This window comes from Colossoma macropomum, unplaced genomic scaffold, assembly GCF_904425465.1.
Source record: "Colossoma macropomum unplaced genomic scaffold, Colossoma_macropomum, whole genome shotgun sequence".
In the NCBI taxonomy this organism is placed as follows: domain Eukaryota; kingdom Metazoa; phylum Chordata; class Actinopteri; order Characiformes; family Serrasalmidae; genus Colossoma; species Colossoma macropomum.
The window spans coordinates 6,612,898-6,684,986 of record NW_023494799.1 but is presented as its reverse complement, the minus strand read 5'-3'; the positions used below and the strand labels follow the sequence as shown (position 1 = coordinate 6,684,986).

The 72,089-nt window shown below is 39.6% G+C and overlaps 3 protein-coding genes across 4 annotated transcripts; 2 read left to right on the top strand and 1 right to left on the bottom strand.

Annotated features, from left to right (window-relative positions):
- The first annotated feature begins 29,325 nt into the window (after window positions 1–29,325).
- On the top strand, window positions 29,326–32,140 carry s1pr1 (sphingosine-1-phosphate receptor 1). Its single transcript, XM_036587124.1, has 2 exons — window positions 29,326–29,431; window positions 30,111–32,140. The coding sequence occupies exon 2, from the start codon at window positions 30,304–30,306 to the stop codon at window positions 31,408–31,410; it is 1,107 nt and encodes a 368-aa protein (XP_036443017.1). The 5' UTR covers window positions 29,326–29,431; window positions 30,111–30,303; the 3' UTR covers window positions 31,411–32,140.
- Window positions 32,141–36,740: 4,600 nt separating this feature from the next.
- On the top strand, window positions 36,741–46,923 carry zbtb37 (zinc finger and BTB domain containing 37). Its single transcript, XM_036586562.1, has 4 exons — window positions 36,741–37,257; window positions 37,977–38,973; window positions 41,323–41,422; window positions 46,396–46,923. The coding sequence occupies exons 2-4, from the start codon at window positions 38,006–38,008 to the stop codon at window positions 46,921–46,923; spliced, it is 1,596 nt and encodes a 531-aa protein (XP_036442455.1). The 5' UTR covers window positions 36,741–37,257; window positions 37,977–38,005.
- Window positions 46,924–54,336: 7,413 nt separating this feature from the next.
- On the bottom strand, window positions 54,337–66,821 carry serpinc1 (serpin peptidase inhibitor, clade C (antithrombin), member 1). Of its 2 annotated transcripts, XM_036586563.1 has the most exons (8): window positions 66,664–66,821; window positions 62,593–62,970; window positions 60,976–61,191; window positions 60,755–60,892; window positions 57,400–57,618; window positions 56,262–56,436; window positions 56,102–56,166; window positions 54,484–54,663 (listed from the first exon to the last, which is right to left on the bottom strand). In XM_036586563.1, exons 2-8 carry the CDS (start codon window positions 62,962–62,964, stop codon window positions 54,484–54,486), a joined length of 1,365 nt encoding a protein of 454 aa, XP_036442456.1. In that variant the 5' UTR covers window positions 62,965–62,970; window positions 66,664–66,821. The 2 variants fall into 2 exon arrangements, with proteins under 2 accessions (XP_036442457.1, XP_036442456.1); XM_036586564.1 differs by lacking the exon at window positions 66,664–66,821 and having other exon boundaries at window positions 54,337–54,663; window positions 62,593–62,964.
- Between the last annotated feature and the right edge of the window lie 5,268 nt (window positions 66,822–72,089).

Genomic DNA, 72,089 nt, shown 5'->3' with positions numbered 1-72,089 from the left:
ATATGCTAATGAACGCTTTTCTGCCTATCTGAGTAAATTAGCAGTTGTATTTGCCTCTAGGCAGAAAATGACATCAACATAGTGAATACCTATATAAATAAAACGCTACTGAAAATATTGAAAGTTAAAGTATTGAACTAATTACCATGTTGTATATATTAAAAAGTATTAAACTTTCAATCCATGGTGCAGCTCTGGTCCATTCAACGCTCATCTTTATCAGAACAGCTCACTAGAGGAATGTCCAGCACAGGAAGCAGATGCACGGCAAATCTTGACCTCTTGACCTTTGTTATCTGATCCACAGTGAGTTGCTCTGATCTGTAAGCACCCATGTGACCGCAGGCGTTTCTCAGGACCCTTGATCTGTCACAACAAACACTGTGGTGGACCACCTTCAACTAAGCAGAAACACTGGGGTAAAAACAGTTCACTACCTAAATAATATCTGGTCAACAGCAGTGCTGTGGTCAGAAACTGAGTAATGATGAATGAGGTAGAGGGGTGGCTGACAAACGGATAGGCTGCAGTTTGTAACTGCACATCTACAGCGCTGTACAAAAGTCAGAGACCACCCTTCATTTACTTAAATTCCAGTTAAAAAAGAAAATAAGTACATTTTCAACAATAATTCATTTTCAACAATTATTCTTTGGACATCATTGAATATCACCCTAGGGTCCAGACCTCAACATGACTGAATGTGTTTCTAAGACTGAACTTTGAAGGTGTGGCTTCAGATTTCTTTGAAAAATAGACAGCAAGTCTCCTGAAAACAAATGGATCTCTAACAAAGGTAACGACTGGATACATTAAACACGGAAAAAATGATATTATATTTATTTGCGATTGAGATTTCTTAGTAATGGTCTCTTAATTATATGTTCACTGTTTTTTTCCTGTCACTGGAAAATAAACAATTTGTACTGTAATTGTAAATAATTTGTCTGTTTTAAGTAAGTAAGTAAAGTTTATTTATATAGCACTTTTTACAACAGGTGTTGTCACAAAGCAGCTTTACAAGGAAATCAGCATTACAGAAAGAAATCCGGGTCCAAGCCCCCATGAGCGTCACCAGTGGCGACAGTGGCAAGGAAAAACTCCCTAAGAGAAACAGGAAGAAACCTTGAGAGGAATCAAGACTCAGAAGGGGAACCCATCCTCCTCTGGTCGACACTGGATAGTAAACATTGTTAGTACAAAAACAGGGAAAACAGGTGGAGCAAATGATTAATTTGATTAGTTTAGTTCATTCAGCAGCAGCGGCATCAGTGGGGTCAGGTTGTGAGGGTGAGGTTTGCACGGCATAGTACAGCATGGAGCTTGATGGTGGTCAAGCCGGTCCAGAAGGCTGGCGAGCAGTGGCACCCAATCAAGGCAGAAGAGGCAGCAACATCAGACGCACATGATGGGCAGCTGTTCAACTCGGCAAAGAAAATTTTTAAGTGAAAATTTCATACATGATGGGTGTACAGCATTGTACATAGTGGACAAAGTGAAGGACTGTTTTGTTGTTAAAAGCATGATAAATAAACATGTTTACTTATTATTCTGCTATCCATCAATATATTTTTCTGGTAACACTTTATTTGGAGTAATCCTTTATAGACGATTAATAAACTCTTAAAAGATTATCAGTAACCCGTCAACAACATATCAGTGAAGTAGCAGTAGTAGAATTCATTGAAGTAAATATCTTGTAGATGTTCTGCTGATACATTACTTACATTAAATAGATGTATTGTTAATATTTTACTTCCATTACGCAAAACCTAACATTACCAACTTTAGCCAAAACCTAACCCTCACCCTGACCCTAATCCTAACCTTCACCTCAACCCAAAACCTAATCCTAACACTCATGTTTTTGAAATGTTACTGAGAGTCCGTTGAGTGTTTGTTTCATCTAAAAAGTACCACCCAAAATAAAGTGTCACCACTTTTCTCCATCAGTATGTTTGTTTATCTTCACTCTTTGAAATGGAATGGAGTTTGAAAGCTTTAAACCATTAAGACCGTTTCAAATGATCAGGCTCATCCTGTATAGATGTAGAAGTAAGTGCTCAGTAATGTATCCTCATCAGTGAATGTCTATACTCTGCAAAAGTATATCAATAACTCAGTGTTAGCATCTACACCAGTGATTTGCAAGTACAGGCACACATACATTATATTGCACATTATATAGTACAGGATTGAAAAAATAAACCAAGAATCATGGAACTCAAATTTCTGTGTAAATAAATGGTTAAGATGTTAATAAAGTCCTTTGGAGTGGTTTGATATCATATGCTCTGTTCTAAGAAATGCACAGAGTCAGAATTGTTCACAGTGGTGGTGATAGGAACCCGTCTGAAGGGTTTAAAAATTATTAAAATTGGTTTCTAATGCCCTGCCTGATGCCTGAGACATTGTTTTACAGTAGATCTGAGATGTTTTTGCCTGAAGCACATATTTCAAAAACCAATTCATGGCGGAGGAATACATGCAGGGCCTTTAATGGTATCCAAAGAAAACTTTAACATCATCAGCATTACATATATGAACTCAGAAGACACGTGTAGGTTCTGCTAGTTCTGAATAGTAGATAAAATGGCTATATTTGTGTTGTAGCCTTGGTGACCCCTGGTTCCTATCATCACCACTGTAAAGAAATCAGAGTCTGTACGTTTCTCTACAGTGAACCATTTCACACCCATCAAAATACAACTCATTCATTTTCAGGGTCATAAAAAAAGCAGAAAATATAAATTTCACAGAAAGTCACACAGAAACATCAACAACTAAATATAATGTCAAATGTTTTGGTATTTATTGTATTCATTCTTTGCCTTTATTACAGCGTCCACTCTTTTCAGGAGACTCGCTTTCAGTTTCTCAAAGAAATCTGCAGACACACCTCCAAAGTTCAGTCTTAGAAGCTGGTTGTACTTTATGCTTCTCACGATCCAAGTAATCCAAACACATTCAGTGATGCTGAGGTCTGGACTCTGGGGTGGTCAGTCCATTGTTCAGCTTCTTTGTTTGATGTGTCCGTCTCCTTTTCTCAGTAAGATCTTCTTGACAGCTACACATCCTTTCAGACCCATAGCGCTGAGTTGTCTTCTCACAGTGGAAGGATGGACAGAAACACCTGTGGATGTTTTCAGATCTGAAGCAGCTTGATTTTCTCCTCTCTCTGTTTATCCGATTTTTTCCTCTCTGCTGTTTATCTGATTTGGCCAGTTTCCTACTTTCACTGTATTATTTAATCATTTCCAGTATTGGAAACTAGTTTTTTTCACTTATTTTCCTTTGGCTTTCCCCTTCCTTAAGTGGACTATGTTCTATCTAACCTTCTCAGAAATTTCTCCTTGACAATAAATAACTCGTGTTTAATGGCTGTTTGACTGGAAGTAAACAAATGAAGGGTGGTTTCTGATTTTAGCTCTGTATATGTGACAGTGAGAATGCTTTATCTGGGTATGAATGCACACACAGCTACACACACACACGTCACTCTCTCCGTATTCAAGCTGGCTTGCGACCCTAAGGGTCATTAGCACATTCTTTTTACTGGGGATTTCACACAGCTTGAGGTTTTTCCTTCCTTTTTCATTCTTTCACAGGCTCTCTTTCCCAGCAGCAGCCTGGCAGCGTCTGGATGGGGATACCATGCTGGCCGAGAGCTCTGGAGCAGTTCTGTTCCAGGGTTTCCCCTCCTAGTTTCTCTCTCTCTCTCTGTCTCTCTCTCTCTCGCTCTCTCTCACTCTCTCTCACTTTCTCTCTCTCTCTCTCCCTCACCCTTCACATCTCTACCTCGCTCTCTCATCCTTCCTTATCACCAACAATGCACTGCACCATCTTCGCTTTCATTTCTCCCCGCTGCTTCACCTCTTCTTGGAAATTGATTAAATATTTGGACCCCTAAAGTTTTGAATATTCAAAACATCTTGATTTTGAGCATTTTTTCACCCTAATAAAGAATATTTCTTCCAGTACATTCACACAGTACTTATTACACCAACACCGGCTACAGCGCTCTCTGACACTATATATAGTGGCATTAGTGCAGATGAGCAAAAGCAAGAGATTTATTTTCAGTCAAAATGGCCAACAAGTACAAATTATTGATAGATATTGATTAATCCTCTTCCATAAAGAAAGGAAAAGCATTATCTTTATTTGTAGGGTACGTCACCAGCAGGGCTTCATAGGAATTTGCAAAATTGGGTCTTTGAGAGAGAGGAGAAAATCAAACTGCTTCAGATCTGAAAACATCCACAGGTGTTTCTGTCCATCCTTCCACTGTGAGAAGACGACTCAGCGCTATGGGTCTGAAAGGATGTGTAGCTGTCAAGAAGAACCTCACTGAGAAAAGGAGACGGACACATCAAACAAAGAAGCTGAACAATGAACTGACCACCCCAGAGTCCAGACCTCAACACCACTGCAAGTGTTTGATTACTTGGATCGTGAGAAGCAGAAAATCCAACCAACTTCTAAGACTGAACTTTGTGGAAAAATATCCCTGCAGATTTGAACAGAAGCTGTAATAAAGGCCAAAGAATAGACAAAATAAATACTGAAAATGAGAGATTATATTTAGTTGCTTCTGTTTAATTTTCTATTAAATATACATTTTCAGCTTCTTTCCTGACACTGAAAAACATTATTATACTTAATGCCCATTTTGACTACAAGTTAAATTAATAATGGGTGGTCTTTTTTATTATCTTTATAAGAACAAAAGGCACAAATAATATATGATAAGATCTCTTCCGCAGGGCCAAATGACTAGACTCACATCCTCTAATTGTTTCCCCTTTCACCGTTCAGCCCCTGCGACTCCTTGTTTGGTTACATGTAAGTTCCAGCAGGGCCTGGGCTTTTGTTTTTATTATTAGATAGGTGAAGGCCAAGGATAGGTGTAGGACAGAATTCCACACTATTCTTTTTAGGATTCATTCGCACGTAGCAGCGCAGACTGTGAGTGTAAATAAATAGCCTGCATGCTTCAGTGCAACTATTGTTCTTAGGTTTCTTTCATGCTTCCGAAAGAAGTGTCGCCCATTCGTACTTGCCTGTGGACACAATAGAAACTGTGAGTCATCATCCCTAAATGACATAATGCCTTTCTGAAGTGGCGTTTTTGGCTTCTTGATTGGTCAAAATGACATCATCAGAGAAGCATTGAGATGAGATTGGAAAAGGCATCATTCATTCCTTCCAGCAAAGAGCGACACGATATCTGCCATAACAACATACTGCTCTCTCTATCTATCTCTCTATCTCTCTTTTCCATTTAGCCACTGCTGTTCCAGATCTCACGCCCTCACCCCGCTCATGAGGCCTCCAGGAAATGGTCATTTGCAGACGTAATTACACCCGGAACGCTCTTCCTCTCCAAGATCCATGCATCCGAGGCCACTGAGACCAGTCTTACTCAGCCACAACACATCACTTCTGTTTTGAATGTTAATGTTGGATCGTCTGAAATGCACGTACCATCTATTTCTCACAGAGGAAATGAGGCAGCTATCATTTCTGAAATACTCCAACCATGGCTCAAACATGCTATAGAACTCTAGAACTGTGCTGGGATATACCATAGCCTTATCCCCTTAAGGTTTCCCAGACCCAGATTAAGCCTAAGCTTAGACTGAATGGGGGTTCTGATAGTAAAACACAATGTCCATGAAGCCCTAGGACTTGAGATCCACTTACCCCAGATGTAGTCAATCATCCAAGACATTTTTTTGGTGTCCAAATGTTTCTTTTATAGTTTAGCACTGGCGCTACAAGGCTAAAGCTGCTAAAAACACTAGAAATCAGTAGTCACCCAAATCTTTTCTGTAAACACATCCCCCAAACTTTGCACAAACCTAACCCTGGTCTTCATTAAAGTCGCACAGCCTTGTTGATGTGGTTTAGCACACAGTAGGACCTAGATGTGGTTTGAGAGGGTTAACATAAGGTTTGGGATGTATTTACAGAAGATTTGGGTGACTATTAACTTCTACTTTTGTTAGCAATGTTAGCCGCATAGCTCCAGCGCTAAACTAAAGAAGCAAAATTCGGACTGATGGTCCAATATGGTCTGATGATGACTGACTACATCTAGAGAAGGTGAAAATGTGTCTAAATTCGATTTTTCGCCAAATCGTAACTTTAAAGCTTACTTATTTGGCAATTACCATGAATTGACCTAGCAATGCTCTACCCACAAATACATTCCTTCATAGTAACTGTTGCTAGGTTGGACAGGCTTTCAAGAATGTTAGCTAATGAGGAATTGTAGTGCTCTAACTATGAATTTAGAGCGTTTTATAATTTTTCAATGATATTATTTTGCATGCATGTGGATGGTAACACTATTAGGATCAGTCAGATGTAGAGTTTTTTGTAGAGTCTTTTAATTAAGTTGCTGTTTCTGCTAGCTTTGATTAGCCACAGTAACATAGTCCAGTTCATAACATTTCAAACTGGAAACTCAAAGTTATAAACTCTTAATAAAATGTGCTACAATTTCTTATTAGGTTTAATGTGATTTTCACAAGCATTCTATAAGGCTTGTCCAGCTTCACAACAGTTGCTACAAAAGACTACATATTTCTGGGTTGAGCCTGGTCAGGTCAGTTATTCCACAACTCCTACGCATTATTCAGTGACTAGTATGAATCTAATGTGTAATGTATGTAGTCTTGGCAGTGAAGAACCGAAGTCTGAACTCGTTGACAGATCTTTAGCATTTAAGGGGTTAAAGAACGGCCCGTGAAGGTCCCCAGCTCTCCTGTGGGTTCCTGCTCATATACCCTGTGGACAGCTCATTAGCAAACGGCCCAGCGTGGTTCAGAGGGAGCAGGGAGGCTCCTCTTGTTGGGTGCGCTCTGTCTGCTCCATTGGCCCGCTGCACTTCACTGAAGTTCCCATTTACATTCCCTTAGCATGCTTGACTGGCTCCTTTAATATGCCGCCCGGGTCCAGGCCGCTCTTACCCCTTCGGCCCCCCCCTCCACGAGCCCCTTCTCCAGCACTATCATCGCTAACAGCCCGTCATCAACCACCCACACCCTCAAAGCCTCAGAACATCTCAGAACACACACACACACACACAGGCTGACACACTGGAGGGTCCTGAACTCCATTCTTCGTCTGTCTACTTCCCACATTTCCCTCTTTCTCATCTTTTTCCTCATCCTTGTTCCTCCTCCCTGGAGAGCATGTATTAATAGACTCAGTGGCATTTGGGTCCAACATCTGCTAGAATAATCAATCAGATTGCAAATGCTATAATACAAATGTTTCACCAAAGCAAAAATGAATCAAAGATTTAAAATTTTAATCAAAGATTTTTTGAACTACTCATTTGTATACAGGTGTAAAAACACATTGATGGTGGCCATTCATCTGCATGTTAGAATACAATATTATTATTAGTAGTAGTAGTAGTAGTAAAGGTAGTAGTAGTAGTAGTAGTAGTAAAAGTAGTAGTAGTAGTAGTAGAAGTAGTAGTAATAGTAGTAGTAGCAGTGGTAGTAGCATTTAGTGAGGAACACTTAAGGCCTAATGGAATTGTTTTTAACTCATTCTTATTTAATAGAATCATCATGCTCATTGTTGTGTATACATCTACAAGTATTATAATAAAACCCTTATTTTATTGCAAATTTTTTAAAACAAAAATGAAACAAAAACTGTCCAATCAGAATGTTTTATTATTATTATCTTGGTAGATACAGCGAAGTGAGCTCTCCCATTGGTCTCCCCAAAAATTGCATGATCAATGGACCAATAGAAAAGGTCTAAAAGGACTTAAGTCTGGTTACGTTCATTACATTGGAAGTTAAGGACATTACTTTTTGGAGATACAAGGTTTTGTTCAGAATCCGATGATACATTAATATTTCTGGTACAAGCTTCAAATGAATGCCTCTTGCAAGCTTCAGATGTCTGTGTTTAATCTAGAACAGCCAAAACATGTGCACCAGCATTAGCTTAGCACTACCACTGTATTAGGAATCCCATTAGGGCTCTAGCAGATATTTTTTGTCAAGGTGAGTTTTTTCTCATTTTTGTCATTTATGTCTAAAAAAGAAGGCCTAGTTCTGAAGGTTATGGTTCAGCACTATTATTATTATTATTATTATTATTATTATTATTATTATTATTGGTTACAAAACCAAAATATTGGGTGTATTGTTTTTATTGTCTGTATAGCACTACAATACACACTTATTCATATGTATTCAGCGTGTTTTAAAAAGTGGTTGTTTTGTAAAGAATAATGATTGAATTCAATGGCTGTGAGGTCAGAGTACACATCTATTGTTTACTATCACCAGCAAGTGTACTATTCTCATTTTAACAGATCCAATAACATTAATGAAAGCAGTTTCACTTCAAGGTCATTTGTGATAATCATACTGACCTTTTGTCTCGTGTGAGGAGTTAATGTGGACAGCGGAGGGCACCTTGCATCCAACCCTCGGCCTCCTCCCTGCTAAAGTCTGGCTGATTTAATTTGCCTATTGTTGATTATTCTGTGATTTTTCATTTAAATGCATAATGAATCCAAATGCTGCTGCAAGGAGCTGCCTGCTGGAGATAAAGGACTAATTACACAGCCGAGACCAGGAGAATTCAGCATTCTCAGGCACTGAAATCAAGGGTTTTACTTGAACGATGCTGTCACAGCATTGTAATTTTTCAAATATGTCACTGACTTACAGAAGCCACAAGCAGAAAAAAGGGAAGAATTAGTGGCCAAACTGAGGTTTACAGTGGAACAGGCCCGAATCCTTTATATCACAAGGTCATTGAGTTTGTTGGCAGACAGTTAGCCGGCGATAGATTCCCCCATACTCTCCCCACAGAGGCGACCTCGAGTGCCTTTCAGTAAACAATTTGAGCTCTCTGCATGTTAGACCCCCTAGCACTGGACTGGAGTGAGACATTGATGCTTGCATGATGATTTATGCCTATTCGCTCACAGCATATGTGGTTCTTTGGGGTTTGCTGACATTTTTAGCTCATAGCGACGATCAAGATGATTGGAAACACAGCCTGTGTTGTGTTTGGCCTTTCATATTTTAATAAGGCCCTTTTAATAAGGCCCCCTTCAAAACAAATGTCAGAAATATGCAAATCACTGCATTCATGCATAAGCATGATTGGGTTTAGGAAGTGCTGTCCTCTGCCCGTTGGCATCTAATTAATTAACCAGACATTTATCAAAACATATCTCGCTTGTTATTAATGACCTTGAGGTTGTGTTTCTGTAAGTTTGCTTAGCTTTTGTTTTATTGACTTACTGTTTCTACTATTTCTTCTTATTGAACATGCATTATGTATTACTGGTCTCAGTCAGTATGCCATTAATATTGAAGTCAGTGACGTGTTGGGAAGGACAGACGCCAATAGGGGTTTTATATCCCAGCTGGGACGAAATGCCGGACTGGTATTTCCACACACTCCCATTGTCTTGGGCCTGACATCAGCTGCCAGTCGGTCCTTCGTAAAATTGAGGTTCTTTCCTGCGCTGGAACATCTGCACCCGCCGCCCACTCTCCAGGAGTGGGCGTCTACCCTGGGACACTATTCAATTTGGAACAGCAGGCCTCGTCATGTCCAACACCTGAGCCAATGCTAAAATTGTGCAATATTTTTATCATTTTATATTCATTAATTTTGTCAGATTTACCACGAAATCATGGTTGAGTTGACTTTTTTCGGGAAGCATCTCAAGAGACCGGTCACCACATCCTCAGCTTAGTTTCCAACCCTTCCTATGATGTGTCAGTTCAGGGATGTGTCTGGCATGTGAACCCCCTTCCTCCAGAGGGGATGCCATGGGACAGGAGGGTTTCAGCACAAATCAGTTCATGGGCACAAGCCAGACTATTGTGGCACTGTCTGTCTGGATGGCGGGTACCAAGAGACCAACCATAAGGATCTGGGCTGGAAAATAAGACACAAGCCTTCCGCAAGATAGTCATCCCTTCCATGAGTAATAAGAGTTCATGGACAATCACTTGTTTATGTCGTCCAGTCATAGGAGGCATTTAATTAGTAGAGCTCAAGCTTTCACTCAGCATTATGAGCAAAAATGTTTTGGTTTTACACGGTGAGTAAGGCAGCGGCTGTGGTTTGCGAAACTGCAACTGATTGTAAACTCTTGGTTCCCTGACATAGAACTCTTACATGGTGAGGGGCGGCAGTTCTAAAACTGGGGGCTGTGGCCCCCCCGGGCAGCTGCAGATGGGCACTGAAAAACTTTATAACTTCTATCTCTACTTAATAATTTTCAGTTTTGTCAGTTTATTAAATCTTCTTTGGCCGTATCTAAAAAGAGGTACTTGTTTAAAATGGGAGATATTATTAAACTTTATTAAAATTTAAAATTATGAGTCAGCTGTAATGTTATAGAGCAGTTCCATGCCAGGTCAGCTGCAGAGAACATTAACAAAATAGACAAGATTATGGTGAGATATGGTCCTCGTTTCTTAAGCGAACTTATTGACCGGGGGACAGGGGACCAGATGTGGGGGCACTTACTATCCACAAAGGGGGCCTTAGACTAAAAAAGTTTGAGAACTGCTGACGAGGAGATTCTTAAACTTTAAAAAGGTTCTTCACACTCACACAATTCATTTAAATCTCACTTATATCCGTGTTTCCAGCAAACCAAAAGTGGTTCTTCTATTGCTTCACTCCAAAGACCTAATTTTAGATACATTTGGTGCCTTTATGTGCTCTTTTCTTGGAAGTCCTTCTAGACTTTGACAAGTTGAGCTGTATACTAGTACAAATAAAGGTGCCTAAAAAAGGCTTTTTAGTGATGCCCTAGAAAGCCCGATTTATTTTCCTAAAGAACGTTTCAGTGGATGATTCTTTAAAGAAGAGTTTTCAAAAATGTGATGTGTAAGTCTGAAGAGCATTTTAAAAGTTTAGAAACCATCACATTTTACACCAAATGTAGATTCCCTAAAACAGGAGTCTGCAACCCAAATGTTAAGAAGAACCGTTTTTTTCTTTCAGCAAAAATCAAACCACCTTGGGAGCCACAACATTTTACATCTGTTTTACCATCTTGGCTGTAAATATGTCTCAGTGTGTGCTAATGTGTTAGTATAGGCTGAAAAATGTAATTTAAATGAAAATGCAAACTTACTTTGCTCTGCTTTAAGCTTTAGCTCAGTTATAGCCGCTTTTCTCGCATCTCCAGCAGGAGACTTTTCCAAAAATGTAATAGTTTCTTGCAAAATGTCTCACAATGTTCAACCTTTTGCGAGGCTGACTTCAGCTTTGCGACTTTTTAGTGTTTGACAGTTTCTGCAGATTTAATGTATCAGTAAACCAGCTGAGTGCTCATAAATGCAAAGTCCATTAATCTCCAAATTATCAATGTTAATTATGATCATCTTAAATCTTTTTTCTTTGCTGCTTTGTTAGCTACTAGCTAGACAAGGTTGAGTGTGACCAGCAGTCTGCATGCCAACCTTTAGGGTTAAAGGGTAAATTAGCAGTTATACATTAACTCCTGCGTTTAAGGAGTTAATGTATATGGCTTATTGTTAAAACTGTGTTAAAACGACCAGCAGAGCTTTTCTTTACTGCAAAGGAGGATTATTTTATTTTTACCTACAAATCTAATTCTGCTATGGAGCCGCAACAGGGCAGTAAAAGAGCTGCATGCAGCTCTGGAGCCACATGTTGCTGACCCCTGTCCTAGAACCACACATTAAGCCAAGAACTATCTGAGAACCTCTGTTGTTAAGAGTGGTAATGTAGGTCCACAAGAACAAGCTTGGGCCCCTGCCTTACAGTTTTCATTAAATCTGACACGAAACAGGGTGACTTTGGGGTACCGGAGGTGAGACAGGAGAGAAGGTGGCTCTCGGATATGTGGGAAACTTTGAGAAAATGTAGCCTTGATGCAGAGACTGGGCGATTATCAAGGCGATAAATCTGCAAGAGGAAATCAGACAATTGGTGGAGCACAGCATGTTCAAGGTTCTCTTAAAAAAACATGCTTGGTTTTGGGTCCGACTGTGAGGGTCTTTTAGTTTCTATATGGTTCTTGGCTTTTGAAGTTTTGATGTTGAATTTGGAGGTTCTTTAAAAATCTAAAAGGTTCCCATTTGTGAAATAAGTTCTTTAAAGAACCATTGAAAAATTCTTTAAGACTGCGTTATGGAGGAAATGAGGGGGAAAGCAACGCCCTTAGTGAGCTGGACTCTTACCAGTTTCCAAGTTGTTCCTTTCTGTGCTGTTTTTCATCCTGACAAAATGTTGTACAGTATAAAAGTATGTAGTTAGACCGGAGAAGATGAAACAGGCTAAAGATAACTGACAATGTGATTTTAAATCTAAGAAAGTGATGCGATTGGTTTCTGTGAATATGTAATGGTTCCACTTGGGTTTAACCGTTCTCATGTTACATGATTCATATGCAATTTCTGGATGGCAGCTTTGGATACCACATCATCATGAGTGTTTATGTTGATGGATGCTGCATTAGAAACTCATGCTTACACACTGTTAGAAATAAAGGTTCTGTTCTGGTACATTTTTCGTTCATCAAGGTACAAACAATGTAAATGTTCCCTCAAAGGTACAACAGTGGTTTTAAGGTCTGATTGTGAACCTTAAATAAGTTTTTCCAGGTGAAAAGTTCATATTTGTATCTTTTCATAACCGAATGTTTTAAAACAGAACAGTAAAATAAAAGCCTGGAGACGAGACGGGGTGTGGAGTCAGTGCAGCTTAGAGAATATAAATTCAGTGGATTATGGTTCAGTTATGTTCCCTGACTAAAGATATGAGATGGACCCTTGAGAGAACCACCCCAGTGACAAGAGAGGTACTGCCCCAGTGACACTTTACTCTCTTCATTTCTGAGAGTGCAGATGTGTGTACAAGAGGGCACTGTATGGACTGGGAGGACCCAGGAATGCATGTTCAGGTGCCCTGTGTGAGTGCATGTGTTTATATGTCTATGTCTATATGCATTTGGCATGGTACACCATGTATGTTATTCCATTTCTAAGGACACTCATACATTCAAAATAAGTCATTCATTTTACTTTGAGGGTCTTAATGCTGTGTGTGTAGACAGTGCACCTACAGAAAGGTGTTAAAGAAACACTAAAGTGGAGCCCTTCGTATTCACCCACAACCCAAGCCACAGCATTAAATCATTGGCCAGAGCAACTGGGAGAGATTTAAAATGGGAGGAATGGGGGAGAAGGAAAAAGAGGGAGAAGAGTGTAAAGAGGGGGGTTGTTTCCTCCAACAAAAGCCTCGTTCCTCTCAGCGCTGCTCCGTCTTTTCACAACTCTACATAGCTCACCTCGCTCCATGGAGACCGGCCTTTGGATGGATTCTTTGAGAATGGCTAGCCCCTGCCTGTGCTTCAGGAGCTCTGGAAAAGGTACCCGGTATGATGTGTACGTCTCTGATTCAGTTAAATGAGGAATCTTTAGGAAATGGTTCAATTAAATTTACCATAATTTGCTTTCTTTTTGATTATTGTGATGCGATTCAGCTTATTTTTGATTTTTCAGAAATAAGGGGGCACTACAAATGTAAGCATAATATGGAAATTAGTGCTACTAAATTATTAACAGCTCAGTGAGTACAGTTACATTTACTTAATGCACTTAATAATCTGATAACTACAGAAAATCAGATGTTGTCAGTAATCTGATCAACGCATTTACATGCACATGAGTAATCAAATAATGGGGAAACTCCAGGTCTACATGAGTCGGAGAGTAATTGCATTTACACTTTGCAACCAGCCAATAAACTCACAGAAGAAGACGTGACATAAACGTAATGTAAACCTCAGATTTTATGCCGCGGCTTTTCAAAAAAACATCACGGGACTTTACCCGAAAATATGAACATACATCATTTAGAAGATGAAGAATATTTAAATCCTTCATTTCGTCAAGCTTGTATTTGGTTTCAGCGTCGCTCTAAAAGTGTTTTGCTGTCATCCTGCAGCAGCGTTGCTTGCTTATTTCTGGTACTGCGTCTGTCTCGCACATGCGCAGACTGAGAAATCTGAAAGAAATCAGAGTAAGAGTTCACATGCACTGAGAAATCAGATTACTGAGCTAAAATCCAGCTCTCTTTATCAGATTTCTAGACCTTACTCCAATCTAAGATTCGGAGTATGCTGTTTACATGACCATTTGAATAACCAGATAGCTGCAGAAATCCGATCGATTATGATTGATTATGATCGGATTACTGAGTGCATCTAAACGCACTCACAGTTAGAACATATTACTAGTCTGATCCTTTAAAACATCCACAGCAGTGCAGGCTGAAGCCCAGCTGCAACACATTGTATGCTGCTATGATAGGATCCGCAGCTGTAGCCCTCTCATTTAAACTTTTAAATGCCTTCTAAAGCAACACCATCAACAGACTATGCTGGACAGTGCTTGCTGGATACCTTTGATAAATTAACAAGCAACAAACAAACAAAAGCAACAGCAACGTGGAAAACTCCAGTTTGCCTTGAGATCCTGCACTGCAACAAGAATCCATGAGCTGTATGAATGAGAATGAGAGCCGAGAAGTGGGTGGAGAAGTTGGAACCATTAACTGTATACATGATTCTGTTTACACTTGACATTAACATACGTCTTGGGTGATCCAATTATAAGTGGACAGGACTAAGTACAGGTGTGAATGGAAGTCAATGCATCTCAGAGGCTTATTATGATCAGATCACATAGACCATCTTTGGAGAAGGTCAGGGATGCCCACATTTTGTACAGTCTTAAAAGTGATGGTTCTTCAAGGGTTCTTTAGTAAAGAAAATGATTCTATATAGAACCATGAACGCTTTGCGTGATTAAAGCGTTCTTTGTTTCTTTAAAGGGTTCTTCATATTGATGGAGAATGTGCTGTAGATGGTTCTTAATGGAACCTTTTTGAAAAGCGTCCTATATAACGCCAAAAAGGGTTCTTTTACTGTTACAATGTCAAACCTGTAACAAAAGAATAACCCTTTTCAAAAAGGTTCAATCTGAAGAAACTTTTAATGATGCAAAAACCCTTTAATTACGCAAAGGGTTTTTTGAGTGTTCATGGTTGTACATTGTGCCATTTTCTTTACTAAAGAACCCTTGAAGAACCATATTTTATAAGTGTGTAGAGTAAACAGTAAAGCACCCCAAAGAACTGTCATCACAGCAGAGATGAAAGCAGCTTCTTTCTTTCCAGTCCATGCAATCTAAACGTTTCTAACAGCCCGTCCATTTACAGGAACAAGGACTTGTGGCACATTTCGTCAGACAACTAACGTAGTGAGATTAACATAGTAAATGCAGTCCACAAACTACGGTCATAAGTGGTCACCTTAGACACATTTGAGATACATGATGCAAGTGGCTATATGTTTCACTGTCCACATATAATCAGATCACTCGAGACAGAGGTTACTGAATGTGAAGAGGGCCTATGATATTGTGTTTACAGGCAAATGCTCTTTTATTGAACAGGCAGCCCAGCGCTACTACACACAGCCAGGACAGCAGGCAGGTCACTTCTATCCATACAGTTTCTCTTTATGGAAAACATGCAGACCCCCACAGCCCAACACAGAATAACACAAACAACACATAAACATGTCCTGACTAGAACAACAACATTAACAATAAATATTGTCCTTTTCTTGCCAGGACCCGGGCACCTCCCGAGAGCCACTTTGTATGGCCACACCTCTCTGGTCCTTAGGGCAGCATGGCCTGTGGCAGACATCACAATGTATACGATATATACATGTGGCATGTGCCCATTCCCTGGCCCCCAATGACGGCCATGCGAGCTGGCAGGAAGGCGGAGCCCGAACTCTGAGCCCAAACGAAACCCAGCGAAGACAGCGGGGATAGGATGAGATCTGTGAGGGATTGGGTCCCCCTCGCGGCCCCCCTCGCGATGTCCTTGCTTGGGGTTCGGCCCACGGCTTCCTGCTGACTCTCGTGGTTGTCATCAGGACCTGGGGGATGGGTGCATGCCACAATACACTCACTGGTTGGAACATGCAGCCACTGTTGCTCTCACTGGATGTCGATGATGAATGCTGGAAACTGTATTCACTCTGTGGTAATCATTTTCATGTTTAAGTTCATGTGAACGTCACCATTACATGATGGAAAAAAAGTTATTAAATTGATGAAAGTAATTTGAAGATTATTATACCCACTTATATAGGTATTACAAAGTGCACTGCTGTTTAATTGGAAAAAATCTTCCTCTAGGGTCAAATTTGAGCAAATAAGACAAATGCAATTAATTTCAGCGCTCCGTATACCAGTGAGATAGATGTTACACCTGGTCAGCAAGAGTAGAGCTGTACTGTTTAGTGATTAGCAGGGGGAACATTGTATAAAACAATATATATAGTTATGCATCATGAATGCATCAATGCATTCTTACACCACCAGTACCGAGGACTGAAGCTTTGTATTTTACCCCTGGTCGAGAGGCCTTTATCCAAATCCTGATCCAAACCATTTCCAGAAAAGCTCTAAATCCTTGTCTCACAACTTTCTAAGTAAACAATTTTGGCCAGACCCCAACATTTCCTCCTGGTGAAGGTTCTTTCCCAAACTGACTGACTCACACAAATATGAACCGTCACTTGGGCCGCGACATGCCCTTTTAGTCCTCTCCATTCACGACCCATTAGCACACTCTGTTTGCTCTCCATTATTGTCAAGCATTAGCAGCTGACACAATGAATTAAATGAGTCAGCTGTTTCAACATCCATTGTGGGATTCATTTACAGAGCTTCCCATTTGATAACTATCAAACAGCTCTGTCAATTTTAATATTAGCTCTCTGTCCTGCCAACAGCATGGGCCACCCTTGATAAACAGGCAGTATTTGTATATTAGTCCTCAGGATTCATCTGTATGTAGAAAATCTCTCCATCCTGGTTGCACATATAGATTAGTCTGGCTGGTCTATTAATGTTTTTTTTTTCATATTTTGTAATGAAAAGAGCATTTTGGTATCCATAGGCTACAAAAATGAATGGTGGATCTTTCAATATCATTTATATATATAATTAGTCTGAAAAAAACATTGCTATTTTTATGTATGTAAATGCATTTGTTTACCCTTTCCTAACTTCCTTTTGTGACAGCCCACTATTATTCGTAATCATCATTCAACACCTGATTTGGCTAATCAGTACTTCTTCCAGCTAAATCAAGAGAGCCAGTGATGGATTTAGGAAAGCTATGTGATGGATGGCCATGTCACATAGAAATCTGGAACCAAACTTTGGTCTTCAAACTGGCTTATAAAACATCCACCACTTTTTAACTTTTTGTTACCTTTTATTGTATTTGTTTATTCATATTAATTTATTATAATCATATGGTGTTTTTACAAGAAAAGCTACACTCTAAGCCTTCTAGAAGTTCTAGATAGGTCACTGACTGTGAGTATGAGTGGTAAGCTGAGCAATATGTTTCAGTCAGTTGTTAGAAATGGAAAACAGCAGCAGTAGCTTTATACCAGGATTCTTGTAAAACTCTGTAAAACTAATTCAAGGTCAAATAAATGTTAATGTTTTAAATAAAACATGGAACGACTTTCACAAGCTTCTAATGTGCACATTTAATCTAGAAGGACCAAAAATGTGTGTTGCCAATTGCTTAGTGCTAACATACTGCTAGAATTGCATAAGGGTGCTGGCAGAAGTTAGTGTTATTGTAGAGGTGTTTTCTTCTTGTTTTTTGACAGAATTTTGACCTTTGTGGGCTGAACTGAAGGACTAGTTCTACAAATATGCATGCAACCGCCCAGTTTCCATTTTCTAAATAGAAAAAATCTGTTTATTTGAGTAATAATTACAGCTTCATGTCAAATTTTTAACCTTTATTGCTGAACTTTTGTAGATTCCCTTATTATCGTTTAAGATGAGCTTTTAGATTTGAGGTGCAACCATCCAGTGCTCATTCTCCAGCTCCACAAATTCTTCTTTCTCTCTTTCTTTCGAAAGATTGGGGCCCAACTTTTCCTCACATAATGCTCGAGTCTGACTTTTTGTGTGTATGTGGTGAGTTTTGTCTGTGTTTAAAACACAATGTCCACTATTGTTCAGAAATCTGCAAAGCCTCTTTAACAAATGGTCAGTGCGAAGCTTACACAGAGCCGAATCACGTCTCGCTGGGATTTAGGCGGGACTACAAAGGGCAGGGGGCGACCTGCCGGGCCGAAGTCTTCTCCACTCTGACTGTGAATCATTCACTTACATTTGTCACCATGTTAATAACCACAGTGACACATAGCTGAGTAATGTGCTCTACAATACCATCCGCAGAGCTGAATCAGAAACTGTGTCATGGTATAAATGAAGCTTTTACATCCCACATCATCCTGAATATGCATTCAATTTCAAATTAATAAAGAGTTTGGTCTGGAATGAATGACCAAAAAGAATCTGAAGGGTTCTTTAACTCCTTAAACTGAGGGTTTATTATCGGTTATTAATCTTAAGACTTACTATATAGCAGCTACAATAAAACTGATTGTTTGTTACGTAGCTGAGAGTAAGGAATTGAAGAGTGAGAGTGACCCACATTAGGGGCAGATTAACCAACATTTTGCACCTTCCCATTTCCTAATTTGGAAAGTGGCCGTTGCTATTTACCAAGTAGGCTCGCTGGCTCTTTAGCGCTGATGACAACATTAAAGGGCCAGATGCTGCGTTTTTTGCAGTTTTTGGGTTATGGCATTTGCATTTGCAGGAGTTTTATTCATTTTATTGTTTTAGAAAAACAATGTTTTATGCTACTATTTCCTAATAGTTTGGGTATATTTGTTGAAAATAAATATTGAAACTCCCTGCAATCTGCAAGTGAGTCTGTAATCCCTGCACTACTAAAGCTACAACTTACTTAGTTATCCATGTACACTGTGGCTGTTGTGCATGTTCATCTGAAATGTCGTAGCCATTCTTTGTTGTACTGCATTTAGCTGAGAGGTTAACCTCAAAACCAACCAGCTCAAACAACCTGACTGCGCTCCCTGAAATAAAACAGTAATTTTACAAAATCACATGGTTTCCAAATGCACTCGCACAGATGTCCAGGTCATCCCACCAAGGGAGGATGAATCTGTATCAATTTTATTGTTTTTTTCAAATTATTTATCATTTTGGAATAATCATACATATTTTCTTGATGAGGAATACATATTTTTTTATCGTTGTCATTACTTTGACAGAAGCTCACCAGACAAAAATTTAGTGACCTGTAACTGAAACGTACCTATTAGCATGTGATACCTCCACAAGCACGAATAACAGCTGTGATTCGATTTGGCATGGACTGGACAAGTTTCTGGATGTAGGTAACATTAATGTTCAGCCACTTTTGCATCAAGGAATTGCGCAGTTCAGACAAATTTCATGGCGTCTTAATCACTGTTCAGGTAGTCCCACAGATTTCAAAGGGATTTTGCAGGTCAGTCCAGGTGTGCGAATGATCCTGAATATTCATCAGGCCAATCAGTCACATTTGTGAGGATGTGAGAATTGTGGGACCCATTTCTGCATAAGTAAAACACCCCCAGAACATCACAGAGCTCTTCCAGCTTGAACCGCACCTGCACACAGTCCTCATTGCAGGCTTCCTGAGGTCTACAATGAACACGACACATCTGACCAGAAGCGATTTATATTCACAAGTCGTGTAACACGCCGGCAGTCCCTGTCCGTCAGTTTCATCTTTCTGCCACAATTCTGATGAGAATTTCTTGTAGACTGGGATTTTTGCCGCTGCTGGTCGACCCGTATGATCGTACGCTTCAATACACCTGCAAATTCAGCTGCTTCCTTCACACTGCACAAATACAATCACTCCTTTCTGCAAATCATTAACATCTGCTTTGTGACCCATTTTCCACACATCAAACAAGACATTTACTGCACTGTACCATCTTTTCTCAATCTATGAATCCTGTCGCACACCCCGCAGGTATTTATAGCCCAATCGTCCTCCTGCAGGAGCTCGAAGTTACTACCACTTTAAACACGGAAGGTGACTAATTGTTTGTCTGGAGCGCTTAATAAGTCAGAAGTAAGTAATTATTTTAACCTAATGAGTCACAGTTTTAACCTGAAACAGATAAAAAGTATTTTTTTTGGCAGAAATGGGCTTTCTACAATAAGCGTGTAAGCCAAACATGTGGTTATATTACATTGGCCATATGTTAATTAAGAAGTCTCATTTGCATGGAAGTTCTTTGCAGATTACCTGCCAAATTGGCTGCCCCTACTAGTCCAAAGTGTCCGTAGACCGTAGGTAATTAGCACCTGTTTTAGAAAATCTGCCCCTTAGAGTTTTTCTAAGGACCTCCAAAATGGTAACTTTTATGAATAGGAAAAACGGTTTTGGGTTTAATGTACGTTAATGAAACTAAAGTTGGACTATTTTTATCTATGAAATATTCCCACAATGTAAAGAGCAGCTGATGTCATCAATGGACATAAATACAAGCTGTAGTTACAAGGTTCTGATATGACAGTAGCATCAGTGGGGAGCATCATTTCACAGACAACAGGTTTTACTCAAGCTTGTGGCCTTCGGTTTATACTGAAATGGAAATGTTTAGGTCATACTGCATGGAAATTGCCTCACAGTAATTAGGCCTAAGTGAGCGATTTGGAATTTGCTCTCATAAGGCTGGCTTGGGAACCTTGTCAAAAGTTTTCGGAAAACAATTCCTTCTGGCAGGGGGAGAGTGGGATTCCTGGGCGTCCAACAGCTGGCCATGTGCTGCTGATTAGTGCACAGGAATTTAACACAGCAAGTGAAACAAAGAGCATGTGGTAGCCTCAGCATGTGAGATGGCATGTAAAGTCCAAGCTTACATGGTCACTGGCGAATTTCTGTTGTGAGCTGTAATGGATAAAATGGTCTGTTTGAAGCAGCTCGAACTTCTGTCCAGAAAGCTAAAGCGTGCTTTATTGATTATTGATGTGGACAGTTTAAATATCTAAATGCCTGAAATGTATCGGTAGCACTGCAGTACACTATTAGACTGTATTTCAATATGTTATTAGACTGAATGACTACAGTATTACAGTACACTATTAGATAGTATGTACAGTATTATAGTGCACTTTTAGACTGTAGGTTCCGTATTACAGTATGAACCGTACAGTATTACAGTACAGTATATTAGGCAGCGTTTGCTTGGTTGGATGGGTGGGAGTGGTTTTTGTTGATGGGAACTATATCCAGGCTGTGAGAAAGGAGAAGAGGAAGGAGGGAGTGGGCTTCAGGGGAGGAGGTGAGCACAGTTGGGATGATTCTTATCTGCTATCAGAAGTTTCCTTCTCCTTGGTCGACCTACTGGTGACCTAATGCCTGCAGAGCTCCAGAGGGCTGTTTATTTGTTCTAATCGAAATATCAAACAAATACGGCTTGCTTAATTCATGGTGTGCTCGCAGGATCAGATGTGTTCAGTTATCGAATACATCTGGGGGAGTCAGTGCCTCTCTCTTTTAAACATACCTCACTTTCTCACTCACTTGTAGTCAGTTAAAGTCCACCTTTACGATGCAGCCTAGCATTAAAGCCCCATGTGGCCTCGTTAAGACGGCAGTGCATGAATGCTGTTTGAGTTTCGGCTCTGACTTGTCCATTCATTTGTCGTAGCTTTCCTGAGATCATATTCCTCAGGAATGTTTTATGAGGCCCAGCCAGCGTTGTGAGTAAATGTTCGGGGCATTTTTACAGCCGGCGTCTGCATCCGAGGAGGTGCTAGATCTCTGTACCTCTCTCTCTTCCTCTGCGTCTAGTAAGTAAGCTGCACCTGAACTTAGCAGACATGCAGTTGCCTTTGCCAGACATGCAGGTTTCACTTCAATGGGACATTAAGTGCAAACTTTCCACCAGGGTAGTAATCTAAGGGACGGCGGGGGGCAGGCATCCCAACGATTTAAAGGGCCCATATCTTACATTTACCCCTAGAGGCCCACTCATAACGTTTGTGTGGTTTTATGTACCAAAAGCAGTGATAAATCATTTACACGACCATTTTCCACCCTCTTTTTATCCCTTAGAGTGGAATAGGCTGTTTATGTTACTGTGTCTTTAAGACTGAGATATGATAAATGAGTCCTGATCAGCTGCCCAGTATTTTGCATCATTCTGAAAGCTCTAGAGCTTCAATATGACTGGGTGGAGCTAATCTGCTGTAGGCTGAATATCTATTTTTTTTCCAGCTTTTCTGTATCAGTTTGAGTGCACCAGCTGCCCTTTCTTTTGTGTGAAAATATCATGATGAATGGACCAGTAGAAATTGCTTGGAATAAAATTTTGTTACATTAACTTACATGAAAAGTTAAGAACATTGTTGCCTCCTCCTGTAAAGCTGCCATTTTAGACATAGTTGTTTTTTTTTTTTTTCTGGACAGCAATGATGTTTTTGTGAATTGGTTGATTCTTGCGACATCACTGATACAATGCATTGGAAACAGGCTGTTTTTGCAGCTTAGTTTCCGTATCTGGACTGTATGGACTGAGTAGTGAATGGTATGTTTTGAAAATTTGACAATGTTTATATATGACTTTAAAATATAAATAATGAAAGAAAGCAGAAAAATGCATTTTGCAGTGAGTGATTCTGCTATTTTTCTCATACCAAGTAAGAAGGCTACACTAATATTAATACTAATATCAATACTTTTTTCAATTATTTATTTATTCATTTTCATCTTTCAACAATAAAAGTCATCCTCTTCTTTCCAGAGTAGTAATTAGGTGATGAATTTGAAGGTAAAATCTTTTGGAATTTCAAACTCTAATCTTAAATATGAAAAAGATTTAAAAGAACCTAATATCAGTCCTTTTTTACACATAAAAATGGTAACTTTGTGAAATCTATTATCATTATTATTATTATTATTAAGTGCTGTCAGAGTCTTGTTTGGGTTATTAGGCCACTTAATGGTTGTTTATGATTCTTCTGCATCTGTCCATCTTGTTGCTGGTCTTCTTCCTCTTTTACCTTTAACTGTTCCATTTTGTCAATTACATTTATTTATTGTTCCATTATATGGAAATATATATTGGCAGAAAAATATTTCCGGAAGATAACGTTGACGACTGTGTTTCCAAAAAATTCATTTTAAAGTTTAATTTAAATCATTTTAGAAATTATCCATTTAAATAAATAAATATATTTAAATTTTGCATTTTTGTATCCATTTCACAGCATTTATTTTGGTATAAATTCATTTTTAAGCATGATAATCAATCAATTTCAATGATCAATTTTACCACCTAGAAATATATAAATATTTTATATTTCATTGTATTTTATTTTAATTCGAAATACAACTAAAATACAACAACAAAATACAAAGATGTTTGTAAATTAGTCTTTCTTTGTCATTTTTTTACTCAAAATTTGACTTTTTTCCTCAAATAAATAAACATTATTAGAATAGTAACATTTTTTGATGGAGTCACACTGCCTGACTTGATGAACTGAACCAGCTTAACCTTGACTCAGAAATTTCCTCAATATCCTCAATATGAAGAGTTACTGATGTTGGTATCAGGGTCTTTATGATGCAGCACCCTGCCCACTTCTCTTCCTTACAAGAATGCCAGAATAAAAGCTTTGCAGTAAGATAAAGTCTTTTAAAGCTGCCCTATTCTGTAACATGTTGTGATTTTAAAGGTTTCAGACAAAAAATCATGATAAATTACTTTATTAAGAACTTTATATAACCAAATTACCTTTTAATAGTTAATTAATCTGCATATATGACCTGACAGTCGCACCACGTGACATTTTTAGAATTTGAGAGGCGTAAATATCTTAAGAACTGAAAATGTATTCACATAAAGGAGATATTGTAGAATAATTTAAAATGTTTCATATATTTATTATATATTTTTATAGGAAAATAATGGACTTGGGCACAAAAAATGCATGTTGTGTCACTGATCCACTAAAAAATGTTTTTCTTATGTATTGTTAATCATTGTTTCTTTATAATTCCTTCAACATTTTTTAAAGTTACTCTATGTAAGGTTTTTTTGTTGTTAAAGAAATTCACTAATCAGGGAAAAAAAAAAGGCAAAAGTATGGAGTCCGTGCTGCTACCAGTCACCATGTAAAGCATGAAATAATGATTTAAAACTCAGAAGCATTGGGTCAGAGTTTTTCAGACCACCTCATATGTCTTTACATATTCATATAACACTTATATGAATATGTAAAGACATAAAAAGAAGGTCCAGCTTGATGTTTAGATCTCAAATGCGAAAACAACATTAAAACAACAGAAAAACAACAGAAAGATATGATGACAGTAGTAGCTAATTCACTCATATCTTCAGAACAGTTCTCTTTAATTTCAATCATCAGATTCATTCGCTCAGGGAAGGGGTCCTAAGCACAATCCACGCTACAAATGTGCTTAGCACAAACGAGAGAAGCCCCAGATCTTACATACACTGTTAGAAATAAAGGTTCTGTGCAGGTACATTTTTCATTCATCAAGGTACAAACAATGTAAATGTTCCCTCAAAGGTACAACAGTGGTTTAAGGTCTGATTGTGAACCTTAAATAAGTTTTTCCAGGTGAAAAGTTCATATTTGTACCTTTTCATAACCGAATGTTTTAAAACAGAACAGTAAAATAAAAGCCTGGAGACGAGACGGGGTGTGTGGAGTCAGTACAGCTTAGAGAATATCATTTAAATGGATTATGGTACAGTTATGTTCCCTGACTAAAGATACTGAGATGGACCCTTGAGGGGACCACCCCAGTGACAAGAGAGTGACAGTTTCGTATCTTTTGATCTGAGAGTGTAGTGTAGCTTTAAACTTAAACATTCATTCATTTTCATTCTTACATAAACAAAATATTATGATTGTGCAGAGCAGTAGCCCCAAAACAAGATTTCACTTGGGACCCCCAAAACGGCCCTGTTCCAGGTGAATGCTATTAGCACTGTATGTGCCAGAACTGTATGTGCTGTCACATTTTTCCACTTTGAACTCCAGGACAGGACAGTGCTGTGATTTTAGCATTGACTGATTTACACAGGGGTCTCATGCAACACCCCCCGGCTCCCAAACTCCGCATGTTTCTGTAATAGTCCCCTTTAATAGATACAGATCGTGCGAGTGCTGGTCAGGGACGCAGCGCTGACAGGAAACACATGGCATGCAGAGGGAAGAGGAAAGCATGTTCAGAGAGAGAGAATGTGGGATGGAAGCTGTGATGAGAAGAAATCTCTCTGACCACCACATACATCACACGCGTTTTGTTTAGTGTCTGTACTTTCCAGGGACGTGAACGAGCACACGTGTGGACGCTCTGAGTACATGCAGAAGGCAGCCGCCCCCTCGTCTCTAGACAGGCCTACCGCCCGCCCCCCTCTCAGACATGCGAACCAGCCATGTAAGTAAAAGCAGGGGGTCTTTATAAAAAACCCACATCTCAGTTTACACTCTCACTCTTTCCTGCTCTCCCCATTTTCAGCCTGTGTGCTTTCGCCTCCTCAAACTCCTCCGTCAGCAGGGGGTTATGCCCCCCAGTCTTCAAAAAAATTGCTCAGCTGCTTGGGGTCTCACACGGGAGTCCAGAGCAGTGACCCATGACCTCGCTGACCTTGACCTCTAAATGTGACTTTAGGCCTGAATGATCCTGAAATGTGCTGCTTCCAGAAGAAACCATTTTCAGAGTCGGGTTGGTTTTGTTTTCAGGTTTATCTGCCGTGGTTGTGACTCTTTAAAGAGCCCATATGCTACTATTTCGTATTTTATTTTTTCCCTTATTAGATGCAGTCATATGCAAAAGTTTGGGCGACCCTGTTTATTTGTCGAATTTAATATGTTTGAGGGCAAAAGTTATGACACCTTTTATAATTTATGTTTTTTTTCCAATATATCCAACTCCACAAACAAACAGAAAATGGTGTGCAACAAAATTAGCAGAAAATGGTACATTTCACTTTCTTCTCTGCAGAGCAGGTGAGTCACACTCAACCGCTAAAAGGGCCATATCAAAAAATCTTAACAAATCTGTGGGTCAGCTGTGTTTTCATTTAATTTTTACTTAACGTTTTGACCATGACCCCAACTGGCCATTGTTTGTTCAAAATATGCCAAAACTATAATGATCAAAAATAAGCACTGAATACTTGAACGATTCAAAAACGATTTTGAATAAAGACAAATTGCTTTATATAAAACAATAGACTACATTATCTGCAGATCACTGTTAAACCCCTTTAAATGTCCTTAATGTACAGCAGGTTTTTAGTTACTGCCCGTTTACCTGGCATCTTTTTTTTTGTTTTGCTTTGTTTTTGTGGTGCTATCCCAGAGATCATTGTTGGGGAAGGGGTGGGAGCATACATTACATTGCAGTGCATGCTGGGAACTGTAGTGCAGCTCATGGTGAAGTGGACTAATATTAATAGAAAATAACTTTGGTGGCTGAATAGGATTGTGCCACGGCCCTGACTTGGCCTGCAGGCCTTGTGTTTGACACATGGGCTGTAGAAGACGTGTTAACTTATTTTCACAACAAATGTCATTTGGCCAGACGTGTTCAAACTTTTGCTTATGACTGTATATGTAGTTTTATGTACCAAAAACAGTCATAATTCATTTCTACATGATCATTTTTCCAACCTCACTTTATTCCTTCAAATTAAACAGTGACTGTGCCTTTAAGAATGACACATCCATCAATGAGCTCTGATTGGTCTTGTATTGCGCCTTGTTCAGAAAACAGTCCAGGTTCAAACACTCCTTATAACTTCAGTGTGAATGGGCGGGTCTAAACTGCTGTCGAGTAGGAAGAGGATATATGTAAATGGAGCGGTTTTTGTGACATCACAAAAACAGTCATAATTCATTTCTACATGATCATTTTTCCAACCTCTCTTTATTCCTTCAAATTAAACAGTTACTGTGACTTTAAGAATGACACGTTCATCAGTGAGTTCTGATTGGTCCTGTATTGCACCTCTTTCAAAATGCAGTCCAGGTTCAAACACTCCTTATAACTTCAGTGTGAATGGGCGGGGCTAAACTGCTGTTGAGTAGGAAGAGGATATATGTAAATTAGTTAGTTTTTGTGGCATCATAATATAATGAATATAATACAGGCTGTTTTTGCAGCTTGTTTTGTATATATGGGCTGTATGAACTGAGAAATTAGCTGTACGTTTTGAAACAATGTTCACATGGAATATCAAACCTTTACAAAACAATGAGGAATGTTCAGTTTTCCTTGATTTGGGCTCTTTAAACTGCAGGGTGCTCACAGCCTGTTTGTTTCCCATGCAGGCCTGTGCTGATTTTCCTATCGGCCTACTGTTATGAATGAGAGGAGGATGAGGAGGGAGAATGTGGCTGGATAAAATGCTCCTAAGTGGGGAGTGTCAGTAATGAACAATGAGCACTAACGTAAGAGGCGCTAAATTAAGAAAACACATGTTTCTCCTCACTTAAAGCTGCTTTAGATCAGTATGGGTGGAGGAAACCCACCCGTTCATTACAGACAACCCACAATCTACAACAGAGCATAATTTAAAGTAAAGAGACAAAGGCAAAGGCTGTGGTTTATTTTTAGGTGACGTACAGTGTTGTGAAAAGTCAGAGAATATCCTGAATTTATTTCATTTCCAGTCAAAATGGCCATTAAGTACAGGTTATTCATTGTTTCATAAGGTATGTTTGAGAAGATAAGATGTAAAATATTCATTTTTCAAGTCAGACGTTTCCAGAAGTGGAGTTCAAAAAATGACTAGAGGATCAAGAGAGAAAATAAGACAGCAAAGAACCGTACAAGACCTGGTAGACCTCCAAATCTGTCCTGATCAGATAAACAGCACTTAAAGCTTTCATCTCTGAGAGAGAGGAGAAAATCAAGCTGCTTCAGATCTGAAAACATCCATAGGAGTTTCTGTCCATCCTTCCACTGTGAGAAGACGACTCAGTGCTCTGGGTCTGAAAGGATGTGTAGCTGTTCAAGAAGAACCTCACTGAGAAAAGGAGACGGACATATCAAAAAAAAAAAGAAGCTCAACAATGGACTGACCACCCCAGAGTCCAGACCTCAGCATCACTGAATGTGTTTGGGATTATTTGGATTGTAAGAACTTCTAGGACTGAACTTTGGAGGTGTGGAAAAATATCCCTGCAGATTTCTTTGAAAGACTGAACGCAAGTCTCCTGAAAAGAATGGAAGTTATAAGAGTGGACAGGCTAAATACTGACAACATGAGTTAAATATGTGCACCAAAAAATGAATAACTTATTGGCTGTTTTGACTGGAAATTAAATAAATGAAGGGGGGTCTCTGACTTAATAGTCCTTGATTAGAAGCAAAACCAATCTCTAGACCCCTTCAAGTCAACCATGAAGATGGGCCTGGCAGTGTTTATTCCTGACGCAGCAATGAACACCCAACCCCCAATACTGAATACCCCCATCCTCCTGTCTCTGGGAGTCCCAGTGCCATATCTCTCCACCAGGGCTGCTCCTGGGGTGGAAGGGCAGTGGGGACCAGAGTGGCCGGCCATCAGTAGTGATTAATGTGCAGAAAAAACTGGAGCAGAGGGATGGGGGTGGGGTTGGGGGGGGCTGGCTGTGCCGACCTACCTCAGGTCTCAGGGCTTGGGGCAAGGGGTCCTGCCACAGCTGGTGCATTCTCAAGGAACAATAGGATCATCATTACTAATTATTATTATTATCATTATTGTTATTATTATTATTAACAATAGTAGTAATGGTAGTAGTAGTAAGTGCGTACAATACTAAATTATAGTGTCAGCGATAGTGGCGTAGTATTAATAACTGATTCTATTATTTTATACTCTGGGAAGCACCAGCTGTGACGTGACCTCATTATTAATAACAATGATTATTATTATTGTTGTATTATTAATGGAATTACTAGTTAACAATATTTAATGAAATATGGTTGTTATTATATGCTTATTACTTAATAATAACAATACAAATACTGATCATTATTATTAGTAGCAGTCATTATTATTGTGGCTGTTGTTGATGAGGATGATGATGATAGATCATGAAAAATAATGTAAAAATGAATAACCTTAAAAAAAAAAAAAAAACATACACATAGCCTTTGTTTAATCCCCGCTCAAGCTTTGGCATTTCTTTAGGAATCTAAAGTGGTCCATGCTGTCATCTCCTTCGGCCCAACTGGAATAATGAGGTTGTGATGATAGCAAGGGGGGGCGTTCCTGTCGCCCAATGGTGGGCGGAGCTGCTCTGTGCCGGTGGTCGGAGCTCTGGAGATCTGACTTGGTAGTTCAGTACGAGACACGAAGCTGAGGGTGTAGAGAAGCTGCTGCATCTGGAGAACCGAGTTTAAGGGCTTTTTCCCTCACTGTGTGGAGGTAAGAACTCTTTTCTGGAGCAATACAACTCCATAATGGCAAATTCACTCTTTCAGTCTTTAGACACTGCAAGGTAGATGATTAGATTTAGATTAGAGGTCTTAACAACTATTACAAGAAAAAGTGAATGTGCCTCTTTAGGCATCCGGCTTTGCTTGTGATCAGCGCTTTCACCCACCTGCCCATGGTCTAGTAATGAGTATGAGTGAGACTGAGAAGTTTCAGACTCTGGCATGTCTACACCGGGTAGTGTGTTGGGTTTTATGGAGATGTTTGAAGGCAAATTTTTTGCGGGTTTCACTGGCAAATTGCACGCTGGCGGGTTAGGAGAGCAGCATACCGGACATAGCATTAGTATCATTTAGCCTAACCCTAAATCAATGAACCCTAACCCTAACAACATGTAATAATACTTTTAACGTCCTTAATATGAAGAAAATTTTGGGATATAGCTTATTTCAAGCAGCTGCTTTGTCATTTCCAGTAGCCAAATTCTTGTTGGACAACTTAAACTATAACAAATGTTTATTGTCCTCCTAAATTAAACACAGTCCAACACAGTAATAAAGAGTAGAGAAGATTTTCAGTGTATCTCTAATCTGCTTCCTTTAAACATAATGTAATGCTGTTTATGTGAGGTTATTTCTTGTTTACTCACTTGTTTGTTTGTTCCTTTCAGTCTTTCCACAATGTCGTCCCTGGACTTGCTCATATTCGTCCACGCTGAGGATTTTTACCTTACTTAGGAGAGTATACATGATATCACGCCAAAAAAGAATTGGAGTCTAAGCCACTTTGGTCCACCAGTGCCCCTCAGTGGACTGTGGCTGCACAGGTTGTGGATTGTAAAACCTTTCAGGCGCAGCGGGACCATGGCTGACTCAAAGGAGTTGGACCTGATAACCAAGCACTACAACTTCACAGGGAAATTCCGCAAAACGGACAAGGAGTCTGGGCTCAAGGCCGACTCTGTGGTGTTCATCATCGTATGCTGCTTCATCATTATGGAGAACGTGCTGGTTCTCCTCACCATTTGGAAGACCAAGAAGTTCCACAAGCCCATGTACTACTTCATTGGGAACTTGGCCCTGTCAGACTTGCTGGCGGGCGTGGTGTACACCGCCAACATCTTGCTCTCGGGAGCCAACACATACAGACTGAGCCCGACGCAGTGGTTCTTCCGGGAGGGCAGCATGTTCGTTGCCCTGGCCGCTTCGGTCTTCAGCTTGTTGGCCATTGCCATTGAGCGTCACCTCACCATGCTGAAGATGAAGCTCCACAACAACGGGAACACGTGGCGCGTCTTCATGCTGATCAGCACGGTGTGGTTCATCGCCGCTATTTTAGGCGGCCTGCCCATCATGGGCTGGAACTGCATCGAGAGCATGAAGAACTGCTCCACGGTGCTGCCGCTCTACCACAAGACCTATATCCTCTTCTGCACCACCGTCTTCAGCGTCATCCTCATGGCCATCGTGGTGCTCTACGCCCGCATCTACACCCTGGTGCGCACGCGCAGCCGCAAGCTGGTCTTCCGCAAGGTCTCCAACGGCCGCGGCGCCAACAAGAGCTCGGAGAAGTCCATGGCCCTGCTCAAGACCGTCATCATCGTGCTGAGCTGCTTCATCGCCTGCTGGGCGCCGCTCTTCATCCTCCTGCTGTTGGACGTGGCCTGTGAGATCCGCGCCTGCCACATCCTCTACAAGGCCGAGTGGTTCCTGGCCCTGGCCGTCCTCAACTCGGCTATGAACCCGCTCATCTACACGCTCACCAGCAACGAGATGCGCCGCGCCTTCATCAAGATGCTGCTGTGCAGCAAGGTGTGCAGCCAGCCTTCCGGGAAGTTCTCCAGGCCCATCATGGGGGCGGAGTTCAGCCGTAGCAAGTCGGACAACTCCTCGCACCCTAACAAGGACGAGCCCGAATACTCACCCAGGGAGACCATTGTGTCCTCGGGGAACATCACCTCCTCTTCTTAAATCGAGGATGTCCAGTTTGAGTCCTGGAGGCTCCGTTCACATTACAGGCCTTATCAATCCAGATTTTTTGCTTTGCCTACTTCTGATCTGGGCATTCTCATTACGGACACACGGCCATGCGTTGAATATGCATGTTGGACCACCTATAAAAGTGGTTTAAATCTGATGTCTGTGTTCACACTACCCAAAAAAAAACACATTTAGGCAAAAAACCTGATTTGCGCCATTGCAATGTGAACACAGCCTTAGCCCTGCGCAATTTGGTGATCCCTGTCGAAACACATCTGCTAAAGCAGGGAAATCATTAAACTGTGCTGGACTCCGAGCCTCCAGAACCAGAATTAGACACCCTGTCTTAAAGGGACTGTACATTTCTCCCCATCCTATGTAGTGAATGTGTATGTGAAGTGTGGATATCTGTCTGTTAGCATGTACAGTGTGTGTACGGGTGGGCTGGATTAGTGCTTGAACCGTTTCTACGCCTTTTAACTTGTGTGAAAATGCCACCTGAAAAGGGCTAAACTGGGAGAAACTGAGACTAAATGACAAAAATCCAGGAGCCCTTGCGTGGACTGGAAAGTGCTGCTCGTTTTTAAGACTCTTTTTTTTTTGCCACTTCTGAAGGACGTCCAGCACTGAACCTCCGTCTTCCTCCGATTCCACAACGAAAAATAGGGAAGCACTTAACAAACTGAGCTGCGTAAACTTGATTAATCAGTATTACCCATCGTCCTGTCATGTTGTGCGGAAAAGAAAACAAAACCTTGTTCCAGTCTGAGGAACATTTAGAATAGCACTTGTTGTAAAAGTGCTCTTTGAGAGCCATCATAGGCCTTACTGACTCTTCTGATAATGGATTGATTAAAAAATAGTTTGTTATGCTCATTTGTACCATTTCATGGAAATTAAATTAAAGAAATACAGTAGGTACTTGTGTTTCTTTGGCTTAACACGGTGGTCTTAGTGAGATTTCTTCAACCCCTGTTTGAGAATGTATTCTGGCCATTTGTTTGATCTCACTTTCACATCAGGTAAACAGTTGTTGTAGACATTCAGTGTACTTGTACAGTAGCTGCCAGTATTAATTTATCTTTGAAAACGTGTTGTGATGTGGACGAGGGTTAGAGGACAATGTGGTGTCTATAATTCATGCTCTTATTGTGTTTCTTACCATTATTCTAATAGATCTCAGTACATTGTGTCCTGTAGCTGATGCACGTGGTCTGTTCTGGTCGTCTCCCAAAGGGGACGGCATTTGCCTTTGCAATGTAGCATGGTTCAAATCTATGGAAATAAGCCGTGGCGGTGGGTCATGCATTATGAATAGATGTGGGGAAAGTGAACCTGAAAACAGAGCCCTTTCTTTCTAATGTCTCCATCGTCGGCCTCCCTGTCAGGGTTTTAGATATGGTTCAAAATGTATTGTTGTCAGGAATATGGATCCATGTAGGCCAGCCATGAGCCCATTTTGTCCCTGTTGTTCATTTTTGCACATTGTAACACCTGTGGTTTAGTTTGTCAATAAATATTTGCTGTAAAAACAAGGCTTTCGAGACTTAATGAAACAGAACTCTGTGCATGTCCTTATACATAGACACAGCTGTCAAAATTAGACAACACTGGTCATGTTTTGTTGATTTTTGAAGTGGAAATAAGGTAACACATCCTCTACAGAGAACACACTGAAATGTGACATTTTTCTGCACATTTCAATGCATGATTTCTATTTATTTGCTGAGATAAAATAGTAAATGTGCCATAACTTTTGCACAGGCCACATTTTATGATTTGATTTTCCTAATATGTTAAAATTCAGCAAAAAAACAGTAGTTGTGTATGAAAATGTGCCGAAGTGTGTCTCTGTAGAGGATGTGTTGTTACTTTTACTAAGAAAATCAACAAAACAGGTCATTTGACCAGGGATGCCAAAACGTTTGCATATGACTGCATATGTAAATTTCAAGAATTGGCATGATGTGAATATATTTTAAGTGACACGTTCTTTGTAACACATTCTTTGAAATGTATACACAAATATATTTCCCTTTAATATATGAAGCACTTTAGTTCATCATTGTTTATTTTTATAAGCTAAAATGCTTCAATTCACACATCATAAAATAAATACATAGATAATTAAATATATCAGTCCAGACTGAAGGGAAACTATAGAACAGCAAGACCAGCACTACACCAAAGAAAAATGCTTTACATTGTACTGAATGGGTCACATTCGTGCTCAGACAGCGCCATCTGCTGGATAATGTCTGAAACACACTTCACACTGCAACATGATAAAGCATGAGCAATTCAATTTCAGAGTTTGTGGTAATATATATTATATGGTTTACTAATTTACTACTTTTTTTAAGTTTTGCACTTTCCATTGTTACATTTATTAGGTTTATGTTTTTCATCTTTGCAATTCATATACACTCACTGAGCACTTTATTAGGTACACCTACCTTGTATCTAACCTCATTGTTCATTTTATCAGCTCCACTTCTTATATAGGTGCACTTTGTAGTTCTACAATTACAGACTGTAGTCCATCTGTTTCTCTGCACACTTTGTTAGCCCCCTTTTACCCTGTTCTTCAATGGTCAGGACCCCCATGGACCCTCACAGAGCAGGTACTATTTGGGTGGTGGATCATTTTCAGCACTGCAGGAACACTGATGTGGTGGTGGTGTGTTAGTGTTTGTTGCGCTGGTACGAGTGGATCAGACACAGCTGTGCTGCTTGAGTTTCTAAACACTGTGTCCACTCAATGTCCACTCTATTAGACACTCCTACCTTGTTGTCCACCTTGTAGATGTAAAGTCAGAGATGATAGCTCATCTGCTGCTGCACAGTTTGTGTTGGTCATCCTCTAGTCCTTCATCAGTGGTCACAGGACACTGCCCACAGGATGCTGTTGGCTGGATATTTTTGGTTCTCAGTCCAGCAGTGACACTGAGGTGTTTAAAAACTCAGCACTGCTGTGTCTGATCCACTCAGACCAGCTCAACACACACTCACACCACCACCATGTCAGTGTCACTGCAGTGCTGAGAATGATCCACCCACACAAATAATACCTTAATCTTGTTCCACAGGACTCATGCGCTGTGTGCTAAACCTAACCTGGTTTTATTTGTATCAGAGTGAGGCCTGACTGAGCGCCAGCATGGTGACTGTACCAGAATTCAAAGGAATTCAAAGAAAAGCTTGATTTCTAGGTAAGAGTATCACCTGGATAGGCTAAACCAAACACCCTCCTGTTTGGAGAAGTGGAGAGCATTTTACATACATACCACACGTTTTTTTGCTGCGGAACTGAATAATGTCCGAGACGTGCTGAGGCAGGGTTTACTGCCTTCTCCAGTCATGTGTGGCGCTCTCCTCATTCCCACAGGAAAACTACAAGCTATCTAATCCAGACATCACTGCACACTCAGCTGAGCTCATCAAGATTACCTCTTATCCAAATACTCCACAAAAAACCACAAGTGAATATTGTTAAAATATGCTTGTGAACAATTTACAGAACAAATAAAATGTTTAAAGTAAAATAGCCTGAAATAATAAATGCAAATGTCCTATCTAGCATCAATAGCAATAAAATGAACCTTTTCTAAGTTCAGCAAAAAGTCTTGTGAACAGAAAGGAATGAAAAGCGAAATTAGGAAGAATGGAGAACAGAAAACGTACATAAGGGTGAACAAACCTGTACTGAACAGCACGAAGCATGCCGGGTATCCAGCTCATCAATTTTACTCATAGATAGGCTTTAACATTGTTCTTGCATCTTATATGAGTTCCACTTATGACGTTTGTGCGCTTTATGAACCAAAAAGTGATCATTCATTTGTATATGAGCATTTTCCAACCTCTCTTTATTCCTTTCTTACCGTGCCTTTAAGACTGATAAATGTAAATGAGCTCCGTTCTGATTCACCTCCCCTCCATTACGCCTCATTCAAAAAGCAGTCCAGGCTGAAGTGTTTTCATATAACTTCAGCATAAATGGACAGAGTTAAATGGCTGTAGGCTGACAGTAAATGTGTTGATTTTATGACATCACAAAAAACAATGAATACATAATGAGCTGTTTTTGCAGTTTAGTTTCCTTATATGGACTTTAAATTTTATTAAAGTGTACGTACTATATCAAAATATTTATTCCAAAAAAAAAAAAAGCAACGTAAATTTCACACTATAAAGGCCCTTTAAAGTAGCTAAATTAACTAATTAGAAGGGCTGCCTGAATACTTTTGGACAGTGTGCTGTTTTTTTGAGCTTGCCTTTTTAAGAAAATAAAAACAGGCTAAATATGACAGAAATCTAGTGTCGTAAGTATGAAAGCCCATTTCAACCACTGGAAAAAAATATGTAGTGATTTAGTAAGTCATAATAACGAGAACGTTATGACTTTGTATGTCATAACTATGACTTAGTATGTCATAATTATGACATAGTATCTCATAATTATAACTTAGTATCTCATAGTAATGAAATTCAATCTCATAATTATGACTTAGCAGCTCATAATAATGGCTATACTTACCTTTTCATAATTATGACTTAATATCTCATAATTAGGATTTACTTGCTAATAATTATGACTTAGTATCTCCTAATTAGGACTTACTTACTCATAAGTATGACTTAGTATGACAATTATGACTTACTTTCTCATAATTTTAAGAAGCTTTTCTCACTATTATGAGATAGTTAGTAATTATTATAAGATATTAAGTCATAAATATGAGAAATCTTCCCATTATTATGACTTCTTGGATGCTTATATATTTTTCCCAGAGGTAGTAACGGCCTTCCAAACATAAGCCTGTCATAAACCAAGAAAATTCATAAACTTTCAACCACCTTCCTAAAAAGGTACACATGAACTTTTAAGAGTGTCAAACTGACTCAGCAATAAAGATGGCAAAGCTTCTACCAAACGCTGACTTTGGCATTTTGGTTGCTGCGTTCAGAGCCTATTTCATGTTCAAGCTTTGAATGAGGAACAGATTTAAGTCCAGTTTTCAGTACTTTTATACACCAAATGCTCACAGTAAACGGGCTAAATGTGGGCTAATGTGTGTGTATTAAATGTATAAATCTGTAAATTTCGTCAAAGTAACAAAAACATAAAAAACGGACTAAAGCTTTATGAACAAAAATGCAACCAAACTACACCCCCACCTTTGCACTTACTGTGGCCTTCATGCGAAGCATCATGGGAATATGAGTCTTTACATGTCAGCCTTTCCGTTCATGTCCGCGCGTGAGTCAGTGTGGAGAAACTACATTTCCCAAAACATGATTTCTGTCACCGTCGGCTCGTTTCACATATGGGGGGAAAGGCGAGAGACAGAGAGAAATGGAGAAAAGGGGAAGAAACAAACAGGGGGGCGATGAAGTAAAATGTTAAGCGGTTAAAAGGCAGGGGAGAAGCGCTAAAGTCCTTCCGTACGTGCTCAAAAAAGGGGACGAAAACGAGCTTCATCTTGTCCGTGCGTGTGGAACTTAGTGTGGAACGGGCGAGGCGCCTCCCTGTAGCCGGGCTGCTTGCACGAAGCTCCGGCTAAACGCCGCGCTGCACCGCGCTGTCTTGACCGACCTGGGGGCCACGAGCTTCGCCCACAGTTGTTCGGCGCCGTCGGTCATTAGCATGGCCCCGCTTCTTTTTCGGAGTGGCCTGATAACATTTAGCGTTCACGTTAAATCTATGCAAAGGGATAAAGGCAACTTTAGCCGCGAATTAATCTCGTAACGTACCCTTTTTTTGGAGAAGGGCGAAGTCCAGATAGTAGCCATAAACAAAAAGTGCCGAAAAAATTGTGTTTGAGATTAAACAAGGTAAGTAGTAGACTTAAATAAGCTGCTTGTGTAATATCTCTCCTTTACAATGTCATAAGTTGGCTTTAAAAGGCTAAAGACAAAGGCAAAAGCATGTAATGGTGACTTTTTGAACTTTACACGTGTTATTACTCTTATTATAATGGTATAATTCCATGTAATGTCAGGGCTATTATGATTTTTCTCCATGGCTGTTTTTCACTGTGGTCCACCTGCTCTGCAGTTTTGTGTTTTCTGCTGTGAAAGACCTAATTTAGCTCGATTAGATCACTAGCTAATGATTTGACAAGTTAAAAAAAAGACTAAATTGTCTATTTGGTGGGCTACGGCAGTGGTCCTCAGTCCTGATCCTGCTCCTGCCCTGCGTATTTTGGTGGTTTCCTGTTCTAATGCACTTGATCCATCTCAAAAGACCATATACAAGCCCCTCCTGAGATGAAGTGGGTGAGTTTGAGCAGGAAAAGCTCTAAGGACCAGTTTCCGTGACCCAGATTAATCCTAACCCTGGACTAAAAACAATTTACAGTGTTGAATTATTACTGGCTTTGCAATTTAGTCTAAGACTAGGCTTAATCCAAGTTTGAGAAAACCAACCCTAAATGTACAGGGCAAGGGTACTCCAAGACTTCAGATGACTGATTTATGCTATGTTTACAGTACTGACTGGTATAGACTGCTTTAATTTGAGTGCACCCTCATAAAGTATTCTCCTGCGTCAGCTTTTAGCAGCACCCAGAAGGCAGTCCGCATGGAGCGAGCAGGCAGCATCCAGCTGGACATTCCCGACTTCAGCAACTCCGTTCTCTCTCACCTGAACCAGTTGCGCATGCAAGGCCGCCTCTGTGACATCGTGGTCAATGTGCAGGGCCAGAGCTTCCGCGCTCATAAAGTGGTCCTGGCCGCCAGCTCCCCTTACTTCAGGGACCACATGTCACTCAGCGAGATGAGCACGGTGTCGCTGTCCGTGATCCGGAACCCTTCCGTGTTCGAGCAGCTCCTGTCTTTCTGCTACACTGGCCGCTTGTGTCTGCAGCTGGCCGACATCATTAGCTACCTGACGGCGGCCAGCTTCCTCCAGATGCAGCACATCATCGACCGCTGCACGCAGATTTTAGAGGGCATCCACTTTAAGATAAGTTTGGCTGACGTGGAAGAGGAGCTGACGGGCTCTCAGGCCCACAGGAGCACCGGCCGGACCATCGAGCCCGAAAGGGGTGGAGCTACGCTCGGAGGCTCCCGCTCACTCAGTCCCAGGCACGGTGGCTCTAGGGTGATCACCACCCACAGTGCTGCCGGAGGGGTTCTAGACATCCGAGACATCAGGGAGGTCCGTGAGGTGAGTCCGTCCGGAGAGTCCATGAGCCCACAGGTGGTGGAGCACAGCGGCCTGGGCGCCGAGGCCTCAGTGGGGAAAGAGCCCATACTGCGCATTAACCGGGCGGGCCAGTGGTATGTGGAGACGGGGCCTGAAGTAGAGAGGGGCGGAGAGGAGGGAGTGCGCGTTGTGGAAGGTCTGCGCATCAAGACGGAGCGGATGGAGGAGTGGATAGGGGCGGAGACTCAGGCATCGGCAGAGGAGGGCAGCGGTGCGGAAGAGGGGCACACCATGATGATTGACACCTCAGGACGCAGCACACTGGTGCAGGAGGGCTTTGTCACCGGGGCTTCCAGAGCCAAGAGCTCCCAGCCCTCCAGCAGCTTCAGCGAGTCTGAGAGGTGAGTTGTTGGAATGTTTTAGGCTGTTGGCTCCTAGTTCTGGTCCTGGGGAACCCCTTCGCTGTGTATAATGCACCTGATTGAATTCATAAGCTAATTAACAAGACCTGTGTGAGTTAAAGTGGGTGTTTTGGAGCAAGGCGAATGTGCACAATTGAGTTCCCCATGATCCACCATTTTAGGCTACATTCACATTCCAGACAATTTTTTGCTCAGATCAAGTCTATCTGACCTGATCTCTGCCTTATAATTCACATTTTAATTTACTTGATTCTGTCCCCACCTGCACTGAATGATGGCCACAAAATACAGTAAAATACAATAAAAAATGTGTGAAATTGTCTGTCCATTATCAGTTCGATCACATATTCGTGTACTGAATATGCAATCTTGTACATATGGAGTGAAAGAGTCTCATGTCTGAAAGCAAAAATCAGCATCTTTTGGAAGGATTCAGATTTTTGTGTTCACACAGCTCTGAAAAAATCAAATTTGTGCCTGTTCACACCTGTAATGTCAAAGTAGCTTTGAAGTTTTAAACAGCATAGTCAGGTTAGAGAGATTTAGCCTGAAAGTAGTAGCATTACTGAGTCAAAAGAAAAAAAACACAGTAAAATATGGTGAGCGTCCACTACTGTGAGTCGCCCTGTAAAGCCTGATATAATAAAAAAGTCAGAGACACGCACGGCCTCAAAAAGAAAGTCTGGCTCGATGTTTAGATCTCAAATGTAAAATTATAAGTAAACATTATACTGATGATGTGATGTGATGACAATAGTGCATAATTCACTCACATCCTCAGAAGACACAAAGTTAGCTAAGTTTAGACTGAGTTCTCTTTGAATTCTCTTTCAAGTTGTTCACAATCATTGGATTCATTTGCTCAGGGAAGGGGTCCGAAGCCCAGCCCACATTACAAAATGTTCTTTTGCATGTTGTGCGCAATTACACATTGCCACCAGAGAGGTCTCCAAATGCCCATTTCTTACACAGTGTACCTTTTAAATGTAGGGCTGCAAAAATGAACATTGTTTTGTTTTAGATATTTATGTGAATCGATTAACAAGCGGTTAATTGGCTTAAATGTGGCCTGAAAATGGGAAGAGCTGTAACAAAAAAATGTTTGGCAATGTTCTGACATACTGCTAACCAAGAGCTGACTTACTGCCACAGAAAAAACGTACTGACTTGTTTACACCCATAATTTTGAGTTACAGTAAGTGACATAAAAATAAATATGCAGTTTAACATTATGGCTCTTCAGGCTGCAGCATTAATTAACCAGTTAAACGTTTTAAGATGCTGCTCTAGACAAGCTGTGTGTGAACAGGTTTCCAGGACAAGCAGATGACATTTCACACGAAAACCATGTTTACAGAATGAATTAAGCAGTTGTCCGTAGTTAGCTAGCTGTAGTTAACGCTGTGTCAGCACAAGCTGCCGAATGTTCAGTAGTTTTTGAAGTAGCTGCCAAATACAGAAACTGATACGGCTCAGAGTATTTCAGTGACTGTTAGTAATGTAACATGATGAGCTTTCGTGATGTTTGTAAGAGTAACCGTTGCTCATTCTAACAAATGAGAGTAGTTTGGTTTGTCAGAACTCCAGCATAGAGGAAAAAGCTACTATTAAATATTAAGTTTGCTTCGTATTCACCAGCTTCTTATTTGTTATTCCGTTAATTTTTTTATTTATTATTATTTATTATTCTATTTGACCTTAAATGGTGCAGCCGTTGCATTAGTCTACATTTTATTCTTCATGAGTTCTGTAATGATATCTGGACATAAAGTGAGCTAAAACAGGAACGGCATGGAATATCGATTTTGTACAGTTATGTGATCCGCTAGAATGAAAGGAGAGGCTTGTGGTCAGAAATCTTTTTATACTTGTCTAAGCGTTCCAGGACATGGCAGTTTGGTGATGATGTAAATGCTGGTCATACAGTCATCTGTAAGCCAAATCTGTCATAATGAGACCGTTGACTTATTCACAAATGCTTCACGCACAACTATGCTCATTTGTGATTAGATCTCTTGTAGTAAGTAGGTCGGACAGCCTTTACGGAATATTGGCAAAAGTCCTGTTCAGTTGATTCAGAGAAATTGTAGTTTTGGTAAAAATACCTAACATTTCTGAGAAAGTTAGGGTAAATTTTATTTATTTTTTTTTTTGATAATGGAATTGTTAGAGTGCCAAATTTGCCATCATTTCCAACCTAGTTTCGATTAGCTATCAAAATATTCTATAACGTCTGCCCCCCCCCAGTTTGTCTGGGTCAGTTCGGTTTGGGACGTTTTGTGTGGGTGTATGAAAGGGTCTGATTTTGGTGTTCTCTGTCTCTTGCAGGTTTAGCCCAACAGGCAGCGTGGTGGTGATGGCCGAGAGACCCAGGGCCAAAAGTGAGTCTCCAGGAAGAGTGGACGACCAGAGACATCCCACTTCTCAGGTACAGAGACAGTCATGAGATAAGTGGCTCAAAAACAGTTATCATGCTGTTCTGATAATTGGGTCACCTTACATATATTAAACAAACACACATTTCATTGTCCTTATTAATATTGGACCATAATGTAAATGTAGATGTTTGTAAAATTCTTTCAATAAATTGTATCATCGTGATTCAAAGTTAGTTATGAAATAACTCGTATGAGCACTTCAGAGCCATAGCTTATAGCAGGGGTCATCAGTCTTACCCATAAAGGGCTGGTTTGGCTGCAAGTTTGCATTCTAAACAAGCAGGAGCTCACTTGATTCTACTTTTTAAATCAGTTGGTCTCAGTCTTTGAACAGTTTCACCTGCTTTGTTGGAATGAAAACCTGCAGCCACACTCATGCTCTGTAGCTTTCATTTCTGATAGTAATGTGATTACCGTATAATTACCAACTGGCATATAACCCTGTTAACATTCAATGTTTGTTTGGTTAATAGCCAGAAAATTGCAAAACTGGAGGTGAGTTCTCAACATTCGCCACACTTAAGCCGGGGTTACGCTACACGACTTTTACCCCGATTTTAGCCCTGATTCTCAGTCTGGCCGAGTCTGTGCTGGTCGGCTCTAGCCTGCAGATTTGTAGATCAGTCAGAGTCGACAGTTAGAGAGAGAATCGAGTCGTGTTTGAGGGGTGCAGACTCAGATTTTTGGTCTCCCAAACGCGTTTCAGACCAGTTTATCAAACGTTTCATTTTTTCAATCCGACTACGAGTGTAATCTAGTGTAAACTGATCAAGGACTCAATCTGAAAGGACTCCTGCAACAGCCAATGAAAACGGAGAGCGCGAAAGAAGAAAATACAAGTAAATTTTTCATGAGCTGATTTTAAGGCATGAGTACAATCGAGTTTCTGTACAGTTAAAACTCTAAAAAATACCACACTGAACATGTTTTTAAATCCATGAGCCTCACTTAAACATGTTTACCAGCTGCTTCTTTACTGTGTCAGCACAAACGGCAGAGAAAACTGCAGCAGTTGTGAGACGCTCCATGTTTGTCTATTTGGGTCTCCTAGAAACGGGAGTTGTCTGCTTTGTTGGAATGGAAACCTGCAGCCACACCCAGCTTTCGTTTTTCCTGATAGTCTGATAGTAATGTGATTTCCGTATAATTACCAACTGGCATATAACCCTGTTAACATTCAATGTTTGTTTGGTTAATAGCCGGAAAATTGCAAAACTGGTGCGAGTTCTCATCAACATTCGTCACACTTAAGCCGGGGTTACACTACACGACTTTTATCACGATTTTAGCCTGGATTATCAGTCTGGCCGAGTCTGTGCTGGTCGGCTCTAGCCTGCAGATTTGTAGGTCAGTCAGAGTCGACAGTTGGAGAGAGAATCGAGTCGTGTTTGAGGGGTGCAGACTCAGATTTTTGGTCTCCCGAACGCGTTTCAGACCATTCGGAGTTTATCAAACGTTTCATTTTTTCAATCCGACTACGAGTGTAATCTAGTGTAAACTGATCAAGGACTCAATCTGAAAGGACTCCTGCAACAGCCAATGAAAACGGAGAGCGCGAAAGAAGAAAATACAACAAGTAAATTTTTAATGAGCTGATTTTAAAGCATGAGTACAATCGAGTTTCTGTACAGTTAAAACTCTAAAAAATACCACACTGAACATGTTTTTAAATCCATGAGCCTCACTTAAACATGTTTACCAGCTGCTTCTTTACTGTGTCAGCACAAACGGCAGAGAAAACTGCAGCAGTTGCGAGATGCTCCATGTTTGTCTATTTGGTTCTCCTAGCAATGGGAGTTCTCAGGAGTTCCATTTGGTGTGTGATCCTCCCAAAAAATCTGCAAAACTAGTGTGAGATGCCCAGTCTTTTTATAATATGTTAAGACTTTAAAAGTCGTGTAGTGACCCTAAGGCTTTATCTCTGTTAGCTCATTAGCTCATCTGAAGAGGCAGCCTCCATTACTCATTCAACACAAAAACCTTCCTAGATCATTTTCACATCCCTCGTTTTTACAAAGCAAAAAACTTTTTAAACAGTTTTCATGAATACCAATAGCTTTACAGGAAGAGTCATTTTGATATCCTGTAACAGTGATAAAGTTTATGGAAACATAAGAGATTTGACAAATAAACGATGCAGTAAAGAGTTTCAGGAGTCTTGGCCATGTTACTTTTTAGACATATGCCAGGTTTCCTCGCGTAAGCCAGTATATGTTGTGTATTATTAGTGGATTTTGAAGCATTGTTGTTCCTTTTCTGAAGGCCTCTGTTGCAGTGTCAATAACAAAGCTCCCACACATCCTGGAAGTTTTGGGATTTCGTAGGCTAGTTCTCCACTAATGGAGAATAAGAAATATGATAAAATGGAAGATGTTGGGCCAGTAAGCCACCAAGATTGCATATTTCAACATATTCTTTCTTGCATACTTTGACATATTTTAGGTGCTTATGCTCAGTTTGAGCATTTAGCGTTACTAATTGTAAATAGTAGTGCTTCAGTGTCGCATGTGGACAGTAGAGTAAGGCTACCTTAGTTTACACACACCAGATTCTTGCATGTAACATTCAGTTCTTTTATGTCAGTAGAACTTGTGATCCAACAATAGTTAACATTAAAGCCAAACATTTGTTAAGGATGTCTGAAGTTGTGCGTCATTTTAAGATGAGCTACAGCTGTCCTGTGTGTCAGTCATGGAAATTGTCTTGGAATTTGTCCTGGAAAGTTATTTCCTAAAAAGAGTGGGGAAACCTAAGTAAGTATTGCTGTGAGTCATGACTGGAGCTTTAGGCAGAAAACAGATTAGGTTCTTTTGTACTGCATTTCCATGCAAACTATGTAAATAAAATAAAAAAAAAGCAAAACGTGTTGATGCCAATGCAAATCTGTGCAGAGCACGCAGGATTGGCTTTATTCAGTCGGAAACATTGTGTTTCGCCTACGAATGTTCACCTCTCGCAGGGCTGATGATGATGATGATGATAAGCTCTTGCTGGGGCTCTTTTGCGTAATGCAGAAGGCAAACTGAAAACTGCTCAGCAAACCAGCATTTTAATGCATATTGTAAATACAGTTTCTGGTTGTCTGCATATTGAATGCACATACGTTTCCCAGCAATAGATCAAATTTACACTGTTTCCCACCATGTTGGGTGTCTGCAGTGTGCTTAGTTTTGCCCTACAGCATACAAGCGAATGGAAGCTTATACCCCACCAATTATCAGCATGCTAACTGCCTGCTCAGCTCACACTTGCCTCAAACTGTGTCGCATTGATCAGTAACCAAATATAGATTGAAAGATTGAATAGCACAGTGATGTCTGCAAAAATGTACAAAAGTACAGGCAAAATTCAGGCTTCAAGACCGCTACTACTATGTTTTTGGCTTTGTAATAGTTTTTAGGTGATTGATGGTATTGAGAAACGCTGAAAGATAGCATTTGTTGCTATTACAAATCAAAGTGGACACTGTCTGAAAGTGCACTGTTCAAGGATAAAGTAAACCAGTTTTGTCTCATAACCTGTTTGCATAGTCCATGTCCTTTATTCATCCTGATATTTTGTCTGGCTTTAGAGCACACTGTAGCAGCGAGCAGAAGCATTTTTCTTTTTTACCATTGTCTTGCTTGTTAAACAGAGTAGTTGCGCTGTAGCTTCTACACACAGAACATCTTCCCTCACAAAACATGAACATGGGTTTAAATTGGCCGTTTGTGGTTCCATCAAGGTTAAAAACAAAAAAGACTAATTTAATGCAGCTCAGCTTAATAGCCTAGTAACAATAATAGGTTGCAGTAACAGCAACCTATAGGTTAGTCTCAGCCTCAGATGCTCTAACCACACAGAAACGGAGTGTCTGAAATCTTTTGCACACAAAGTGGGTCACATGTAGCGGGTTTTCTCAGTTGCATTCTTATTGCCTATAGCAGGGGTTGGCTCTGGAGCTGCAGGCAGCTCTTTTACTGTCCTGTTGCAAAGTTAGCAGCACAATTAGATTTGTAGGTAAAAATAAAATTATCCACCTTTGCACTAAAATAAAACTCTGCTGATCATTCAACACAGTTTAAACAATAAACGGTCTTAAACCTTGGAGTTAAAGTAGCCTATAACTGCTTATTAACCAGCCTTTAACCCTAAAGATCGGCACGCAGACTGCTAGTCACCATAGCAACAGAGACAACACCTAGCTAGTTAGCTAACAAAATGGCAAAGAGAAACCTTAAGGTGAACAGCGATAATGAAAAGACGAACGTTGAGAGACATTTTACAAGAAACTATTCTACTTTCGTGGAAAAGTTTCCTGCTAGAAATGCAAAAAATTGCGGCTATAGCTGAGGTGAAGCTTAAAGCAGAACAAAGTAAGTCTGCGTTTTTGTTTATGTTATGTTTTTTAGCCTATGCGAGGACATTAGCACGTACTGAGACATATTTACAACCAAGATGGTAAAACAGACATAAAATATTGCGGCTCCCAATGTGATTCGATTTTTGTTGAAAGGACAAAATCGCACTTCTTAATATTTGGGTTGCCGACCCCTGGCCCATACGCAAGTCCATGTATACACACTTACATACAGTCTTTATCATTTAAATGACCTTCTCCTGTCCTGTCGTTGTTGGCCACTTGTATATAGTGCAAAGTAACAGACTTGTGAGACTACCTGTAAGCTAAGTTTACACATTAGAATTTAGCTTTTGAACATCGGGAGAACAAAGCTCTCTCCAGTTTAATAAGGCTTCTCTCTACTTTACCAGCCAAGCTGAAAGGGTTATTGCTGGAAGGTGCTGGGATATCAGTCAAGTGGGTTCTAAATCTGTGCGAGAGTTTGGAGTAGCCCCTTAATGAATATTCATTCATTATACATGTAAAGTCATGTACATTCGTCTTCACCAAACTGCCAAGCTGTGGCTTTAATGCCAGCAACCAAAGGTTATTCTCTTGGTTATTCTCCTTTCTCTTCTCCAGGGAGAGGAGCCTGCTGTGTTCGACATGGGCGGCTATGAGGAGTACCTGCGGGAACAGGTGGGCGACCGCTGGTTCCGTTACAATCCGCGCCTCACCTGCATCTACTGCTGCAAGTCCTTCAACCAGAAAGGTAGCTTGGACCGGCACATGCGTCTGCACATGGGCATCACGCCCTTCGTGTGCCGCATGTGCGGGAAGAAGTACACGCGCAAAGACCAGCTGGAGTACCACATCCGCAAGCACACAGGCAACAAGCCCTTCCACTGCCACGTCTGCGGGAAAAGCTTCCCCTTCCAGGCCATCCTGAACCAGCACTTCCGCAAGAACCACCCGGGCTGCACTCCGCAGGAGGTGTCCCACAGCGCCTCGCCCGAGACCACCACCGTCACATCCCGCGGCGGCCAGAATGAGGATGAGTCCCCCAGCCAGGAGGACGCCGAAGGCAACGGGGCAGGAGGCAGAGGGGGCGGGGCTTCGTCCTTTGGCGAAGGGGTCCAGCCGTCTGTTTCTACCACTGGGCCCGACTGAAGGGGCTCAGTGGAGGTGGGGGGAACGGGGTAGGGGGGGTTGGTAGTGATGGTGGGCACGGAGATTAAAACGGGAAGTTTTTCCTGCGTCCCACCGTTCGCACTGAGCACGTGCAGAGGGCATCAACTGGCTCTCTGACTGCTTGGAAAGCTGCTGTCAGTGAATACAATAATGGATGTAACAAAACAAAAAATGGGGAGGGGGGGTTCAGCTGAATCTGGCTCACTACCTACACAAACGGTGGGTCTTTTATCATATTTTTTTTCTTTTTGTTTTTTCTTTCAATTCTAGAAAACGAGACAACAAAACAAATGCAAAGACCAGTTTGCTAGAAAAACTAGAGAATACTAGTGTTCTTTAGGTATTTATGAAATATCTGCGCTTTAAACCGCATCTACCTTCACCGTACAAACTGAACCGTAAACGTCAACAAAAATGAAGATAAGCCACACTCCAACAACCTCACACACCACTGGATGCAGTGATTTCTGTTTGTTTCTGTTTTTGCCTTTCCTGTCTTTTATATGTTACAGTTTTTTTATATTTTTTGTACAACTGAACAGTGAAGCTTCAGAATTCAGGACAAAAAAAGATGTTGTAGTTATGATTTGGTCAAATTGTGTTAAAATTGCCAAACTTCTCTGTGCCAGATGGTGATTATGGAAAAAAAAGAGGATGTTCCAGTCCTCTGTCACTTTGCCTTGAGACAATCTTAATAGATTAGCCTGGGGTTTGACGCTGCTACTGCTCCCCAGCTCTAGCTAGGCTAGAAAAACGGGTTCTGTTGTGTGTTAGGGCCCCCTCAGGTCTGATCTCGCGTCAGATTCCTAATTTGTTTATTGTGCCAACTTGGCTTGTCATAAATTCTTATGTTTGCGATTAGTGGATAGGCCGAAAAAAGAGATCATTAGCCGTTGAACTGTTCAGGTTAACGTAATTAACAGTCGCATTAAGTGATATTAACTTACTCAGTGGTTAGGCTGATAATGCCATGTGGGAAAATAGAGGACAAAAAAGATAGCAATGATTGCTTGTTTGTTTGTTTGTTTATTTGTAATCTTCCCTGTTATGGCCTTTTTTTTTTTTCCTTTTTTTAATTTTTGTACATTTTCCATACTCCAAAACCAGCTGCTGAATGTTAATACAGTAATATAGAAAACAGGAAAGTCTTCAACCTCAGATAAGCTACAGTACCACTCAGTTACCTCTCACTCATCACTACGCAATACAGATCTGTTACATACAGATTGGTGGATGCACTCAGCTCAATTTCACAATGTTTTTATTTTTTTTCTCCTTTTTTTTTTTGTACGTTTTAACTGTTTTTTTTTTTTTTTTTTTTTTTTCTCCTTTTTTTTAATAAGTGAACTGTCTCTCTGACCTGCTCTGTTGCTCTGTCTGGTTTGTTAGAGCTGAAGGGAGCAGGTTGTTTTTGTGGGTTTTTAGCCTTTAGCCTTTGTTTTGTTCTGTTGCGGCACGTCAAAGAAAATTGGAGTCGGAGCCGAACCAAAAGCAGGACACGCACCGCAGTCGTCCGTGCTATGCTGCGCGTGCGTGGGACGGATGGGGAAGTTTTATTTGCGGAAATGCCACGGAATGACTGTGAGTTTTAGGATTTCCCATTATCAGAGAGGAGAGCACTTTAAACATGGGGTCCGGCGGGTTTTTCCCCTCTCGACTCAAGAACAGATGTTTCCAGCTGGTGCTATGATTTAACGGATTTAATGACAGGAGCTCTCGGGAACCAAAGGAAATGTATCATAGATGCTATACCTCTGACACTAGGTGGAAGACGAGGATTTGAAAAAAGAGATTACATCCGGCACTTCTAAAGAGTGGGCGGGCGGACGTTGTTTTCTTTAAAATATCTACTAAATATCACTTATGCATATATAGACAAATTTGTATCTGTAAAAAAAAAATAAGATGCAGTGTCTAAGATGATGGAAAAGGAAAAAAAAAACTTTGTTAGGCTGTTATGGAGGATGGGTTTTGGTTGGTTTTGTTTTTTATTATTGTTTTTTTTAGGCTGTGAATCACACACAGTTGTGACCCTTTGTTTCCCTAAGGAACGAGAAGAGAAACAGCTACTGATATTTACAATGGAACGCACCTCTTATGAATACAGGTCAGGACTTTTCAGACTTTTACCTTTTTTATTTTTATTTTTTTATTTTTTATTTTTTTTCCTCCTTCGTTTGGTTTGTTTCTTGGCTTGCGTGAACACAGGTCAACACCTTTTACAAATATCAGGAACTTTGTGTTCACTCTGGATGTTTACCTTTGTTTCCATACCAGGCCGTTCAGCGTGAGCCGTAGAGCTTACGGTTAACTTCACTTCAGAAGTGCAGCAAAAAAAAAAAAAAAGAAAAACACAAAAAATAAGAGAAAAACACGAACATCTCCTCGACTCAGTGTAAATACCTATGCCTCAGAAGCGGTAGCAACAAAAAAAAACTGTCATTTCTGCGTCAGTGTATATTACTGAAGCCAGGTCAATGTAAAAGCATGCTGATGTTGCAGGTTTGTTTTTACTCCAGTGCGACCTCATGAGAACAGCCAAGATAGATTAAGACTTTATTCCCATCGTAATCATAACTGAGTATGAAACAATATTATGAAAACTATGAAATAAGATCTTTTGTTTGTTTGTTTTTTTAAAGGTGAAGGGCATAGGCCTGTTTGATGTTGGCCAATAGTGAGGTGATGGTGATGGAATATCTATATCAAATATATATGTATTGTTTGCTTTTATTTTACTGTTCAGTACAATGCGAAAGCAAGGGATCTACGTCAGATATTAAGCATTCCAAGTGTGTTATGGAATTACAAAAGAAAAAAATGTATGATTTGGAGTTTAGGGCTAACGAATACGTCCCGTACATTAACGCTTTGTGCATATCTGTTCTAGGGGTGGGCAGTATGGAAAATGTATTGTGATATATTGTGATTCTCAGAATTCAAAAGACAGTGGTGTCTCAGTTCGAGACAGTTTTTGATAAGATAAATATAACTAAGAATAAGAACAAGATACAATGCAATGAGCTACTATATTTTGTATTAAGGGATGTAAATGAATAACCAATTAACCACTAACTGGCAATTACTATGAGTTGAGGAAACGCTGAATTAATTTTATTTCATTTTCAGTAAAAAGCAGTTCCTATTTAAATAGGCGGGTTAACATAAAATCTTATAAATGCGCAAAAGTGGGCAAGAGGCAATTGGGTTCTGCTAGGCAGACCTACTAAAACATGAAAGCTAAAATTGGTGGTGGTCAGGAGCACTTCCGTTCGAGACGACAGTAGCACAGCTACAACAGTGTACCATATCAGAAGCAAAGTGAAAAGACAGAATTGTTTATGTTCTTTGATAGACAGTGAGATAAACATGTCATAGCAGGTATGTTGGTTTCCCCCTGGGCTGAAATTGAGTGGTAGATATAGTGATAAATAGAAGTTTAGAATATAGAACTTTTAGTATCTGATCATTATATCACTGCTGTCAGAACAAAACCTCGTATCTCCAAAATGGTAACTTTACAGGAGAAGGAAACATACTTCACTTTTAATGTAAGTCAATGGAACCAGACTTTTTTCCAAGTCATTTTGGGCCGTTTCTTTCGGTCCGTTCATCATGAAATTTACACACAATATAAAGGGCAACAGGTCTTTTCAAATTATGTCAAAAACTGAAAAATGACAAAAATGGAAATATGAGGTTTTGTTCTAAAGTGAGATATGCCAGTCATTTTGTCAACTTTTCCATTTTTGGTCATACGATTGTATGCAAAAGTTCTGGCACCCCTGGTCAAACGATTGTTCCATAAAGAACAAATTAAATCTAGAATATTATTCTGCACATTTTAGTGCACCTTCTCTTGCTGTGTGTAACATAATGGAAAAAATAAAACATGAAATATAAAATGTGCCATAATGTGTGCACAGGCCATATTTAATGCCCTCCCCCCACCCCCATATGTTCAACCCAGCAAATAAGCATTAATTGTGCATTAAAATGTACAGAAGTGTCTCTAGATGATGTGACTTATTTTCACTTAGAAAATCAACATGTCATTTGACCTGGGGTGTTCAAACTTTTGGATAGGACTGTATAATTATGAACACAGTTATCAGCCCTTCGGTTCTGAGTTCTTATGTTGGGTATGTTTAATACGACTTCACATATGCGCTTATGCCTGACCCCACCTATCAGTACAAGGTTCAACAGTTCATAAAGGAACAAATTTAATATCTTGGTGCTTTAATCCAGAATGCAGTTCTGCGTATATCAGAAACAAAGTATTTTACGGCCTCAAGCAAAGCTCAGTCAGTCAGACTGGAAGTTTTTGTCTTATAACTGATATTTGGATGGGGTGCGTCTTTAATTTTAGGCTTTTTAGGTTAAAAGCCAACTAGTGACGGTCGGTTATTGGTCCAAAGAATTTACCAAAATGTGCATCCCTAGTTGTACTGTTACATCCCTACTTCAAGACAGATACACGATATGCATCATAATATTCAGGATTTTTGAGGGTTGATGAGATGAAATAGACAAAAGAGAACCCATTAGATTTATAGTAAAAATATACTATAAAAACTATGATTACGATGCTTTTTATTCAGCGTTTTGCATTCTGCACTGCACTAAATCCAAATAAACAGGACTAATAATGCTGTCTTTGAAATGAAACATGCAGTTCAGTGTTCTCCGAGTACTGGCGTCTCCACAACATGCCCAGAAAAGTCATTCACCACCTTAACGACAACTCATCCTATTGCTCACCCCTAATCAGTCCTGATCTCTGACCGGTCAACATGATCTCGTCCCAGTTACCCAAAAGCACTGATCGTCTTAACCGTTACTATTCAAAGTGACATTTGCTCAAATGACGATCCTGCAGCGCTTTTGGGGAAACTGTCCTTCCTGTTTATCTTTCTGCCTTTTTTGAATGCTTTTAAAGCTTTAATAACATAGAATAAATGTGTTATGATGTAAATAATAGTACTATTGAAAAGTTTTTAATAATCAATACAGCTACTGCGGATAAACGGCATTGACTGAACAAGCGTTCTGTATTAGCGTACCACAGTGTTACACACCCCACGTAGTTTCTACGGTCGGATTTTACAAAGCGAACTGTTTGAAATTACTTTCCAAGTGTGGTTTCACCTCATGTTCCAACTGATGTGTAGATAAGCTGTGGAGCTGAACTGACACTATAGTATTCTGTTTACTACCGATTTTGAAAGGTTGCCAAGTTACAGAGCAAGTTTCTAACTAGAACCTCAAAGGGGAATTCCACCGATTTTGCAAAATTTCTGCATTATTAAAAAAAATACATTGATTCTCGAAACTTTTATAAGACAGAGTCTCAGACATCAGGCACTCTGCGGTCGTCTGGTTCCCATCAACACCACAGTGAAGAATCCTGATGGGTTCTCTAGAATGGAGCATTTCACTAAGCCACTCTGAATGACCTTGTACAACTTGAACAGGGGTGTCAAACTCAACCAGTAAGAGAGACATATTAAAAAGTCTCGTCTTATTTTTAATTAATGTTGTGCTGTAACCCAAACTGCCCATTGTTTATTCAAAATATGCAAAAACTTCAACAGTAAAATACAGACACCTTGAAATATTACATGGACACTCAAAGTATTCAAAATTTAAATGTCCCCAGGAGCTCAGTCTTTTAAACCTACCTATTTGCTTTAACTAGACACCTGGCATCTTTTCTTTACTGCAGGTTCATTAAGACTGTAGTACGTTGTGAAACGGGTTAATATTAATAGAAAATTAAAATACCTTTGCAGGCCATATAGGATTGTGTGGCGGGCCTGATCTTGTGTTTGACACATGGGATCTTGACCGTTTAATTATGCAGAAATTTAGAAAAATCGGTGGAAGACGATTAAAGGCGTAAGAAATCAAAGTGTCCTTTAATGGTTAATAATTGTAAGTCAGTGATTCTTTTGGAAAATGTGGTGAAATATTTTAATACTCCTCACTCACAACTTACCACACTTACCTCAGTATCTCGGTCTTTTTCGTCACAGTAAGCTTGTGAAGAGTTTTCAGTTGCATGTCTCTAAGTAGTTTTTTTTTGTTTGTTTGTTTTTATTTTTTTGGGAACACTGAATGACAGTACTGAGCCATATCTTCAGATTTGTTCAGTCTTGTCTCATCAAAGTCCCTCTGGAGCAGAATATTTTGTACAGGGAACATACTAGAAAAGTCTAATGCAAACCTTTTTGTAATCGTCATTTGTTTGATTTGAATTAGCAAACAATTGCGTGACTGCATCAAACGTTTGTTTTGGTTTCATTATATTTTGCCTCAGAAAGTCTTTGAACAAGAAAATGACAAAAAAAAAAAAGATATACACTCAGAAAAGTAGAAATGTTACTTGTTAATTTGCATGTCTTTTGTGATGGCCAAACATGAATCTGTTCATTAGAATGTTTGTCATCTAAATTTGCACCGATAAATGCCAAAATAATGACCTTTTATCTTATCTTTGTCTTGCTATATTGTTTATGTCCCAAAAGCAATATAGTGTATAAAGTTATTTCCATGTGTGTCTTATGAGATGTTGATCACTTTTAAGCATACATGACATTTTTACCTTTTTGAATAGGTATTTTACTCTGGATTAAGTTTAAAAAAAAATCCCAAACTATACCTAGTGTATAAAAAATTACGCTTATATTTAAATTGTTAGACATTTATTCAAATAACCAGAATATTAATTGTTAAATCTCCCAAAGTAATATAATGTAAGAGAAGTATCGCAAATCAGTGATTTTAAACTCCCTTTTAAAATGGTACAAAGATACGTGTGATTATTAGCGATTTATAATGTGAATGGTTCTTTTCACAACCACTGTTTCTTTTTTTTCCTCACTAGCAGACAGGTTTTGAGTCCATTCTCCTAAAAGGAAATGAAGCACTTTAAGTGTCAACTGTGAAGGATTTGTTACAATGTTCTATAAATGTCTAATTATAAAAAAGCCCATATTGTGTGATACTGCTAAACCCAAATTTCTAATATGGAAAATAAACCTGTTTTAATCCTATTGTGTCTAAATTAGTGCATCTGTTTCCTGATTATTTTTATTTTTTTAAACTTATTTATTTTTATCATGTACAGTCATATAGAAAAATTTAAAATATTTTAGTGCACAATTTCTATTTATTTGCCAAAATATAATATGTGCCATAACTTTGCACAGGCAACAGATTTTTTTTTTTTTTCCCCCAAATATGCTAATTTCTCTGTAGAGGATATGTTCACTAATTTTCACCTAGAAAATCAACAAAACCTCATTTGACCCAAACTTTTGCAAACGACTGCATGTATAAGCACTTTGAGCACCAGGTTCACTTGCATTAACGTGCATTAAATGGCCATTTTTGCGAATGTTTTTGTTTATTTGTAATGAGTAATGAAAAAAGAGCACCATCATGTCTGATGGATGAAAATGAAAAACATCATCAGATGTTGCTCCTCGCTCTGCTCTTCCTCCACTCGGTCCCGAGTGTAAGGAACGAGCTGCTTTAGCTGCTTTCGCAGGGGTTGGAGATGCGGCCAGAGAAGATGAGGGTGTTGATGGTGGACTCTCGGATGAAGAGCAGGAACGGCCGATTGGCGGTGAAATTCTCGCGATTCAGGTTGAGGGAGCGTCCGAGGGCTACAACAGCCGTGGCAGCCGCCGCCTCGCTGCCCTCCTCGTTCACCTGTAACATCAGCCGAGCTCCCGTTACACACCAGCACTGATTCACTGACCACAACAAAGCTGTCTGAGTTACACCGTTTGTACTGATGTAGAAACTTTTTTTTGCTCACATTATTTAAAACCAACTATGCAACCAAACTGTTAACTGGTGAAACTTTAATCAACAGAATTTGGGTTAGGATTAGGTTTATGACGTTGAGTCTAATCTGCAGATAATACAGGTAATGATTTGTTAAGTTTCCCTGTGAAGACCTCTCTACCTGAAACATACTTAAAACACCTTCCCATCGACTTTTATTCTGTAGAAAAACTTGTTTCTGCCAGAAACAAAAGGTTTTGTCCCGTCTCTGTTTCTGGCAGCAGTATGGCCAAAAAAATGGCTTTTTTAATATCTCACATTTTGGCTCATGTTGCAATAAATATTGATTTTTCTTGAATTTTTGACGATACGGCAATGACCTATTTTTTCAAACTTTTGACGCACAATAATACTTTTCTTAATTTTTACAGTATTGACGTATTGAATTTTTGATGTCTTACAATAGTTACTTATATTCTTGAAATCCTGACCTGTGTTACAATAATGATTTTTTTTTTCTTAAAATTTTGACTAGTTAGAATATTGATGTATTTTACTGAATATTTGATGTTACAATAATGATTTATTTTCTTGATATGTGAATGTGTTACAATTATGATTTTTTTCTTGAAATCCTGACCTCTGTTACAATAATGAATTATTTCCTTAAAATTTTGTTACGATATTGAGATTTTCTTGAATTTTTAATGTATTACAATAATTATTTTCTTGAAATTCTGATGTTACGATAATGAGATTTTCTTGGGTTTCTGACATTTAAATCCTGGCTTATGTTGAAATAATAGTTATTTTATTTGATTCAAAACAAACTTTTAAGACAATAAATCATTATTTCAACATAAGTGGAAAAACAAGAAAATAAGCCATTATTGAGATGAAAAGTCATAAATCTGGACTTTTTGCAGTGCCAAAAACAGAGAGGGGAAAAAAGTTTTCCTTGTTTATTTTCCACCTACTTGGTGGAAACCGTATCCATGATGTGCTTTAAGTCTGTTTTCTGTTCTTTTACTTTTTGTGCCAAAATCATTGGCAGTGGTCAAGAACTGGTGCAAATGAAACCTTTAGAGATTAGGTTGAAAAACACTTCTTTTTCAGGCAGAAGTCCTCCAGACCTTGAATGCACATTGAGTGATTACTGGTAGACAGTAGATGGTCAGTCAGTTACAGCTCTACCAGTGATTGTAAAATACAGGACTGGATTCATGTTCTGGGTTCGAAGATCGCTGCTGTAACTTTAGGGTTAGAGTTGAACTTAAGTTAAACATCTATAATACACCTACAGTGAACCATGAGAAAAACACTTTACCACTGTTCTACTCAGGATGAAACAGGAACTTACTTCAAGGAAAGCCTTGTGGTAGGCATCAGAAATGTAAATGCCATTGCTGACATCCTCCACTATGCCTGAAAAACAGTGCAGACGATGACATCACTGAACTTTGTTTTTATTGAACCACAGCTGCATATCAGCTTCTGAAAGCAGACGAATGGAGGTCTACCTGGCAGACTGGCGTGCTCTGCACTGAAAAGATGCTCTAGGCCCATATCCTGCAGCTTCTCTTTGAGGCTGAAGCTGTCCTCGATGCGGAAACGGGGGATCTGCACAGCCACTGTTGTTTCAGCCATGGCGGTCAACCAACCAGTGAGTTTCTTAAGGGTTAGACTTGTCGCCACCTTTATTAAATAGATATAAAAGTTAGAAATACAGAGACAGAAGAAAACAGTTTAATAGTTTACATTAGAGACGTCACTTAGAACACTAGTTCTCAGTGTTCTCACTAGTTCTCTTTGGGCCGTTGTACAGTGCACGTTTGCATTGTCGCTGCTCTAATACAACAATAACGGTGGTGATATGCTAATTGTTTCAATTAGAGATATGGGAGAAAACACAAAAAGTGCACAGAAAGCTATTTCAAAAATGAATTTTCCTCACTTTTTTTAAATACAAGTTTGGTGTAGTATGTAAACATTAAAGTTTCAAAACATACTGTTCACTCACTTCTATACAATATATATGAAAGCAAAGCTGCAAAATTTTGAATTTGTCTTTGTGATGTCACAAAGGCCAACACGTTAACATATATCCGCCCTATCAACCTACAGCAGTTTAGCCCCGCCCATTCCCATTGAAGTTATAAAGCGTGTCTCAACCCAGACTGCTTTTACAATACAGGGCAGCCAATCAGAACAGAGGTCATTTACATATACCAGCCTTAAAAGGCACAGAAACAAAACAGCCCGTTTAATTCTAAGGGATAAGAGAGGTTGAAAAATGGTAATGTAAAAATGCATTATGTATATGAATATGTATATATTTATATTTTTGGGACATAAACTGACATGAACATCATTAAAAAAGTAAAAAAAATAATAAAATGCAAAAAAAAAAGGAAATGGGCCCTATCAAATAATCTTATTTGTGTGGTTTCTGGCACTCTATGATAAACTGTTGTCTATAAAAATGGACAAATTTGCCGAACGCTAACGGCTGCTGAGCTTCCGTTATTCATTAGCTACATTAGTCTTTCATGAAGCTAATCAGTGTTATTGTAAGGAGCTAATTACTCCAGTCAGGAGTGCTAGTGTAGTGCTGTGCATGTGGATACGACTGGGACCTACGGAGTTAGAAAATCATACCTCGGACAGCTTAGTGTCTTTAATGGGCAACACCAGCACCATGGAAATCCCCCCTCCATTGTAGGGCAGCTCAAGCACCTTCACTTTGTCCTCTGGGAACTTTCCGTACCTGTATTTGGCCTCCTTGTACATCATTTGCACAGGGCACGTGTGTGACTCACTGATGTGGAATTGTGATGACATAACATCAGCTTTGTCAAACTTATTTTTCCACTGGCCCTGCAATGCAAAAGAACAGAAAACCTGCTTATTGAAAACATACTCGAAGCATCTGTTCATTGGCTTGTGTTATATATGGAGGCCCATTTCTGCCAAGTAGAAAAAGAAGACGCCTCCCTGCTTCTGGCAGGAATATGTGATGATTTTATTTCTGTATAAAATTGGATTTTCTCAAATTATGATTTATGCCAAAAGGAGTTACGATATAATTTTGCAAGGAGAAAAGGGATGATATGAGCCAGTCCAGGCATATTCAAATGGACCAAGTCTCTGCTACATGATGTCCAATCCAGTTCTGAACCTTGTTATATTTTTGTGCTGTATTTACACCACTGTCACCGAGCCATGACCTGCGGCAGTGAGGCGTGCTTTCAGAAGTTAATAAAGCACTTTATATGTCTGCAACTTATCTGTCACCCCTTTTTTGTCTAAAACAGCAAACCCAAAGTAAAAGGAGCGCTGTCCCACATTCGTTGGGCTACAGTCGTGATCTTGGTCTCATTCGAAAGGTAACACGCTCAGGTTTTTTCCCCAATAGAATAACTGCATGAATTACTGACAGAGTAACAGAGGCTAGAATGGAGGAGTTTATTTCTGACTGAATCACAGATCTCTAAACTGATCTCTGACTCTTGCCATGTTATCAAGACCACATGTATTGGATGATGATGTCTCTGTGGATAAATTGCTGGACGATCTCAAGGTGAGGAACCACAGATTTGCTAGCGTTATGTTGCCAATGAGATTATCATAACTGCTGTGAATAATAGATGGTTTGTGGGAATTAAGGCCGGAGATTCCAAGCTTTCTAACGATTTATTGTATCACTGTATTGCTGGAAGGGCGGCACGGTGGGTAGCGCTCTCGCCTTACAGCAAGAATGGCCTGGGTTCGATTCCTGGCCAGGCGACCAGGGTCATTTCTGTGTGGAGTTTGCATGCTCTCCCCGTGTCTGTGTGGGTTTCCTCCGGGTTCTCTGGTTTCCTCCCACAGTCCAAAAACATGCAGTCAGGCTAAATTGCCCCTAGGTGTGAATGTGTATATCTGTCTGTCTGTCTGCCCTGCGATGGACTGGCGACCTGTCCAGGGTGTATCCTGCCTTCCGACCAATGACAGCCGGGAAAGTCTCCAGCACCCCACCGCGACCCAGAAGGATAAGCAGTTTAGATGATGTGTGTGTGTGTATTGCTGGACAATTTGATGCATAAAAATGATGTATAAAAAGACAGAAGTGGACCCTTCGATGGCAGTGTGTCGGAAGTACAGTGACCTTTATATGCAATGCCATTGTTTTAACTATTGGTTAATATTATTTTTCTCCACCCACTGGTGCACAGTGACGCAATAAAAAAAGAGGCGGGGAAAAAGTCGTTATATTTTGATGGAAGATTATGGTGAAGAAATAGTTAAGTTTTTTGAATGATATATGATGAATCATGCTTATTATGACCAGAGATATTAACCAACAAACGAAAAAGTCCAGTTGGATTTCAAGTTCACTTTTAAACATGATTAAACTAGCCATGGTGCACCGTTATTAAGCTTCTAATTAAGCTTCTAAGTATTTTTTTATTGAATTGGTATTGGTATCGGTCAATACTTAACTCAAAGTACTGTAACTGGATTGGGGGAAAAACTGGATCAGGATGTCCCTAAGTAATAACAGTAATAATAATAATAAAAATAATTGTATTTGATTATAAAAAATAACAATAACAACAAGAATAAAAATTTATATTACATGACCAAAGAGACAAGCGAAAAAGTAACCAAAACAATATAAACAAAATCAATAAAAGGAGATACCTTTATTATTATAAATTTACAGGGGAACACAAGACACCTCAGTATATGATTTCAGACACAGAAGGAACTGTACAAGCACAGAGTGAAGAGGTGTGTTTTGGTTTAAATGCTGACCCAGATAGCACGCAGACGTGGGCCACTTCTGGCAAACATAAGGCACTGCTAGCCCACTGCTGGCACTGGCAAACTGCATGTGAGCCAAAAGTGGCCCACATTATAACATGCTTATCTGGCCCACATGTCTTAAAACAGATCTGGCACAGATTATGTTGGCCAATGTAACATTTTTAGGTTAACTGAAATAAAATAGTCCAACACAATCTGCCTCAGTACTATGAGCACCACTAACTAAATAACTTTGCTTGCAATTAAATTCAGATGTGTTTTAAAATAATTTGTTGCTGACTTAAAATTTTGTGTTTACTGAACACCAGATAAGCAAGTTAACATTCTGGCACCCGGACAAAGTTGTTGTGGTCATTTCATAGAGGTATGTGGGCCGGATGAAAGCAGTGCAGTGCTGTGAAAAAGTGTTTGCCCCCTTCCCGATTTCTTCTATTTTTTGCTAATTTGCCACATTTAAATGTTTCAGATCATCCAACTAATTTTAATATAAGATAAAGACAACACAAGTAAACACAAAATGCAGCTCTGAAATGATCATTCCCTTTATTGAAGATAAAGATTTATTCAAGACCTATATTACCCATGTGAAAAAGTAATTGCCCCCCTAAACCTAATAGCTGGTTGTGGCACCCTTGACAGTAACGATTGCAATCAAACATTTGCGATGACTTGTGATGAGTCTTTTACATCACTGTGGAGAAAGTCTCGTCCCCTCTTCTTTGCTGAATTGTTTTAATTCGGCTACACTGAAGGGTTTTTGAGCATGAACTGCCCGTTTAATGTCCTGCCCCAGCATCTCAATGGGATTCAAGTCAGGACTTTGACTCTGCCTTTTGAGCTGTTCAGAACATGCTTGCTTGTAAGCTTTGGATCATTGTTCTGCTGCTGAATGCGTTATTCACCTGGTTAGTTTATGTCTCTGGTCAGCTCCGGTTTAGCACAATTCATCACATCATATAATTTAAAAGACAAAATATATCAAATTATTAATTTATTATTATTCAAAATGTGATGAATTTAGCCCCGCCTCTAAAACACCTTCTGAGTTTTGATGTAACTGCACATCAGCAGGTGGAGAAAAATAATATTAATTAAAGATCCTCTTTGATACCACATGCACATCATGGTACAGAAAGAGAAAATGCATTATGATTTTCCATTCATGTTGACTTTAAGAACCTCTTTACCTTACAGACTTGCCTACCTTAAAGTAGATGGTGTTGACCAAGACCAGTACAGCAGTGGAGTCTATCGAGCCCTGTGGCAGGGTGTTGTTTATTTTGCCTTTTGTCTTCTCAGAGATCCACTTGTTGATCGTCTGCCTCGAAAGTTCAGGTTTCTCCTGAAGGAAGTGACCAAGACAGATTAATGCAGGGACAGAGGCTTGATTTGAGTTACGATTTATGGAACATTTAAGAAGGTGACCTTGAAATTGAGGGGCAACAGCTTGGCTCCATAGACCACTTCACTGATGTTCTGGAAGGTCTCGCTGAAAGTCAGAGATTTCTCTCCGAACAAACGGTTGGCTGAGACCAGTTCTACGGTGTTGTGCTTTTTGCGGTAGAGGCGACAGTTCAGCTTAGCAAAGAAGAAGTGAACCTGGTCTGAGGTCTTCTCCTTTATTGTGTCAAACTCAAACACCTACAAGTGGAAAGCAGGGGCTGAAAGTCAGCTTTGCTTCTTGTAGAGAAAAATCAAGTTAACGCAAATTTCCCTGTAACCCAAATGTGGCTGATCAGCCAAGACGTTTGGTGTCCTTTGCTCGTTTAGTCTGGAGCTACAAGTCTAATGTAGCTGCCTAGTTATGGAAGCTTATGGCCACCAATTAGCACTGTGTAACCTACCTGCCTAAATCATCATAAACTTGCCTTATAACTTTGTTGAATTGTTACATAATTTTAAATTAGCCTTGCTAACATGGTTTCTGACATTGTATGCTAACGTAGTTAGCTAATGAGTTCAGTCAGGGGTGTAAGAGAAAACAAAAGAGCAAAACATCGAGTCTTAAAGGGAAATTCCACACACAAAAAGCTTGTTAAGATTAAACAAGGTCAGTCCAGTCAAGGTCAGGCTTGATGTGAAATGCTCTGTTCTGGAGAAACTCAGCGAGTCAGAATTGTTTACAATGGTGGTGATAGGAACCAGATGTCTGAAATGTTTAATGCCTTTAAAAGCTCCTTCACAGAAAAATATAATATGAAATGGATATGAATATGCTGCCTGATGCGTGGCATTGTTTTTCAATTGGCAATTAGGTTTTGGCCTAAAATGTATTTTTAAAACCCCTTCATGGTTGAGAGGACTATGCAGGGAAAAAAACTAAACTTTTTTCCTTATTTATCACTCTTTTACCACCAACATTATATAGCAAAATTGAAAAAACTATAAAAGACATGGTCATTTTGGATAGTAAATAAAGTGACTATATTTGTGTTGTAGACATTGTGACCTCTGGTTCCTATCACCACCACTGTAAAGAAATCTGAGTCAGTAAATTTCTCCACAATTAAGTATTTTACCATTCATTTTGCAATTTTATTTTACTACTTTACTATTATTTTACTATTTTACCCTTATCAACATTATATATCAAAACTGAAAGAAAAAAAATATATATAAAAGACATGGCCATTTTGAATAGTAAATGAAGTGGCTACATTTGTGTTGTAGACATTGTGACCCCTGGTTCCTATCACGACCACTGTAAGAAATCAGTCAGTAAATTTCTCTACAATTAAGTATTTCACATCAAACCACTCTCTGACTTTTTCATATCTTGACGACTGAATTATGTAGGAATTTTGAAAATTCCCATTTAAGTAATTTCAAATGCAAAATGTAAAAATGGACAGATTTGCATAATAATAATTGGTAATAAGTTTCCATTATTTGTTAGTTAGATTAAAGCAACAGTCAAAACTAAAAAAGTGAATTTTGGGCACCAAACATGACTTGGCTGTGTCACATTAAGGGAAAAATGTGTAAATGTGTTGCTACACTGTCATTGTAAAAAATGATAAGTTAATCATTTTCTCTACTTACTTTCATGATCTGCTCCAGTGTGGTATTGCAAGCCCCCAGCTTTGTCATAGCAAAAGCTGTGGAGATGCTGAGGGGAGACATGAAGATGTTTTCCTCATCAGACTTGCCCTTAGAAAGCTGTTTCAAGAGGGACAAGGCGAAGTGGCCGTTGGCATTGGACAGTTCCCATACTCGGGGGTTGGTGGACTCGGGGATCTTCTCGGGGGGCTGTTCAGTCGGTGATTCTGCATCATCATGTACGTTTGGGTTACGATAGACACACATTGGCTGCAGGGGCAGGTCCTTGGGCTTGGAACTGCAGATGTCTGTAATGGCATGAACTGAGCAGATGGAGAAGATCCACAGAGCTCCTATAAAGGCCAGCAGCTTCATTCTGATCTAGAGGGAAGAGTTTTGAAGATGTTCTTTACACATTTAACGAGAACCTCTTCAGGAGATCGAAATGTAGCGTCAGAAACCTGTAAGATTTAATACCAGCTTTACAACTTGCTTTGTTCTGAAATCCCATTTGAATTTGTAGACCACCTCACAACAACTGAGTTCTGTATTCATTAATACAATCAATTAATTATTACTGAGAGTACTGATAAATGAAGTAAGACCCCAGTTCTGTTTAAACTGAGGGGCTGGCGACTTATTTTCTTAACAAACAGGCTGAAAGAAAACAGGCTAAACACACTTAATAGTAGCTAACACGCTTCCTTAGTGAGACATATTTACAAGTAAAACAAGGAAAAAATAAAAACAAGCCGCATTTTGTCAAAAAATGAAGCACTACACTAGTTTGATTTGGAATTTCTGAAACATGATTCATTATTTGTTGAAAGCTCAATTTTAAACATAGCTGGGCCAAAATGCAACATTTTCTTACACTTTGACTGCAAATGTAAGAGAAAAAGACTTCATCTGAACTGTACCAAGTGTGGAAATGAATGTGTGGAACCGTTAGCTTGATGCTAACACGACGCAGGCAATCACACTGAGGTGCCTATGGAAAGACGCGTTATCATTGCGGTATTAATTTGGTGAATAAAGACAGAAACTACTTTACTGTGTTAAAACACTGTCATGTTATGATATTTGTATCATTATATGACATAAAATTTAATAAGTTCATGAAGTTACTGCAATATACAGTGACAGGCGATTGAAAGGTCTCCTTCCTCCACAGCTGCTTAGCAACAGTAGGCAGCATATTGTAAAGCAGGGATGTCAAACTCAACCACTGACAAAAATAACAATCTCAACAAATCCATGGGCCAAAGAACACCTGTGTTTTATTTCGTTTTTTGAATAATATAATAATATTTTGCTATAATCTGATATATTCAAATTTTTAAATGTTTAAATACACAATATTTATATATACACGCACATCACGTTGCATTGCATGCTGGGGATTGTAGTGCAGCACACTACATTCTAATATTAATAGAAAATCTAAAAAATTAATTCGTGAACAGGATAGGATTATGAATAGGATTAGGATTGTGTGTTGACTAAAGGAACTAACCTACATTTATCCACCTTGTTTTTCACGTGACCACCGTGTTTCAAGATTGTGGCTGAAATATCACATGACAGTTAGGGAACGGAAGTGTCGGTCCTTACCGTTTTTCGCAAAGTTTAAGAAAGTGTGCTTACTTTTTAAGTTATTGTTTTGTCCCATTTAAATGTCCTTGAGGCATTTCTGGGACAACGTGCAGTTTGTGGTTGTCTACGGCGGCGTTTTGGGGCCTTCGAGACTAAAGTCGTAATATTTGGAGGATAAAGTGGGCTGCTGTACTGTAGGGGGGCTGCTATAACGCGTTGGGGTCTCGGTTGCTGTACTGGCGCCGGAGCTCCCCTCACTCCTGTCTCTCTGTGGATCATTTTGATCATCATTCTCACTGTCTGTGAAACTTCATGCCCTCTTTGAATGGCGCGGAGATGTAGCCCCCGATAGCCGTGTAGACGACCCTGCCTGCGATTCCGTCTGGCTCTTTACTCTAGATAAACTCAGTTTCCTGCTCAGCCGCTTCTTATACTAATAACAGGCTGGTGCTGATGTGCCAGGAGAGACAGGGAGACTGAGTGTCTCTTTATGGGTGAATCGATATGACAGTACAAGTCCACCAACTCCTCACCGCCCATCACTTTAACAAGGGGATGTGCTGCCTTTCCTTTGCAAAGCCTTTGGCCACAATATTGCGACCTTTCCTGGTATTAATGCCACTTTAATGTCGTAATTTTACCCAATTATTTTTCTCGAAAAAGTACTTTTATCTCGAGATATTACGACTTTATCCTCGAAATATCATACCGTATGACTTTTTTCTGGAAATATTAGCTTACGACTTTATTCTCGAAGTCTACTGTTTTTATTTTTATTAACAGTGGCCCTAAACCGCCGTCGTAGGCTGTCAGTACAGCCGAGTGACGATTAGTATAAACAGGCATAGCATAAACAACACAGAGCTTCAGCAGACATGAAAACCTGGCTTCATAATGACACCTTGAAAAAGGTCAATACTTAAGAGTTCAAATCTGAGCTGAAGTCAAACCAGTTGGTGAACTGCTAGTTTACTGCTAACAGACTCGCTTTAACTGGCTTACACCTTATATCCTCTTTATAAGTGGACATATTCTGCCTGGCTAACTGGCCATAAGGCTAATGCGACAATAATAAAAGACAGACTTCAAGTTCAGACCTTTAAATAAAGCATTGCTTAAAAACTGAATTGTCTGTTAGCTACATGTCTGTTACGAACTAAAAATATCTATGTATTTAGACTGACAAAGCTAAAAATCCCAAATAGCGCTGAGCTAATCTTGACGCTAGCTAACGCTCCCATGATGAACTTACGGGGAGTATTATCGAAGCACTGCTTTAAAAACAGATTTCTACATTAGACATTGTGTGTAATGACATTGCTTTATGGTTTCCTCTACCTGACTGTCAGTGTAAACCCAATTAAACACTCTAAATGAAATGACTTAAGTGTGAATAACTGGTGTAGGCTATAAATAAGGGCTATGAAGCGATCAGGTTCAGGCTTCTGTTCACAGACTGATTAAGCAACAAACATCGGCTCACAAGCATTCGAGTACCCCAACAATAAATATCACCGATAATTTTATTTTTTCCCACATTTCTATAAGGTTAGGACGCTATAAGCATTCAACACACTGTCAGAGCCGCTTTATAAGCAGCCTGGGCTCTTCTTCCTCCCCGCGTTGTATCAAAAACACGACTGCTAAACACCAGAGGGCGCCCGCGAACGAGTCCTCAATGTATGGGGGTAAATGAAGCTAAACGGTTAAAAATGAAAAGTTAAAATAGTTCCTAATCTCTTGCCCAGAACCTTCCTTTAATTTTAAAAAGTAGAAGTTTGTACTTCACTAAAAAAGCAAAGAAAACCTACCTGTATGTTTCCTTTTTCTACAGCAAACGGGTTTTGGGCAGCAGGACGCTAGCATTACTGCTACTGAGTGTTGATTGATTGGCTGTTCGCGCTCAGTGACGTCACGGAGGTGCATGAGACGCCGTTTTAAACTCGAGTTCAAAAGCGTTTAAAAATATAACAGCGGTGTTAAAATGTTTTATGCTGTTATGTGTTCAGAAAAGAATAAGCTACTTCACCTCATGCCAAGAACTCCTTACCTGAGATAATATCACAGTTACTGCATGGCCTCTACTGGTTTATAACATCTTCCAGAGTGGCTCAGCCAATCAGATTTTAGGACTGGAAGCATGTTCTGTTTTGTTTTGTTTTGTTTTTTAATCATAATCATATTATTTGACCTGTTTTAACATGAACGTCATGTGATAAAGTGAATAAAAAGGAAAGAAAACATTTCTGGAATATAAAGAAACTGACACAATATGAGACCAGCAGCAAGTACACATAAGACTGTCAGTTAAAAGAAAAAAAAGCCAATAATCCAATGTCAACATAATAATCATTAGTGATTTTGGAAAATGAGTTTCTCCGGCTGGTAGAGATGCTGGAGCCGTGCTTCTATAAAGCGATTTTCTGTTGTGAAAAGAGCTACACGAATAAAACCAAACTGAAATGAATTTCCTCTTACCTGTTGTGGCCGTAAATCCTTTTTAGAAGGTAGTGCAGCGTTGTGCACTGTAACAACAGCAAGTGGACACTGCTCTGCAGACCAGGTCAGTGCCCCACCGAGCACTGCAGCAGAGCAATTTACTCAGCTCAACCTTTGAGCTATTGATCAGTTTGGTCTTGCTAGTCCACTCCTGAAGAGATTCACTCTGTCTAATAGTATGTAAACGACCAAATATGAGGCCACACTGGAAAACAGAGTCTGCCAGCAGTTTATGAATGAAAAACAACAAAAGAGAACATCCATGATTTTTATTACAGACTAGAATAGCTAGAACCAAGATCTAAAGAAGTGTTCTACACAAAATTCACCACATTTGATATATTATGTCATCAGTTTGAAGAAGTTGACCAAGCTCTCTGTAACTGGACGAAACTAATTAAGCATCTAGTTTACTGTTTGATGACCAGAAGTCTATTTTCAAATGCTATTTTTACTTCTGCTCATGTTTACATTCATTAAAGGGGAAGTCCACCAATATTTTCCAGCACAACTGCATTGTCAAGCTGTAGACAAAGTCAAGCAGAGTGGTTTGTTGTGAAATGATTCACTGTAGAGAAATATGGCAAATCAGATTTTCTTTACAGTGGTGGTGATAGGAACCAGGGGTCACAATGTCTACAACACATAGCCTTTTTATTTACTGTCCAAAACCATCAGTGTGTAGTTATTCAGAAATCTAATGTTAATACTGGTAAAATTGTTGTAAAATCAGAATAAATGTCATCTCTTTGGGAACTATTTTGCCCCGCAACACCCTGCATGTACCTCTCCGCCAGGCTTTAGACGTCTGGTTCCTATCACCACCACTGTGAACAATTCTGAAAGCATTTCCACCCTGAACGACTTTGTTTACACCTTAAAGATTTATTTATGCCGAAATTTTGAAAACATCTGTGGAATCCACCTTAAGAGTCTATTTATTTAATGGTTCTATTCCAGTCCTTTACATTTAATTCTCTTTTTGGGGGGGTTTAATTCCATTCTGTTATGTTTTGCTTTCACATCTCTCAGTTTAGAGCTTAGCATTTTCTTTTAGACCACAACAGTCCAAAAAGAGAAGAGTCTACGGAGTCTCACAAGCTTCAGTTCCTGTATTGAGAGATGCTGGATGTACTAAGAAGTTCCGCCGCAGTTCTAAAGGGAAACTTTGGTTGTTCGTTTACTTCTCGTTGAGTCAATATTTAATTGAGGAATGATCTTACTAGAGGATGGGGTTGGGATCCTCCCACCAGTTCTGTTGGTGATGTCAGCAAAGGCAAACAAAAACTACAGGTTTTGGCTTCACTCAGCCAAAGAGCTAATCAGCTCACCAACCAATCAGCACCCCATAGCAGTAATGCCAACCAATCAGAACTCAGTAGCGGTAATGCCAACCAATCAGAACTCAGTAGCAGTGATGCCAACCAATCAGAACTCAGTAGCAGTGATGCCAAGCAATCAGCAGCCAACCAATCAGAACTCAGTAGCAGTAATGCCAACCAATCAGCACTCAGTAGCAGTAATGCCAACCGACCAGCCCTCAGTAGCAGCTCACCAACCAATCAGAACTCAGTAGCAGTAATGCCAACCAATTAGAACTCAGTAGCAGTAATGCCAACCAGTCACAACTCAGTAGCAGTAATGCCAACCAATCAGAACTCAGTAGTCCTACTGCTCAGAACCCATTTGCTTTAATAAAAGGAAACATCCAGGTAAGTTGTCTTTGCTTTTTGGTCCTGGACAAATGGCTAGAAACTATTTTAGCTTTTTGTTTTTAGCCGATGAGCTTCATTCACCCCCATTCATTGAGGACATGCTAAGGGCGCCCTCTGGTGTTTTGCAGTCATGTTTTTATATAGCAAGTTAAACAGGAAGTGGCCAGGCTCCCCTTAAACAGGCTCTGCTAAAATACGGCGAATGTGCGCTGCTGTGAGTCGCCCTGTAAAGCCTGAAAAAATCAATTATAAGTCTTTAAATATTGACGTCATGCACACAGGCTCAAAAAGAAGGTCCAGCTTAATGTTTAGGTCTCAAATGCAAAATCAATGTACTGATGAAGATAGTAGATAATTCACTCACATCCTCAGAAGACAAGTCCTTCACCAAGTTTTGACCGAGTTCTCTTTGAGCTCGTTTACACCTTGCATTAACGTGTTTCGTGTCCGGTTCATATGTGGAGGATCTTTGGCCGGATTCTATTTACACTTTTCACTAAAACGCATCTCCAGTGTGACCAGATGAGAGCCAACTGTACTTTCCCCTACGTGAAAAGCACATGCGTTGATTCTGCTTTGCTTTACTCTTTTCCCAATTATGATACCAGCGAATTACACATGTGCAATTACACATACCCACCAGAGAGGTCTCCAAATCCAAACATCCATAATGCAGCTTTAATATCTTGAACAAATGATGTCAGATAATGAGTTATTAAATTTCAAGAAAGTCAGTAATTGCTTTGGGATAATATGTTAATACTAAGTCATTAATTTGAGATAGTAAGTCAATATTTTGACACATTTTTGCCAGAAACAGAGAACAGATCATTTTTTTCCTCCTCTACCTGGCAGGAATGGGCTTCCACATTTGTATCTTTCCTAAATATACTTACATTCAGACATCAAACTCTGTGAATAAGGAAGCATAATACTGTGACTCTCGCTCTTTGTCTTTTCTAGAACATCCTGTTCCGAGAGGCTAGAACCACAGCTCCGCCAAAATACAGACTGTTCCTCTTTTCTTACCCACAAGGCACCTGCTTTATTGCACTTCTTTTTAAGGACGGATCAGTTCTCTTATCTGCGAACTTTTGCCCTGGATGCAGCACTGCTCTACATAGCAGCATCACAAACTAGCTATGTGAACACATGTTAAATTTGCTCTGTGATGTAGCACAGCCAGCAACAGAAAGGCTTTATAGTGGTGGATCATGGATTGTTACAATGTTTGGGAGTTGAGTGTCTTGATTTAAATCTGCATGTGGTTCTCTTTTCAGCTACTTCCAACACCTGAGGAATTTTATCCACCTACGTCTAAAATCTAAATGTCGGGGAAAAAGACTAAAACCTTACTTTTAAAATGCTATTTTTTGGATGTCTTCAGTAAGTGGGGAAATACTGAAAACGTATCTCTAATTTGTCTTCAAATGTTATTAAACAAATTAGGTATATGAGTATGTTAAGTTTGAAAGTCCGATTCTTGGCTATTGACCACAATACACATTTCCACTGTGCATCAGTTCGTCTCAGATGATCTTTAGCCCAGAGAAGTCGGCGGCGTTTCTGGATGCTGTTGATAAATGTCTTCTAAATGCAGACTTGAACCGTGTTTACTGATATGGGTTTTTCTAAGTATTACCAAGCCTGGGTGGTCATATTCATTACAGGAGCATTTCTGTTTTTAATGCAGTGCCATCTAAGAGACGAAGGTCACGGGCATTCAACATTGGTTTTCGGCCTTGCCCTTTACACACAGATTTCCCCAGATTCTCTGAAACTTTCAGTAAATCTTATGGACCCTCAATGGCCTCATTCAGCCATATCTTCCTAGTTTTTTTTCTTAAATTTGTTCTTGAAAAAGGTGTGTAGATTCTGTTCTTACCCAAGAAAAAATCCCAACTAAGAAAACATTGGTGAATTGGTCAGAATCTTCATGAAAACTGCCCAAGTGGGTTTAAGAAGAGATTTCATTTTAAGAATGGTTGATGAAGCCCAATGCTCGTCAACTGTTGGGACTATTTACCTGTAGAAAGGCATCAAATTTGGAATTAGTGTCTATTTACAACAATCAATAGAGTTGATAAGGTAAAATGTTGTATAGCTTTTTTTTTTCAATTAAATACCTGTAAATGACAGTTCACACATCATTGCTTTCCATTTTGTCATTTTTTGGAATTGAGTTTGTATCAACTGAGCTTTAGACAGGAACGACCCCTATAAGAAACTCCTGTTTATTCAAATTTCAGCTGATATTTTCTAAACAATCAGAAGAAAGGTAAATACAATTAAAGAACAGCTTTGTCATTAGGTCATGTCAATAACCTGCCTCCTACACTACCCCATTTTATTTAAACCCAACTTACCATTTTTAAACATGCCAGATGTCAGCATTCTTCAGAAAGAGCTAAAGGATACATTTGGGGGTGGTTTCCTGGAAATCAATTAAGGCTAATCTTAGACTACACTGCAGTAAATCCTTTTTAGTTCAGGTTTAGGCTTAATCTGGGAAACTAGTCCCTAAGAATGCATTAGTGGTGGGAAAAAGAAAAAGAAAACCGCAGTGGTGTACAATATCATTTAATCACAATCCCTGCCAGTACAGAATTATTGTTACACATTAAGTTACACTTTTTAAATAATTCACTTTTTCTTGGTTTATCTAATTCAAACATCCAGTCATTTACCCTCCTTCCTTCCTTCCCTCCCTCCCCTCCAAAGGAAAAAACCAATTGTATTATACAAAAATGCAATCCAAAATTTCACACAGTGAATTCTTTAACATAAAAAAAAAGTTCAACAGCTAAATCCACATTTGGAGAAATATAGTCCTAAACATTCCTTAATGGAGTATAATACAGTATATAATAATAAAAAAAAACCTTATACTGTTACTCATGTTGCAGTTAGTCATGTACCTTAATTTAAGCAATCTTATGCGCTAACTTGGGAGTAATCATCAAAAGCAATTACATTTCCCAAGATCAAAAAATTCACAATTAAAATATCAATAATAATAAATGCAACAACAGACCCACATCACAAAAAACAAACCAACATGTGAAGGGAAGCAACAAGCATGTTCAGCGTGAACAACAAAGAAGAAGAAAAACAAAACAAAAACAAAAACAAAACACTCCCATCGGGATGCTATCATCCATTTCAACACACCGTCCTACAGCTATGAGCTAAATACGCCTGTGTGGGTGTGCAAACTTCTTCCTTCTACTACTACTACTACTAAAACTACTTCATACTGTCCATTCCGAAAGGCATGGTCAGCGACGAGTCTTTCCTGACCCAACTGTGCACTCTAATACTCATCTGTCCAACTGGACTCCCTCCCACCACCCACTACTTTCCTCTCTCTTCTGTTTTTCTATACATTAGTAGTTTGAAACATCAGTATTAAAAATCTACAAAATGTCCAAAATCAAAATTAGACATAAATGAGATCAACATTTACACTTCTATTAGCATCCATGATCAACATTTACATTTCTATATTGGGGGGGGGGAGACCTCCAAGGAGAGACACTTGAGGCTTTTTCACTTGCGGCTGAATATAAATACGACATTGACACTTTGAGTAAAATGAACAGGTAAACAATTTGGTTCCCTTTTACATTTAAGAGAATCCTGCCAATTTCTTACAAGCTTCTTCAGAAATTATTTGGTGAGATGTAATTC

What these genes read in the sequence shown, in the direction of transcription:
- s1pr1 (XM_036587124.1), top strand. Translation starts at nt 30,304, where the DNA reads ATGGCTGACTCAAAGGAGTTGGACCTGATAACCAAGCACTACAACTTC.
- zbtb37 (XM_036586562.1), top strand. Translation starts at nt 38,006, where the DNA reads ATGGAGCGAGCAGGCAGCATCCAGCTGGACATTCCCGACTTCAGCAAC. An exon ending in AGCTTCAGCGAGTCTGAGAG is followed by an intron (nt 38,974 to 41,322) that starts GTGAGTTGTTGG and finishes TGTCTCTTGCAG; the next exon opens with GTTTAGCCCAACAGGCAGCG. An exon ending in AGAGACATCCCACTTCTCAG is followed by an intron (nt 41,423 to 46,395) that starts GTACAGAGACAG and finishes TCTCTTCTCCAG; the next exon opens with GGAGAGGAGCCTGCTGTGTT.
- serpinc1 (XM_036586563.1), bottom strand. Translation starts at nt 62,964, where the DNA reads ATGAAGCTGCTGGCCTTTATAGGAGCTCTGTGGATCTTCTCCATCTGC. An exon ending in TCAACACCATCTACTTTAAG is followed by an intron (nt 57,619 to 60,754) that starts GTAGGCAAGTCT and finishes TTTGCATTGCAG; the next exon opens with GGCCAGTGGAAAAATAAGTT. An exon ending in ACCACAAGGCTTTCCTTGAA is followed by an intron (nt 54,664 to 56,101) that starts GTAAGTTCCTGT and finishes CTGATGTTACAG; the next exon opens with GTGAACGAGGAGGGCAGCGA.